This window comes from Podarcis muralis, chromosome 5 (assembly GCF_964188315.1).
Source record: "Podarcis muralis chromosome 5, rPodMur119.hap1.1, whole genome shotgun sequence".
NCBI lineage: Eukaryota > Metazoa > Chordata > Lepidosauria > Squamata > Lacertidae > Podarcis > Podarcis muralis.
Genome location: NC_135659.1, coordinates 82,607,693 through 82,679,781, shown reverse-complemented (window position 1 = coordinate 82,679,781; position 72,089 = coordinate 82,607,693). Strand labels below are relative to the sequence as shown.

At 45.2% G+C, this 72,089-nt stretch overlaps 1 long non-coding RNA gene across 1 annotated transcript; it reads right to left on the bottom strand.

The window, feature by feature from the left end:
- Positions 1-21,495: 21,495 nt before the first annotated feature.
- LOC114599629 (uncharacterized) lies at positions 21,496-50,723 on the bottom strand. Its single transcript, XR_003707343.2, has 4 exons — positions 50,642-50,723; positions 43,763-43,930; positions 36,023-36,193; positions 21,496-23,600 (listed from the first exon to the last, which is right to left on the bottom strand). It is a non-coding gene; the product is annotated as an uncharacterized LOC114599629 (long non-coding RNA).
- Positions 50,724-72,089: the final 21,366 nt, after the last annotated feature.

Below are 72,089 nucleotides of genomic sequence, written 5' to 3'. Positions count from 1 at the left end.
CCAGGAACAGCAGCAGTTCCTAAACTGCCTGTGCAAAGCACATTAGCTCTGTGTGGCAGGGATATAGGGAATAAGGTGAACTTTCTGAAATCCTGCTCCCATGTTGTTTAGGGCTTTGTACACCAACAACTTGGCCCAGTAGCATACTGACAGCCAGTGCAGTTCCCTCAGCACCAGTGCTATATGCTGCTGATGAAAGGTAGATCACAAGCTGTACTACTGATTCTGCACTAACTGCAGCTTCTGCACCAAATGCAAGATCGCATTGCAATAATCCAGCCTCAGGATTTCCTGTGCATAGACCACTGTAGACAAGCTATCCCTGTCTGTAGCTGGCATACAAGCCAACACTCCTAACTAGCAAGGGCACTTAGGTCTTCAGTGGCAAAGAGACCAAGGAGTAATCACAGACCTGTTCTTTCAGAGGGGCTGCAAGGTAAAGGTAAAAGGTAAAGGACGCCTGGATGGTTAAGTCCAATCAAAGGCAACTATGGCGTTGCGGCGCTCATCTCGCTTTTAGGCTGAGGGAGCCAGTGTTTGTCCACAGACAGCTTTCCGAGTCTTGTGGCCAGCATAAGTAAACCGCTTCTGATGCAACAGAACACTGTGACAGAAACCAGAGTGCATGGAAACGCCGGTTACCTTCCCGCTGTAGCGGTCCCTATTTATCTACTTGCACTGGTGTGCTTTCAAACTGCTAGGCTGGCAGGAGCTGGGACACAGCAACAGGAGCTCACTCCATCACGGGGATACAAACCGCCAACCTTCCGATCGGCAAGCTCAAGAGCCTCAGTTGTTTAGACCACAGCGCCACCTGCGTTCCCAAAAGGGAGTGCAGCTCCATCCAGAACAGGTAACTGGCCTACGTCCCAGACATTGGAACCATTCACCCAAAGGGCCTCCATCTTGTGAGGATTCAGTTTCAGTGTATACATACCTTCCAACATTTCTTCGATGAAAATAGAGGCATCCTATTAAATTAAATTATTATTATTATTATTATTAATTATTATACCTAGCCACGCCGGGCTGCTTCCATCATACATCAAAAAATAATGAAACATTAAACATTAAAAAAACCTTCCCTATATAGGGCTGCCTTCAGACATCTTCTGAAGGTTGTATAGTTACTTATCTCCTTGGCTCGGGGGTTGCATAACTCCATACCCTCCAACATTTCTCCAATGAAAATAGGGACGTCCTAAGGAAAAGTGGGACATTCTGGGATCAGATCAGAAACTGGGGTGGCTTCTGTAAATCTGGGACTGTCCCTGGAAAATAGGAACACTTGGAGGGTCAGTGTCTACATCCTCATCAGGCCCACCACTGTATCCAGACACCAGGTCCCGGCTTACATCACCTCACCTGACTCTGGTGCCACAGAGATATTCGACTTGATGGGCTCAGCCAGCTCTTAATGAATCTTGGGCTGTTTTGTTCATCCCTGAGAACTCAACAGACACCCTAGGATTTTGCTGCCTTTCCCTTAAGTAGCAACAGAAATGAAGAGGGGTTCAGGTGGCCTTCATCTCACATGGCTCTGCGAGGACAGAGACAGCTGTCAAAATGTACAGGCAAGATGGCCGGTCTGGATTCTTTCTTAGCAAACATGTCTTAGTTCCCACACACATTTTGACTACAAAATGTGCACAGTTTTAAGTGTCTATCTCACAGGGCACTTGCTAAGGGAAGCAGTGTTTTTTTTCTTTTAAAAAAATGTTTTGGGGTACTCTCATTTTGACTCAAGAAAATCACCATTTTATAGTTCAAATCGGGGAAAATAAATTCAGTAAATGGACAAAAGTACAAAGATTCACAAAATGTTTAGGGGTATGCATACCCCTGCGTCTCCCCCCAGAAAAAAGCACTGAAGATAAGAGAGGCAGAAGGTTTGTCATTTCATGGAAGCAGGGCATCGCATCAGTTCAGCTGTTTCTCCCTTTGAAATGCTTCCATTCCTTCTGAAAAGTGCCTGATATTTTTTTCTGTCTTCCTTTTGCATCCTTTTTGCTTTTGTGCCATGCCTTTTAGACTGTAATCATGGGAACTCTCTTATTAATGATCTTGCTGCTGAACTACAATTCCCATCCTCACACCTGACCATTAGCCATGATATCTGGGCTGGTGGGAGTCCAATAGCATCTGCAAGGCTGCAAGTTAAATACAAAAATAAATGCCATATTCAGAGGAAATGAATTGCAGCAGATGACCAGGAATAAGCAAGCTGTATCTTGGGGACCCTTGGCCATTTATACCAATTTTCTGATTGAGAAGCCCCTGGTGATAAGGTTCAAAGGAACCCCAGTGATCAAGCACCTTCAAACCTAGACTCTCCATTTCAATCCCTCTGTCCCCAGCTGCACTAACGCAAATAAATCTTGGTCACTTTTCCAGATTAATTGCTTTCAGAATTTCCTGTAAACTTGTGTTCCAGAGATATCTCGAAAGGTACTTCCCTTCACATAGTTGTGGGGAAACTGTTGTGTTTCAGAGCTTCCTAGCATGTGAAGCGACGCGCCGTGTTGCCTGGCCCTGAAAACTGTTATGTCTGTAAAAACTCGAGGGTGAAAATAAAAGAATCTGCTGAATCAGAGGGTGTCCTACAGACACTTTCTTCCAGAAGAAGCCTGTTAAGAAGCAAAGCCAAACAATATTTATCTACAGTTACCTTTTGCTCATAACAATGGGCCAAACCAGATAATTTTTTTTAAAAACTGGATTTATTTTTTTTGTAGGTCTGTATGTGACCTGAAAGTGGGTGAAAGGTTTCTAATCCAGAGATTAGAAATCCTTTTTGAGTCCATGGCTCCCTTGACATTCTTTCTGCGGCACCCCTGTGGGGCTCAGGAGCCCAGTTAAGCCACCCCTTTCCTGCAGAACTGACAGCCTCTCTCCCCTTTTCGAACACCCTCCCTTCTGGAGTCTTTCCTCCTCTCCTCTCTCCTCTCCTGGGGAGTCCTCTGGGCAGCTGCCTCCCCAGTCTCTGAGCTGCCACCCAGCGCTCCAAAAAGAGGTGCCTCCTCACGCTGCCCCACAGGGGCCTGGGAAGCACCCCCTGGCCAGCCCCAGAGGCACCATTCACCTGGGGAGCTTGTAGCCAGGGCTGCTGCAACAAACAGCTGTGCAAGCCTTTGGGAGAGAGACGCAAGAGGGTATCAGAGGAGGGAGGGAAGGAAAGAGGGACAGAGGCCAGTTTTGCCCGTGGCACCTCTGACCATCATTCAAGGCACCCCAGGGTGCCACGGCACAGTGGTCAAAAACCACTTTCTTTGGCCAAATATGAGGCCGATGAGGTTTCAGCCTCATTCAGGTGAGTGGCAAAAAGGGAAATGGGGCAGAGGGGAGCAGCAAGGAGAGAGAAAGGGGTGGCGTACAAAGGGAGAGAGAGAGACAGAGAGGTGGCAAAATGCCACTTTTGTTTCTGGTGTACCCAAGTTTGACTCAAGGTCTGTGGTTCTTGGTAGGTTACATCTAAAGAAGAGTTTGGATTTGATATCCCACTTTATCACTACCCGAGACAGGGACGCGGGTGGCGCTGTGGGTAAAAGCCTCAGCGCCTAGGGCTTGCCGATCGAAAGGTCGGCGGTTCGAATCCCCGCAGCGGGGTGCGCTCCCGTTGTTCGGTCCCAGCGCCTGCCAACCTAGCAGTTCGAAAGCACCCCCAGGTGCAAGTACATAAATAGGGACCGCTTACCAGCGGGAAGGTAAACGGCGTTTCCGTGTGCGGCTCTGGCTCGCCAGATGCAGCTTGTCACGCTGGCCACAGTGACCCGGAAGTGTCTCCGGACAGCGCTGGCCCCCGGCCTCTTGAGTGAGATGGGCGCACAACCCTAGAGTCTGTCAAGACTGGCCCATACGGGCAGGGGTACCTTTACCTTTACTTATCACTACCCGAAGGAGTCTCAAAGCAGCTAACATTCTCCTTTCCCTTCCTCCCCCACAACAAACACTCTGTGAGGTGAGTGGGGCTGAGAGACTTCAGAGAAGTGTGACTAGCCCAAGGTCACCCAGCAGCTGCATGTGGAGGAGCGGAGACACAAACCCGGTTCCCCAGATTACGAGACTACCTCTCTTAACCACTACACCACACTGGAATGGACTCTCGACAGAGAAAAGGTTCCCCAGCACTGCTGGCTTAGGCTGATGGGAATTGTAGTCCAGAAAAGCTGGAGGGTGCCAGGTTGGCATAAGCTGTCTTGAAGCACCTTTGAGGGTGCCTGCTGTTAAAAAGAACAAAAACCGCAGCGAGTGAGCAGCAGCCTTGACCAGCTACGGTAAACGCGAAGTGTTTTGAAAAGTGTTTGTTGGCTCATTCATATCAAAGGGGAAAGGCGGCTGAGTCGGAGGAAAGTGGCTCCATTTATATCAACATTTGACTTTATTTTACAAAGGAAGTCGAGAAGCTATTCACATCCTGGCCCACCAAGAAGCCTGGGCAATGCCCTGCTCACTTCATCCTCACCGTGAGTGCTTCCTGCATGAATTATCTCTGCTTTCCTGTTGGCAGGAACTGAATTCCAACCGGTACAAAGGCTCGGGGACAGGATATAAACAGGAAACGTCATCCAGATGACGCCATGGGCCTCCGAGCTCTGTGTGAGCAGGTTCCTGTGCTTTGCAGAGGTGGGCTTTTTATGCGGGGTGAACTCAGCTCACAAACTGAATGCCTGGAAGCAACAGGTTTTTAATGACTAAGGCCAACGAGGCTGGCAAAATGATTCTCTCCCCCCCCCCAAAATCATAGGAATACAATATTCTACGATCTTCCACATTTGCCATTGTAGTGGGGTAGCTGTCTTATACTGAGTCAGCTCACTGGCCCAAATCCCAGTACTGTCTACACTGGCTGGCAGCAGCTGTTCATGGATTTAGGCAGGGGATAGTTTCATTGCTACCTGGAGATGCCGGGGATTGAACCTTTTACATGCAAAGCAGTTGCTCTGCCACTGAATTATGACTCTTCCCCCAATAGGTAGAATTTCAAGTGCTCATGGGTTACCAGGGTATACTGAATTGGTACATAACTGCTGGTTGTTCCTTTCTGATTGGCGTATTTGCTAATAGAAGAAGAAGAAGAGTTTGGATTTGATATCCCGCTTTATCACCACCCAAAGGAGTCTCAAAGCAGATAATCATTCTCCTTTCCCTTCCTCCCCCACAACAAACACTCTGTGAGGTGAGTGGGGCTGAGAGACTTCAGAGAAGTGTGACTGGCCCAAGGTCACCCAGCAGCTGCATGTGGAGGAGCGGAGACGTGAACCCGGTTCACCAGATTACGAGTCCACCGCTCTTAACTACTACACCACACGGGACATTATTCAGTGCAGATCTTAGGCCCTATGGGAGTCACTTGATTATCTGAGACACTCATTACCACCCTAGAGAAGGGTTCCTTGCCAAATTGTAAATGTTGTTTCATTTCATCCCATCCCATCGCATTCCATTCCATGTTGTTGTTGGTGTTGCTCCCTTTCCCGAAACACCCTGGGGGGGGTGGAGTCCACTTTGCCCACCTCTGTGCTGCCGAAGCTGATTAATTATATCCCCCATGTATTGTGGAAAGTGCTGATGCATCAGTAGCCATGACCAACGCGATTGCTGAACAAACGTAAAATACTTCTGAGAAAAACAGGTGATTGGGTCATGGGTCTGGACAGCGGGAGATTCAGGTTTCTCTACTCAGCTATTTGGGCCGCCTTGGGCAAGCCACTTTGCGTTCAGCCCAATCTCCCCGCTGGGAAGATAAAACAAAGCACCAATTACAAAGCAGAATGAAAAGTGCGACAGGAGTCACGACTCACAACAGCTCTTAACCCTTGAGAAAGTTCAAGTTTCACAATATGAACACATGCCAGTTTTAGCTGAGGCAGCATATCTACCAACAAGAGGAAGGATGGTATCTGAGTCACATACGCTCAGCCCTGTGGTTTTCTAAAAAATCTTTCCACTGGGACTTTTGGTCAGTGCTGCTGATGAGGTAAGAAAGGCAAGGAACCACAGGCTCACGGGTCAACCGGGGCTCCCTCAACTTTTCACTCTGGTTCCTAAGAACATCGGAGACTTCCTTGCACCGAATGAGCCAGACCACTAGTCTATCCTGCTTTGTACTGTCTGCACTGCACAGGGGGGCAACTTATTTATTTATTAAATTGATACCTTGCTCTTCCTCCCAAAGGAGCCCAGGGCAGAAAACATGGGCATAGCCAGGTTTTTTTGGGGGGGGGAGGAAGAGGCAGGCCTTTTGTGGGAGGGGCAGAACCTCAGTTAGCTATGTATCGTTATTGATTTTTATTGATTTAAGGGGGTGGCTGCCTCTCCCTACACACCCACCCCCTGGATACACCCATGAATGAAACGATAAAAACTCCTTAGAAATAATTCCAATATGGATGCAGACTGGGAAAGCATAAAAGGCTTGTTAGAAGAGGAAAGTCTTCAGCAGCCCCTGAAAAGACAGCAAATCATTAAGACAGCTAATAATTAACGGGAGGGTATTGCGGAGGTTTGGTGACACAATACTAAAGGCCCAATTCCTATCAGAGGTGCTGCCTTGGGCTGAAGACTGGAGGGCATTGGAGTGTCGCATTGCGCATGTGATGTCACACATGCATCACTTGTGTGATGTCACACCTGCGTTGCGTGTGTGACGTTGCGTGTGTGTCATGTGCGTGTTGTTGGAAGGAGGTGTGTCATTTGGAGGGGGTCTTGCCCAGCATGGTGTAGCATGAAAGACAGGCTTCTCCTGAGCGCAAAGAGGAATCGCGGCCATTGAAGCTTTGTGGTTCTAGGCAACACCTCCTCCCAATGATACATGCACAAGGATATGGGCGTGAAGCTCAGACAGGGTCCTACAGTCCTCCCTTCTGCTACCCAAAGCCTAGTTAGTGCTTTCCTAGATTTGGGAAGGAGGTGGAAGGGCTCTAGGACCCTGCCAGAGCCCTCATGCCTCCTTCCCAAAGCTGGGCACCTCCTTACCTGCCTTTTGGAAGGCAGCATGAGGGCTGGTGTGTGTGTATGTGTGTGTGTGTTTAGGTGTACTCTCATTTTCCTACACATATTGAAATACTGCCCCTCAATGAGGCCCAACTTAGATTCACAAAATGTTTAGGGGTATACGTACCCCTGTGTCCCCCCAGAAGAAAATCACTGCTCAAGTCTACCACTGCTGCAAGGAAATACCAGAGACTGAACTTAACATCTTTTGCAGGAGCCCTAATACGGAGCTATAGCCTTTTCCAAGGGTATTATTGCAATTCCTTCCCTTCAGTGCTCATTGCCTATCAATCTGGGGGTCCACAAACCCCAAATTTGGGTGCTGCAAAACACCACAGTTTGGGTCCTGGCAAAACAACTGAAAAACTTTGGCACATGTTTGGAGAGGATCCCAAATTTGGGGGTTCGTAGTTAACTTTCCTCCAATTTGGTCCTGATCAAGTTGTTGTCTTCCTCTGTCAATCTCTGCAGCAAACCTTTTGAGTGAGTTGGCCTGAAATTCAGGCACACAGACATCCCTGAAACACTACAGGGTATGGACTGTGCTTATGTTACAACACTGCACCAGAGAATTACAGCCCTGAACACCGTTTTCAAGAGCAGAAAAGCAAAGGGTGAATGTAACTACAGTCGAACCACTTGTGTGTTTTGAGCAGCTTTCTGACCCTTGCTAATATATTTGCCTCTTATCTAACCTGGAGATCTCTGTAGGCTGTAACACATCCATGCGTGCCTCTAATAAAGCAATTAAGCTGCTCTTTGCTGACATAATTGCTTCAGGGAATGGGGGAAAACTAAGCCTCTCTATGGTATTAGAGGGATGCAATTAATGATCTTGTAATTAACCTTAATGTACCGCTCAGGAGAGGCAGCATGAAAGCTCACACACCACATGCCACAAGGGCAGCCCAGACAGCTTTATTTATTAGTGAAAATGCCTATGCAGGACCTAGGATTGTAAACAAGTCTGAACAGCACTAGGGGAGCTGGGATAGCCTAAAGGTACAGCTGTTGAAAACTTGGAAGACAGTAGCATTTTAAAGGCTTACTAATCACAGGGTATATGAATTGTGGGCTGAAAACCGGTCAGTTGAATTCAGTTTCCATGCAGCTATTGATAATTTAATTGATTGATTTGCAAGGTTATATACAGTTTCTTGGAAGGGCTCCTGACTCAGGTCTGCAGCAAGGTTTCTTCCAGTCCTAAAGGAAGGAGTGCAGGTGTTTCGATCATGCTTGGCTTCTGCAGGCTGGCATCATATAACAACTGCACAGATGCCGGCCGTGGAGTTCCCCATGCCAGCCCACTCCATCTGCAAGCTGCTGTTTTAATTTCCCACAATCCTCTGGAGTGACCCCGTGTGTACAAAAATATGCATCTTAGAAAGTGTGCATAAAAATCATATAATAGTGAAAATAATATACAACAGTGCTATTTTTCTAGAAAAAGAGGTGCTGGAACTCACTATGAATGCCTCGCTTGTTCTTTTAGAATGGCAATGGCGCCCACCTGAGAGGTGCCAGAACTGAGTTCCATCTGGGGAAAAAGCCCCAACATACAAAAGCACATTTTACTGGAGAATTTGATACAAAAATGCGCATTTTAAGAGAAAGCATGAATTTTCAGGAGGATATCTCCCATAATAATAATAATAATAATAATAATAATAATAATAATAATAATTTGGAAACTGATACGGTAATGTGGCAAACTTAAGATTGGAAAAATGATAAACTGAAGGGGGCAGATTCAACCCGAAAAGGGACTGACTGCTCAGATTGGACATTGGATTGCACTCTGAATTGTGTGGGAAATATTTTTACCTCTGCAGTTTTCTTTCTAGTTTTTTCCCCCAGTGAGTCAAATCCTTCCTACTGGTTTAACCTAGAACATCTCACTCAGGGCTGCTCGTTCTCTCTCTCTCTCTCTCTCTCTCTCTCTCTCTCTCTCTCTCTCTCCAATTGGCATGCTGCTAATTTGAAAATGGTTGTTTTATTGGCAAAATTTACTGGACAATGGGGGCAGTTCAGGAAGGAAGAGCAATTCCTCTCAGAGAGAGAGAGAGAGAGAGAGAGAGAGAGAGAAATCCCCACAGTATGTCTCTCCTACAGACTGATTTACTAGGAGGTGCTTGCAGGTGTTCACCATTACCTAAAAAACAATTTGCCATTCTTAATTGTGGTTCGTTTGCAGATGTGTCCGTGAGCTGGACATCCCCTCAGGGTATTACAAAGAAGGGTTGATGAGCTGTACTTATGAATCACGAAGTGTGCAGTTGGAGAGGGAGGGAGATTAAGAGGGTTTTTGGAGGAACTTATAATAGAAAAACATTGTGGAAAGTGTTCAGAAATGTTCGTACACAGAACACACTTAATCCCATCTGAAGGAAGATGTAGCAAGCTGGCCAATATTTTAATTTTTTTTAAAAAAAACACGCACATGCTAGTAAGACTAGTAAACACCAACCTCATTATAAATAATCGCTATTATTATTTATATAGGATCATCGGATTGTTCATTGTGCTTTATGGAGCAACAGAAGCAGAAAAGGGCAAGTCTATATTGTATACTCCCTGCCTATAGGAGAATACAGTCATACCTTGGAAGTTGAACGCCTTGCCAATCAAACGTTTTGGGTCCCGAACGCCGCAAACCCAAAGTTTGCAAACGTTCTTTGGAACCCAAATGGCCGATGTGCCTTCTGCGGCTTCTGATTGGCTACAGGAGCTTCCTGCAGCCAATCAAAAGCCACACCTTGGTTTCCAAATGTTTTGGAAGTCAAACAGACTTCTGGAACGGATTCCGTTCGACTTCTGAGGTACCACTGTACAGATTTAAGGCTGCCTTCTATGTATGATTACTTGACAGTAAGTCCTGTTGAACAGACTTACTTCCACATAAACTGGCCTGTGAATTTAGGCCAGTGGGTGGGAACAACTAAGAGAAACGATGGGAGAGATGGATGTGAACAAAAGCTGTTAGGCTATGTACACATTAGCAGCTTGAATTGCAGCAAGGTCCTTTGCTCCTAATGCATTCCAAGTCGCATTTACACCCCAGAGAGGGGACACGCATGTCTTCATCTGGTGTGCATTGCCTGATCCATTTTCCCACACCTGGACCACCCCCCTGAACTCGATGAAACTGTTGTCTGTTCATGGGGCTGTTTATCTATGCATGCGCAACGGCTGTCTTAACTCAGCTTGACTGCGGCTTGCGTTTTCAAATTGGGCAGAAGCTGATTTGAAGGAAAACACAGCAAACAGGAATATTTATCAAGAAGCTGGAGGATACATGTGGATTGCGGCTAGCGTCATGTGTACTCAGCTTCAAACACCAGTGGTGGGAGCGCGCTGGAGCCAGAGTAAACATAGCCTTAGGCTTCAGGAACATTGGAAGCTGCCTTATACCCAGCCAGACCATTACTCCACCTATTTCAGAATTATCTACTGTGATTGGCAGTGGCTCTCATAAGTTTCAAGTAGGAGTATTCCCCACCCATATCCAAAGATGACAGGGGTCCAAAGGTATGGGCTGCAGGCACATGAGGTCATCACCTTGCTGAAGCTAAGCAGGTCTGAGTCTTGTCAGTGTCTGCAAGGGAGACGCCTAACAGATCAGGGTTTCCTAGAGCTGTTTTTTGGACTACAACTCCCATCATCCCTAGCTAACAGGACCAGTAGTTGGGGATGATGGGAACTGTAGTCCAAAACCAGGTGGAGACCCAAGTTTGGGAATCCCTGAACTAGATGTACACCACCTCGAATTCCATGATGGAAGGAAAGTGGAATAGAAAGGCAAAGGCTTGTCCACACATCCTCTTATCCTGCTGCTTCCACCAAGGGGAAGCAACTCTTTAGCGCTGTTATGGAAATTAATGGATCCTTTAGAGGTTCACAGTGCTCAGTCGGAACAAACAGCAATTTGGATTGATGTTTGCTCCAGTGAGCGCTAAAGAGTGGGAGTGGAGTGGGGCAAGGGGACTTGTGCCTAGAAAGTTCAGGCCAAGTGGGAAATCACACTCAGACCCGATCTTTCTAGGCATGGGACAGGAGCAGACAAGCCCTAAGGAAAGGAAGGGGCTGATTCAGGGATATATAAGGATGTGCTCTGCCACTGAGCTATTCCCCTTCTTCAGTTTCATTTCCTGAGGCTGGGCAGAGGCTGCAAACGTGCACACAAAAGGTTCAATATTCAGTCCCCAGCATCTCCTGGAACCATTAAATGCACCACATGGGTAGAAGGGTGAGGGAATGCATCTTCCTTGAGCCACAGCGAGAACAGATAGTAGTGGACCAGGCCGAGTTAATGGTCTGATGAGGAAGCCACCAACACCATAGATTCAAAGCACAGTGAGCACGCATTTAAAGCACACTCCTCCTCCTAAAGGATCTTGAGAACCTTAGTTTCTCCATCACAGATCTACCGTTCCCTGTACCATTCACAAACTACAGTTCCCACGATTTGGGGAAGGCATTTGTGTGCTTTAACTGTGCATTAGGTATGCTTCCAATGCATGGTGTGAATCTGCCGTCAGCATGAGACGGCACTGGCATGTTCATAAGAAGACTTAATAACACTTGGCTTTGATAGAATGCTTTCACATTTCCTGGGTGCTTTTGCTTACACTGAGTGGAGTTCAAGGCAGCGCAAGGAGTTATGCTTCTCCCATGGAATGCCACTGCTAAATCTGTGGTGGTAATAATAATTTATTATTTGTATCCCACCCATCTGGCTGGGTTTCCCCAGCCACTCTGTGCGGCTTCCAACAAAGATTTTTTGATGTTGTTTAGTCGTTTAGTCGTGTCCGACTCTTCGTGACCCCATGGACCAGAGCACGCCAGGCACTCCTGTCTTCCACTGCCTCCCGCAGTTTGGTCAGACTCATACTGGTAGCTTCAAGAACACTGTCCAACCATCTCGTCCTCTGTCGTCCCCTTCTCCTTGTGCCCTCCATCTTTCCCAACATCAGGGTCTTTTCCAGGGAGTCTTGTCTTCTCGTGAGGTGGCCAAAGTAATGGACCCTCAGCTTCAGAATCTGTCCTTCCAGTGAGCACTCAGGGCTGATTTCCTTAAGAATGGAGAAGTTTGATCTTCTTGCAGTCCATGGGACTCTCAAGGTTAAAGATTAAAAATACATTAAAATGTCACACATTAAAAACAGCAAATAGTGGAGGGTGATGTGGATCAAGACCCTTAACATGGTGGTAGTGCAGACAATACTGAGCTAAATGGACTTGTGGACATAGCACCAAGTGTAAAAGTGCAAAAGATTTCTCCTTGTGCAATGGAACATTCTCCCCATCTCTTCCCCCCTGTGACCCACACTAGATCTGTTCCAGGGGTTCCCCCAACCCTCTGGAGCAGATTGGGGGAGGGCACAGGGTGTGCACACAGGGAGGAGAGGAAAGAAAGTCCCATTGCACAAGCAAACCTCCTTGCTCTGATGGCACATGGTTGTTAACTACCGCCCTATATCACTAACAAAATCTGGAAGGCTGCAAGTTCCCTGTCCCTGAGCTATCCTTGCCCTTCACGCTGCCTGCCATTCTCATGAAGTAGCCCTCTTTCTTATTCGAAGAAAAATGACGAGATACAAGGTTCAGCTTCCTGATAGCCGGAAAGCCCAGCCTGCATCTCTCTGGCTTCTCTGCCGCTTCCTCTCTGGACACAGCAGGGACCCTGGGGCTGCAGTTTGTTCCAGGCAGGAAACAGGTGGAATAAATAATGTTTTAAAGTGAAGTTTCCCCTTGAAGAATGGCCTGTGCGTTTCCCTCACACTTGTGATTAACTTCTTAGGTAATGGCTAAAACCCCAGCAGGTGCTTTGAGAGAGGATATTTAATTTGCATCCTCTGGAGAATGAACCTGCTTCTTTTTTCCTTTAGGCGCTCTGAAAATAGCTGCAAATAAGGAAGAGCAGCAATGTGGCAGGGGTGGTGGTAGTCTTCAAGGGAACCCCTAGAAGCACAGAGCATAAAAATAAACAAATTTGGATATTTATCTTCTGAGGATGCTTCTAGAACCAAGGGCTTCAGCTTTATGTGGGTTGCGAACACCTTGTGTTTCCCTTAATTCCCCCTCGTCCATGCAACATTCTCACCCCCACCAAATATGATGGCCCCACATTTTCTCCTCTCTAAGTCCAGATGCCCCCTGTGCAATTGACGCAGCTCTTCTATTTGGATTTCCAAAGCATAGGGAATCTCTGGATTTAGGGGGAAGAAAGTGTGGGACCGCTATAGTTGAAGCAAGGTGCTGCATGGACAAAGGGGAATTAAAGATGGAGAAAGGGGTTCACAATCCACATTTAGCAGTTTATGGACAGGCTCTGGATCCTATGATGGGTGGTTGAAATACCTGGCTAGGTTTAGCTTTAAAAAAGAGAAGCTTAAGGGCATACATGATAAGCGTATATGGGACTGCAGCCTTAGGACACATTGACACCATACACTGAAAGCACTGTGGTGCCACTATAAACCATCATGGCTTCCCCCAAAGGATTCTGGGAGCTGTGGTTTGTTAATAGTGCTGAGAGTTGTTAGGAGACTCCTATTCCCCTCACAGAGGTACAGTGTTACCAATGTATAAGATAAGTAACAAATGTTGGAAATGTAAAGAAAAGGAAGGCACTTTCTTTCATATGTGGTGGGAGTGTAAGAAGGTAAAATGCTTCTGGGAAATGGTTTATAATGAATTGAAGAAAATGTTGAAATATACATTTACTAAGAAACCAGAAGCGTTTTTACTAGGTATTACAGGGAATGAGATAAACAAGAAAGAGAAGAAGTTATTTTTATACGCAGTGAGTGCAGCAAGAATATTGATGGCCCAGAAATTGAAACAAGAGGAGCTGCCTACGATAGAAGATTGGAGAGCCAAAATGATGGACTATGCGGAATTGGACAGAATGACAGGAAGGATTCGGAATCGACGAGATCAAAGATTTACAGAAGATTGGGAGAAGTTTATTCAATATTTGCAAAAACTAAGTGACAACCAGATTACGTTTGTAAGTTTTAAGGAAGCTCTGTGATGTGAAAATCTAATAATAAGTATAAACAATGAAATTGAAGCTACCAGAATAAATAACAATAAGTAGGATTGTGTTAAAAGTTATAAAATGAAGGAAGTTCAGACAAATTGAGGGAAGTCAAAAAAAATGGAATTAAGAGGTAATTAAGAAGTTTGAATGTACAACTTTGTTTTCTTTTTTTTGTATTTGTAAACCAATAAAAATATAATTCAAAAAAAACAACAACAACAGAGGTACAGTGGTACCTCAGGTTAAGTACTTAATTCATTCCGGAGGTCTGTACTTAACCTGAAACTGTTCTTAACCTGAAGCACCACTGTAGCTAATGGGGCCTCCTGCTGCCGCTGCACAATTTCTGTTCTCATCCTGAAGCAAAGTTCTTAACCTGAGGAACTATTTCTGGGTTAGCAGTGTCTGTAACATGAAGTGTATGTAACCTGAAGCGTATGTAACCTGAGGTACCACTTTATAATTCTCAGAGTGGTTCAACAATCAACCCCTTTTTCCAGGGACTTCTGTGAATTATAGCTTTGGAAGAGGAATATAGGTCTCCTAGCAACTCTCAACAGCCTTAACAAACTACAGCTCCCAGGATTCTTTGGGGGGAAACCGTGGCAGTTTAAAGTGGTATCATAGTGCTTTAAATGTGTGGTGTGGACGTGGTCTTAGTCACAGCACAACTGTACCAGCTCCCCCAAAAGCTCCTGGTGTGTTCGCTCCCGAAAGGTGTGTACAAGTGTGCAACATTAGACACCACGAAAATATGCAAGATCCTCCTTTCTGCTAAAGACAGAGGAACAGGCAAAAAGAAAAGGAATGCGAAAAGCCAGCAACATATCTCTCAGCACCGCTCCATATTGGCTCTCAGGGTGAAGTAAGCAATCAATTTCTTAAGCTGGTGAAGAAAAATAGCCAAATTCTCCTCCACGTTTACCTTGGTGGAAAAGAGGTCTTTAAAGAAAGGAACAAGGGTGGTGGGGTGGTGGAGAGAATGTCAGTGGGTGTATTTTGGATTGAAGCCAGCATGAGTGAATGAGAGCTGAATGTTTTCCTTCATTTCCTTTATTTTGCTGCATTGAAACGTGTGTATAATGTAATGTCTCGGGCAATTTACTGCAAGGACAGTATATGCACACATCTTGCTTCGGATGTGAATAGAGGGTCAGAAGTGCACACGAAAACAAGAATGCATTGTTAACAGACAAATGTTTGTTTCTCTCCATTGACAAAAAACCCATGTTACTCTGGGCTGCATTGAACGGCATTGCACAGCATAATGTCCGCTCCTATATAGGAGGGGCCTGGTAAGCAGCACACTTTGTGTGAGGAAGCAGGTGCTGTGAATTCCGGGACAGATGTTACCTATTTCCTGCCTCGGCACATTTCCATACGAATGTTAACACTGGTACTTCTGTGTGTTTGGGGTAGGGGGGCAAGGCAGCTGCCTGGGACAGGGGGTACGACACTGCTACCAAGGTGATGCAGAGAAAAGAGCATTAGGAAGTTCCAGGTCCTTGCAGAAAGGGGTTATGAAACAACAGCAGCAGAGCCAGTGTACAATGCGCCCTGAGATAGAGGCATCCATCACTTTCTGGTGTGTGTCAATTTCACGTGTGTTTATTCATAAGTCCGTTCCACCCTATTTCTGCTTTAATCTGCATTGATCTGTTTGCTTTTAATCACATGACAATTCATTTTTATTTCTTTTATAAATTAAATTTTTATTGATTTTCAGTACACATACATACATTCATAAATTACACATATATAGGTTACATATTTAACTTAGGCTCTATCATGCCTCTGACTTCCCTCCATTTCTTTGGTAAGTATCAAATAAAGTTCTAATATCACGTACTCTATATATCTTATTATCAACTACACGCTGTAAGAGTTATTCCAACCCTACCAGTGTCTTCAAAGATTTACAATTGTCGTCCTGATCTCTTAATTTTCCTGATAGTCTGGCCAGTTCTGCGTAGTCCATCATTTTAACCTGTCAGTCCATTATATTCGGTATTATGTCTGTTTTCCAATTCTGAGCTAACATATTTCTGGCTGCTGTCATGGCATATAAAAAGAGGTTTTTATCTTCTTTTTTTTCAATTTCCTTTCCAATCGATCCCAGTAGAAAAGCTTCAGGTCTTTTTGGGAAAGTATATTTAAAGATTTTTTTAAGTTCGTTATAGGTTAGTTTCCAAAAACCCTTGGGAATCACATGACAATTCATACTTGAAATGGTGTTTAAATACATATTTTATCCAAAACACATACAGTGGTACCTCGGGTTACATACGCTTCAGGTTACATACGCTTCAGGTTACAGACTCCGCTAGCCCAGAAATAGTACATTGGGTTAAGAACTTTGCTTCAGAACAGAAATTGTGCGGTGGCAGCGGGAGGCCCCATTAGCTAAAGTGGTGCTTCAGGTTAAGAACAGTTTCAGCTTAAGAACGAATTAAGTACGTAACCAGAGGTACCACTGTATTTAAATGCATATTTCATGTCATGGTAATTTTTCTCCAAATTGTTATTTTGGTACATTTTTTGGAGCCGAGAACCATATCGGAAAATGTAGAGGAGTGTGAAACGCGAACAATATTAATGTTCCAGCTGTGTACATATTACTGGCTTAAAATGCAGCATGGCCATTCTTTTTCTCAGTCCAGACTGAAGTTGGTTTTGAGGCAGAGAAATGCACCCAAACACTGAATTTCATAACAAATGACGGAATAGATATGGATGGTGGTCAATGTTGTGTGTACACCGCTTTGCAAACCAGCAGTGGAAGTTCACTGGACAAAGTGTAGTTGGGAGTGTGTGCGCAGCCTTAGTCTGGGAGGTGCAGTTCAGGTCAATTCCCACTGGAATCATTAGAAACTTCTTCATGCGCCTTCCTGTGCTTGCACACGTGATAAAAATTATCCATTAAATACATTATAATCTAATAGCTCCACAGATCATTGCACTAATGTCGAAAGAGCATGTGGACTGCAGAACATTATCCATTGGAAACTGAAATGAGGAAGGCAACCCACGGATTAATTTGTTGGAAGCACACGGGAAACACATATGAGGACTTTTGCACAGAAGCCCTTCTAATGATATCTGGCTAATAATGATGGTGCTCCCTGGCACAAAAATGGAAACAAGAAGAATTACTGACAAAAGAAGAGTGGCAAATGAAATTAATGGACTATGCAGAATTAGACAAATTGACAGGAAGGATTCGAAACCTGCGGGACCAAAGATGCTTAGAGGACTGGAGTAAATATCTGAACTATCTGAAAAGCAATTGTAATAAACAGATTACGCTAGTAGGACTGCAAGAAGTTTTGTAAGGAGGATTATGCGAAATATTGCAAGGAAGATTATGAATATTAGTTAAGGATAATTAAAAGTAATAAATTAAGAAATGCAGATTAAGTGATAAAGAATGGAAAATCTTCAGAGGTAGTTGATGGAAGTCTAAAAAAATTGTATAAGATAAAAATGTATGTTAAATGACTGTTGGAAATGCTATGTTAAAAAAATTAATAAAAGTGTGTGTGTGTGTGTGTGTGTGTGTGTGTGTGTGTGTGTGTGTGTGTAATGATAGTGCTCCCTTTCAACTCCTTATCCAAGATGACCACAGGTTTTGCTCAGAAATAATGCCGGTCCTACCATTAGGCAGAATGAGGCAACTGCCCTTGACTCTTCCCTCTTCCTCCTGAGCCATCTCTCTCATTCACATTGCCTGCACTGGCCCCCCCTAATCCAGCCTGCTGCTTCAGGTGCTGTGGAAGCCACCAGTGCATTTCCCGTGCTGTAGTATGTATACACAACCTCTGTATGTGGACTGGGAGGGGCACCATCTTGTCGTTCTTCCCAGGCAGCAAAAGCGTCACCATGTGCTGGCCTTGCCCAGAAACAACAGAAAAGCAATGGCAACAGGAACACATGGATTCCCTGCCTCTGAAGAAGTTTAAGGTGCAAGCATGTGCTTCGTAGGTGATGGAATCAATCTCCACGCTCCTCACTGACTGCCTGGATAAGGGCCAGAACATCAACAGCAAATACTAGGCAGTCCTAGTAGGACACAATGTTCACAGTGCTGAAGCCAAGAAGCAAGCAAAGTCATTGGTATGGGAAGTCACAAATATTCACAGCATCCCAACGCTGAGAACGTGTCCAGCTTTGAACAGCAAGCCTTGGATGATTGTGGCTTCAAAATCCATCCATTTTTGATTTGGAAATGGTGTCTTTTCGTCACTTGATGTACTCTAACCTCTATGTAAGCTTTATGCAAGCAAGCCAGCCTGAATGTTCAAAAAATAGTTCATCTTGGAGCATTGGAGTTAGGTTTGCACAATCAAAGTGGGTCAAAGCACTCTGCTGTTGCGCAACAAATCCAGTTTTTAAAGAGTTTTTTTTTTTAAAAGCCAGATTTTTTGTGGTTAGGACACTGATGGAGAAATGCAATGAAAAGTGTGAAATGAACAAATGAGCAGGAAAACAGACAACCCTCCTGCCCTGTGAGTGAATCAGGGTGACGACTCATTAACATGTAACTGCCCTGTGAATGGATGCTCAATAAAGAGCAGAAATAGACTAACCTCCACTTCTTAAGCTCTGTGCAAACAAATAAAGACGAATGCTCAATAAACAGATCATTTGGAGGAACCCTGACATGTTTCTATGCAAATCTCAACTGTATTAAAGATAAGCAATATAGAGACTGTTCATACCATATTGGTGACAACATAAAAAAAGGTAAAGGTACCCCTGCCCGTACGGGCCAGTCTTGACAGACTCTAGGGTTGTGCGCCCATCTCACTCAAGAGGCTGGGGGCCAGCGCTGTCCGGAGACACTTCCGGGTCACGTGGCCAGCGTGACATCGCTGCTCTGGCGAGCCAGAGCCGCACACGGAAACGCCGTTTACCTTCCCACTAGTAAGCGGTCCCTATTTATCTACTTGCACCCGGGAGTGCTTTCGAACTGCTAGGTTGGCAGGCGCTGGGACCGAACAACGGGAGCGCACCCCGCTGCGGGGATTCGAACCGCCGACCTTTTGATTGGCAAGCCCTAGGCGCTGAGGCTTTTACCCACAGCGCCACCCGCGTCCTGGTGACAACATACTCACCACCAATTAAATACCTACGGTGGGGACGATGACATAGCAGGCTGGCTCCGAGCTTGCATTTCGACATGCTAAATTCACTGTCTTACACCCCGGAATTAGAATGTGGGTCCAGGAATTAGAGGGGGAGTCCAGGCACCCCACAAACTTAAAACATTATGTATATCCTGGCCCCGTCTCAATTGAATATCAAACAAATGTAATAACATATTCATTACAATATTGCAATATTTCATGCTCCCCACTCATCTCAGTATCAAGAAGCTCAATGACCTGTTCAACTGGCTTGAGTTTCATACATCAGCTATTAAACCAGAGTCTTCTCACCGTTGAGCTGAGAAATATTGGCATATTTCTGTAGTAAGGAGGTTATACTGGTTGACTTCATGTTGTTTTAATGCTTTTTATTGGAATTGTTTTATTGTTAGTCTGATTTTATATTTGATGTACTCTGCCCTGAGATCGCTTGTTTGACGAAGGGGGTGGTTAAATGTAAAATAAAGGAAAATAAATAGACTCTCCCTGATAATTCTGCATATGTTCTATGGTTAAGACTGTTTTTATTTAAGCCAGTCACCCTAATTTTTCAGTTTATAGCTGTGCTATGCAGATGTTTCAGGCATGGACCTTTTGTGGATGGGGTCTGACTTAAGCTCTTCTGCAACCTATCCGTGCTCTGTCAGGGGGTAATAATCGTGACCAAGAGGTTCCCCCCTCCCCACTTGGGCAAATAAGACCTATATAATCCATCTCCTTTTTCCCTGCCCCAATTTTCCACCTCTGCACACCCCTCCCCCCTTGACACCAAGCTTTGTGGAGGAAACAGACCTCAGAAAATAAACTCCTTCCCCTTTGATCTTTTAACGAGCCTGCGCGGTTTATAGTTCCGTGTGTATGACTTGACACCTTCCCACCTGTGAACCTGGAAACTGCTTCTTATCACAGGCACTTTGGATATTAGCAAGCTGGTGGGGAGGGCAATTCTGAGCTGCGCTGGACTCCCTGTCTGCTGCATGCTCTCTCAGCATAGTGCAAACTCTCTCACTGGATCCTGGGAGGAGGAGGTGGAGAGGAAGAGATGATTGACGCCCCCTCTCCCAGCATGGGCCATTGGCCTATGCTCCCTGGAAAATTTACTTGGGACCCAGCTCCATCACAAGAGAAGCACACAAACGTATTCCATATATCTGTCTTTAAAAACAAGCAAGCAAATGGCAGTGGGAAGGGAGTCGCATCAAGACAGTGGTGCAGAGATGGGTGTTAGTTGTTGCCCCCACTTAAAGGCACACACTCCTGTTTGTTCCGCATCCAGTGCACTCCCCCTGGGAAGTGGTGTACACATCACGCTAGTCACCAATCGATGTCTACCCTGTTGCTCCTTATGAAATACCAAGTTTTCCAACCCGCCAAACCAGCTTCAAATTGAGAAAAGCAACGACCGACCTAGTCGCGTTTTAAGCTGGTAACGTGTAATTGGAAACCACCACCCAGCAGATGAAGCTGTTTGCTCCAGGAAGGAAGCTGCTAATATAATGGGGGTGTCGCAGGATCAGGCCAGTGGCCCATCTAGTACAGCGTCCTGTTCTCTCAGCGGCCAGCCACATACCCATGGGAAGCCTGCCCGCAGAATCTGAACACAAGAGCACTCTCCACCCTCCTATGGTTTCCAGCAAGTGGTACCCAGAAGCATACTGCCTTCGATAGTGGAGGTAGAACATAGTATTCAGAGTTAGTAGCCATTGGTAGCCATGGGTGGATCTACACACAGGGGGGGGGGGACGCTATAAATAAGCCAGAAATTGTTATAGCAAAAAAAATAAATTAAAAAAACAACAACACCTATGGAAAATCGTATAGAATTTTTTATGCTCTCCAGCGCCCTCTGGTGTTGCATGTTTATAATGCATTCAAAACACAGTTTTTTGACTAATGTAGCTGAGTCCCATGTCTCATTTGTCTAATCCTCCTTTAAAGCCATCCAGGTTGGTGGCCATCACTGACTCCCGTGGGAGCAAATTCTGTGCCGAGTGGAGAACTTTATTTTGTCTGCAATCATTCATTCTGTTTATGATTATCAAGCTCCGAGTGTCATAATGTAACCAAAATTGTCATTCGTAACCAAAAGGCCACAACCAACCAGCACAAGCTTGGGAACTCCTGAGGTTTGCAAAGCAAAAGAGAGCGGGGAGACATTTAGAGGGAGACACAACAAGAGGAGGAAACCTCCCTAAACAGAAAGCTCAGTCGCCATGGACGTCTGACTGGCTATTGCAGTTTTGGGAGAAGAGGGATAGGAAATAAGGGATGTGAAGGGAATTAAGTGGCTGGAATCTGGAACAAGCAGCATTTCATGCTGCAACAATTTATTGTAGGTCTCGCATATTAAATATACCATGTGGGCCTTGGGCCTTAGACACACCCTCTGTCTGAAATAGCAACTGCTCTCCTCAATATCTCCATGATAGGAAAAGCTACAGCTGATAGGCTTCTGCATGTAATAATGTAATAATAAAATAAGGAATTTTTTTTGCAGGTTCCACTAGTTCTAGAATAGCCTGGAGATGAGGACTTGCAAAAACCTATGGATATAAGTTTAAATATACATTTAAGATGTCAAAACTCGTATCAGAACTCTGCCTACACGACAAACCCCCTAATGAGCTTTCTATTCCAGGAAGTTTGGGGCAGAGAAGTTGGGTGGGAAGTCATGTCAGAATTAAATTTAGAGCTGCAGTCCTTCTTCACAGCAAAGCCAATGTTTGAAAAGGGCTTAGCTAGCTTGTTGCAATGAAAAGGTTTGGGAAATTTTTATTTGTCCTCTGATGTGGGATGCACATCTGTGGCGCTGAGGGACTAGGAACAGGTGGAGCTGAGGAAGTTTCTCACCAGTGCAGTCCAGATTTCTTTTCTGTTGAGAGTATTCCCAGATCCTGGGAGTGGGGGTGGAGAGGGAGACCACAGCATCCCTTCCAAAACAGAAATTGCATTCCAATTAATTTTGATTCTACGAAACAAAAACAAAAAAGCCAAACAAATAGTTGACTTGTTTCTCTTCCTACCCAAACCCGTGGCTGGGGGCCTCTTGCATCCCACTCCTACTCACATTTACTCTGAAGTAAATCCCACAGAATTCAATGGGGCTTCATTCTATGGAAGTACGCTTAGGAGTACAGTGGTACTTCGGGTTACATACGCTTCAGGTTACATATGCTTCAGGTTACAGACTCTGCTAACCCAAAAATAGTGCTTCAGGTTAAGAACTTTGCTTCAGGATGAGAACAGAAATTGTGCTCCGGCGGCGCGGCAGCAGCAGGAGGCCCCATTAGCTAAAGTGGTGCTTCAGGTTAAGAACAGTTTCAGGTTAAGAACGGACCTCCGGAATGAATTAAGTATTAACCCGAGGTACCACTGTATACTAGCAGCACTTTCCTATGCAGTCCTACTATCTTGCACACACTCCCCAATTAATAAACACCTCTTGTTCACTCCCCATTCCCAGGGGGCTAAACTGATATGACTCCCTTCTACCTTTCAAATCCCTTTTCTCAGGAATTAGAGCCACACACCTTTACCTCACTGGCTGTAACAGCAGCTGGGAGGAACTAGCTAGCTGTATAAATAAATAAATCAGCTAATGAGGAGATTCAGCTCCATGAGCTACAAGGAGCCCCAACTGATTCCCCAATGGACAAAGTATCAAGGTGTGTTTGATTTGCTGAATTGCTAAACTGGCACCAGTGGGAACTCTTTTCCTAAGCCAAACCGCTTGGAAAAGGGGGATTTTCATTGAGATCCAGGCAGGTGAGGGAAGGTTTAAACTTCCCCTCCCTGTCCATCGCAGTTCCAACAAAAACCAGCTCCCTCCTCCCCTTTGCTTGCAATGAAATAAAATTAAAATGTTGACATGATTGCAACTGGCCCAATTAGCTTCACATAGGCGCTCAGGCAGCTGTCAAACACACAGGGGCGGTGTCAGTTAAATAGGAAAGCCTAATTGTAAATATTTCTCTAGTTTGGTTATTAAAAACCAATGCATAAGAAGGTACATGCTCTTTTGGAGGTTGTGTGAAATGGAGCAGTGAACTCTCGGTGCAGCAAGCAATACAGGAAGTGCGGCAACTGCTCTTATTTACATGGAGAAAACCTTTGGGTTTTCTGGGCTCGGTGGCTACAGCACTATTTGTGGAAGCATGTTGGATTCTGCATCCCAGGTGGCTGCTTGCGGGGACCAAGAAAATGCTGGGATGTCCGATGCCGTCATGGGAGCTGCTTGTTCTGGGGGCTCCTGAATCGCCCGCCCTTATCTGCTGACTTCAATGAAGGCCGCAGACGGTTGTCACACATATTTCTCTGCGCTCGCCTCTGGCTGGGGCGAGAGGAGACGTAACTCGTTCTTGACATGAGGCGGCAGGCCCGCTCGGATTTGCATATAGTAGAAGCAGGTGCAAGAGCTGGTGGAACAAACGGCATGTGTCACTGAGTTTTGTTTTCTCTCTCTCCTTCTTTCCCTGGAGCAAAGTTGAGCAATTGGCAAAACCTGCGGAGGTGCTCATAAAACACCTGCTATCTACTTCGTCCCGAGTCAGACTTGGTGTTTATTTACTACGCTGTTTACAGACTGAGATTTGGGCTGCAATCCTAGATGCACACCTACCAGGAATCTGGCTCCTTGAACTCTGATTTAGTTCTAGGTAACAGTGCTTAGGATCACACTTTCAAGCTCATCTTCTCCATATATCCTCCAATGTTTCACAGAAGAGAGGGGTGCATTTGTAATAATAATAACAACAAGCCTGTTTTCTTATGAATGATTTTTGGCTATCTCTCCTAACCCTTCCATTAAACATGCTAAAAACTGCTTGCTTGCTATACTGATTTACTCTTCAACAGCCTGGCCCAGCCCATTTTAAAAACTCAGGTGTTTTTCTAACATAACTTAAACCAAAGAACAATCTAAGAATTCTGACAGCAGCAGCAACACTGCAACAAAAGTTATTGATGACACAGATGATTTAGGAAATACTTATTAAGATGTGTAAAAGCAGAATTGCAGAAGGCAATCTAAGAATAGTCAGGTAAGCAGTTTAATGGTTTGACTGCAAGATCAGAAAGGAAGCACGTCTGTTTATAATAATTGTAAAATCGTTATACTTTATAATGATATGGGTTGGCTTTCCAGAATGTGTTTTTCATGAGAAAATGCAAGGCAAAAGACTAAAACACAGGCGTACAGACTGATCTTATGTTTACCTGGAAGTAAATCCCACTGAGCATAGTACAAAGGGTTGCCAACTGATCAGGAGGAAAAATGGACCCATCTGGCTACCATGCCTTTTATAGCTTCCCGATGTGCTGAAATTGGTACATGCAGCTTTTAAAGGCATGCCCAGAGAGGCATAAAAAAGCAGAGGTTGGCGTCCTAGGTATATACAAAGATTGGAGCCTGACCTAAGAAGAAACTGCAGCACAGGAACACCAGGCGGACTCTCTACCTAGAATGGAAGTCAGTTATGCTCCTGCCTGAAAAAGTAGGTGGGAAATCTTCCTGGGGTGTGTCTCTGTGCCCCACAACCTGCTGCAAAGGAAAGCCTCAGCCTTGACCCAAAACCAATTAAGTGCAATTAAAGACAATGCTACTAAGCAACTTGCAGGTGCAATGCTTTTGACAGCTGCAGCCCAACCCACATAGCTTAAAAAAAAACCTGCTTAAAGCACACGACTGGCATGTTGCCTGCTGTAAAAAGAAAGTCACATTCTTGCTTTCGGTGTGGGCTGAGTGTAGCCTGCAGGCACCATCTTCACAATGCACTCTGGCTCCTTCTCATGCCCACCAGCAGCACACCCTTTCACGATCGTGCCCCCAAGCTGCCAATTCCAGGCATTGTGCAGGCCTGGGCTTGAGTACAATTAAGTGTCATCCGCAACCCACTTCAGGGAAATATTTCGCTGTCTCCAGCAGGCAGGTGAGCATTCCAAGTATTCCTGCCTCTTCCTGGTTCCGCTGCTGTGCTTTTTCAGTTTGATAATGCTTTGCCAGATACAAGCAACAATAACAGCCATGGCAATATGGTCTGTCGTGGCCATTTGTTCCTTGCATCTGGTAAAAGCTAGCATAGAATAACTTTGGAATAGCCATCTATGACGCTACGATCTCTTTCTGTGTTAAAAAGGACCAGGATCAGGGATGCATTGGGATGACTGAAATTGGGATAGCGAAACACGGACTACAAGTCCCGTCATCCGTGATCTTTGGCTATATGCTGGCTGGGGATGGTGGTAATTTGTAGTCCACAATATCTGGAGCGCAATCTCCTGATAACTCCAGGTCTAATGCAAGATGCGAGCTGAGCCATTTTGGGGTCCATCTGCACAGAGACCAGATCCAAAATGGTTCAGGTGATACCTTGTATAAGACCCAAGGTACCTATCTCTGCTCTCATACCCCTGCCTGTCTGTTGCCTGGCTCAGGTAGAGGGTCATATTCTAATTGCTCCAAACAAGCACACCGTACTTTTCCATGTATAAGACGAGTTTTGCCCCCCTTTCAAATCATCTTAAAAATCCAGACTCATCTTATGCACTGGTAGTGCTTTGTGGGGACGCATGATTGGTTGTTGCCGTGTGCTGGAGATTGTCAACAGCTATTTGGCTTCTTATAGGTGGCTGCAGCCAGGGCTGCTGTTGATTTGCTATTGTGGGCGGGCAGACACTATATGTGTTTTGTGACACGTGCAAGCGGTAGCGTAGGTCAGGTGGGTGAGTGAATTCCGTTCATCCCCCCTAAAAATAGTCCAACAACTCCAGGCAATCTCTCCCAAAGAAAGCTCAACAACTCTGGGCAATCTCAGCCCATTTTCTTAATTTGGAGTCCCCCCTCTTATACACAGGGGCGTGTTACACACAAAATGGGAGTTAGGATTGTACTTTTTTATTCTTCTCCTGCCATCTTAAGGGCCGCCTCTCCCTATATGAACCTACCTGGACCCGGAGATCATCATCTGATATCCTCCTTCGTGTGCCTCCTCCACAAGAGCTCCGGAGGGTGGCAACATGAGAACAGACCTTTTCTGTGATGGCTCCCCATTTGTGAAATGCTCAGCTGAGGTCCTCATTATACACCTTCAGGTGCCAGGTGGAAGCCTTTGGCTGATTGACATGCCCTTTTAAATGTGTTGTGGGAGGGTGGAATTATTGGTTTGTTGTTGTTCTTAGTTTTATTATGTATTTTGTGGTTTTTATATTGTAATGTTATGTTGTGAACCACCCTGAGATCTACGGATGAAAGGCAGTATACAAATTTAATAACTAATTATTATTATTAATAGTAATCTTTCACAAATGATTATTATTCCTCCATCTTTGCTGTCCTTCCAGTGGGATGTTGTAGCCATATTGTAAGCTCCTCAGGGCGGGGACCTGTCCTTTTACAGTTTGCAAAAAGAACATGCATGTTCATTATGACATACAGTCGTACCTTGGTTCCTAAAGGCCTTGCAAGTCGAACATTTTGGGTCCCGTACGCTGCAAACCCGAAAGTGAGTGTTCCGGTTTGCTAACATTCTTTGGAATCCGAATGTCCGACGGGGCTTCAGATTGGCTGCAGGAGCTTCCTGCAGCCAATCGGAAGCCGCGCCTTGGTTTCTGAACGTTTTGGAAGTCAAACAGAATCGGTTCTGGAGGTACCGCTGTATAAACATGCACACACAGGGTAGAGAAGCAAGCTTTTGAGGAAGAGTTGAAGAATTTGAAGAAGAATTCTGTGAAATACAAGAGCTTGCTACCCAATGAACTTGATTTGTCCTCTAAAGGTTTATATCTGAGATTCCTTCTCTCTTAGGGTTGCAGTCAACTAAGTTTACTCAGAGTAATTAATGGACCAAAGTTAGACATGACCATTAATTTCAGTGGGTCTACTCTGATTAAAACCTAGCACCCAGGTTGGCTTCGTCTGCCAACCTTCTGCATGCCAGACTGCTGTTATAAGCACAGGACATGAGTGGGTAAGATTTTCTTTAAAAAAGAATGTGACCCTATGTTGCAATCCAAAACCATCCTTTTGCCTCTGTGCCAGGAAAAGTTTCACCTGCTAAATTTCTTCAAGTAGAGTTTTAGAGGCACAAGAGTGGGGCTAATGAACAGTTGGAACCACTAACTCTTGCGTAAGTGCCTAGTGCACACAATCCGTCCTTCAGGTGGTCCTAAGTGAACACAGTGTCCCACCTTGCCATCAATTTGGCCACTGAATAGAAGTTACAGAATCTCACCTTCTGACCTGGAGCTTGTGCACATTGGGAGCTCTGTTTGCGGCATCAATACCGTTCTGTAGGGCAACAGACGTCTTCTCTCTCCGCCGCTGAACACACCTTTTCATAGGCACTTGCAACGCTTGAGATTTTAAGAGCAAAATCCAAAGCGAATGGGAGAGAGGGGTTCCCCCTCCTTTTTCGCTTGCTTTTCAAAATAGCCTTGTGTTGCTTAGGAAACATCATTTCTATGCTGGGAAACGGGTGGCTCTGTCATGGAATAATTCCCATACTCCTGCAAGCATGATTCATTTGGATTAGTAACTGAGGAAAACATAGGAAGCTTGCCTGGTGGGAGTCAGACCACTGAGCTCCTCATTGTCTACAGGGGCTGGCAGTAGCTCTCTAGGGTGCGAGGCAGGGATATTTCCCAGTCCGACCTGGAAATGCAGGAGATTCATCCTGGGGAGCTTTGATATGCAATGCTTGTCCATATCTCTGCACTATGGTCATTCCTTGGCATTTCTGTCTCCTAGCATGTTCACCAGCTCCTTGGAGGACAGTAAAGTTATTCACACACCCACACCCACACCAGTGCTCTAGTTATCTCCCGCTTGGACTACTGCAATGCACTCTACATGGGGCTACCTTTGAAGGTGACCCGGAAACTGCAATTAATCCAGAATGCGGCAGCTAGACTGGTGACTGGGAGCGGCTGCCGGAACCACATAACACCAGTCCTGAGAGATCTGCATTGGCTCCCAGTACGTTTCCGAGCACAATTCAAAGTGTTGGTGCTGACCTTTAAAGCCCTAAACGGCCTCGGTTCTGTATACCTGAAGGAGCATCTCCACCCCCATCATTCAGCCTGGACACTGAGATCCAGCTCTGAGGGCCTTCTGGCGGTTCCCTCATTGAGAGAAGTGAGGTTACAGGGAACCAGACAGAGAGCCTTCTCGGTAGTGGTGCCCACCCTGTGGAACGCCCTCCCTTCAGGTGTCAAGGAAATAAGCAGCTCTCTTCTTTTTAAAAGACATCTGAAGGCAGCCCTGTTTAGGGAAGTCTGTAATATTTAATGCTGTATTGTTTTTAACACTTGATTGGGAGCCGCCCAGAGTGGCTGGGGAAACTCAGCCAGATTGGGGGGGGGGTAATAATAATAATAATAATAATTTCCTCACTCCTCCAGCTGTTTGCATCAGCACAGCTTCATTATTATCTGATTTGTTTTAGATAATAATGCCATTGACAGGAGGCACTGACAGATTTGGAGATGTCTTTATCCCAGGCAAAAGTGTCCACACCTTGACTAGACACCAGAATGGCTTAAGGACTCCAATCTTTAATCTCCTTTAATACACAATTCTTCCCACAAGAGAATTCTGGGCACTGTAGTTCACCCATCACAGAGTTAAAATTCCCAGCATCCCTTCACAAATTACAGCACCCAGAATTTTTTGAGAGGAAAGAAGGTGCTTTAAAGGTATAGTGCAGGGGTAGGCAACCTAAGGCCCGGGGACCAGATGTGGCCCAATCGCCTGCTCAATCCGGCCCACAGACAGTCCAGGAATCAGCATGCTTTTACATGAGTAGAATGTGTCCTTTTATTTAAAATGCATCTCTGGGTTATTTGTGGGGCCTGGCTGGTGTTTTTACATGAGTAGAAAGTGTGCTTTTATTTAAAATGCATCTCTGGGTTATTTGTGGGGCATAAGAATTAATTCTTTTTTTTTTTTTCAAAATATAGTCCAGCCCACCACATGGTCTGAGGGACAGTGGACTGGCCCACAGCTGAAAAATGTTGCTGACCACAGGTATAGTGTGTGTATATACACAGGTGGTGAGGGTGATATCTGAATCTCTCAACCTTCACTTTTTGAAGGCAGCCATGAGGGGCTCCAAATTTTTGTTGGAGGCGTGGCACTAAGGAAAGGAGATGGCTTGACTCTTCCCCACCCCATCTGTGCTGTTTTAGGGAACTAAATTTCACCTTCCCAAAACTGCTATGAGGTCTCTAACAGAAGAAAGAAAGTGCAGGCACAATACAGATAGGCACTTTCAATTTCTGAGGGGCTCGTAGCAACTGGGGAACAATTTAGATCTAAAAAATAGAAGCGGGTAAAAAGGGTTACACATGCACCACATTCTCCCAGTACTACTACTATTCTGATATAAATTAGCATTCCCAAATCCTGTTTTTAACTAAGAATGAAAATATTTGGAGATCAGACCATGGGTCTACCACTTCACAACTGTTTCAACTCTGAGTACAATCCTAATGCTATTGCTGATGGCAAACTGTTCCTATTTGTATTTTTCCTAAAGCATAGTTTTTTAAAAAACTTGGAGAGCCAGTGTGGTGTAGTGGTTAGAGCGCTGGACTACAAACTGGGAGGTAAAGGGACCCCTGACCATTAGGTCCAGTCGTGGCCGACTCTGGGGTTGCGGCGCTCATCTCACTTTATTGGCCAAGGGAGCCAGTGTACAGCTTCTGGGTCATGTGGCCAGCATGACTAAGCCACTTCTGGTGAACCAGAGCAGCGCACGGAAACGCCGCTTACCTTCCCGCCGGAGCGGTACCTATTTATCTACTTGCACTTTGACGTGCTTTTGAACTGCTAGGTTGGCAGGAGCAGGGACCGAGCAACGGGAACTTACCCCGTTGTGAGGATTTGAACCGCTGACCTTCTGATCAGCAAGTCTTAGGCTCTGTGGTTTAACCCACAGCGCCACCCGTGTCCCTATACAAACTGGGAGACCAGGGTTTAAATCCCCACTCAGCTATGAAGCTTGCTTATTGACCTTGGGCCAGTCACAATGTCTCAGCCAACCCTACCTCACAGGATTGTGGTGAGGATAAAATGGAGAGGGAGGAGAATCATGTATGCCAATTTGAGCTGCTTGGAGGAAAGATGAGCTATAAATGTGATAATAATATTAATTTGGTGAATGAGGTTACATATGACACAGAAGGGCACTACGGCATCCCACATTGTATGTGCTCAACCTTGCAGTCCAATTGCTCCTAGCACTGCAGCTTAAACCTCTCAGTAGAAGAAGAAGAAGAAGAGTTTGGATTTGATATCCCGCCTTTCACTCCCCTTCAGGAGTCTCAAAGCGGCTAACATTCTCCTTTCCCTTCCTCCCCCACAACAAACACTCTGTGAGGTGAGTGGGGCTGAGAGACTTCAAAGAAGTGTGACTAGCCCAAGGTCACCCAGCAGCTGCATGTGGAGGAGCGGAGACGCGAACCCGGTTCCCCAGATTACGAGACTACCGCTCTTAACCACTACACCACACTGGCTCTCTTGAAGAAGTCTTGAAGGAGCGGTTTTGTGACAATGAAAAATAATTTCCTTCCCTCCCTTTGCTTTCCCTTCCTTCTCCCCACAAATCCTTGTGCGTTATCTACTGTTAAAACATATTACAAATCCTCTGCTCCAATATGCTCACAAAACCATGCTAAAATCAATAGATCACCATCAAACCACCACATGACAATAAAATACATGTTTAAAGGATCTGTTTGTTTTAGGCTACAGGTGAAAACCGTTTTGTTTAAGTCAAGCTTTTGACAGCTACAGCGTGGGTAGAAACGCTGCTGTTTTTACAATGTGCTTCATTATTATACACACAGAAAGCTTGATTTTAATATTTTTTAATCCTGTACACCTCCTTGTGTATACAAAGTAGAAAGGTGGTGGATATATTTTAATAATAGTAAGCCAATATTTCCAAAAATTATTCAGCATTGTGTGCTGCTAGAGGTCACAGTTTGCTTATCTTGTTACGAACCCCTTTCTTCACTTACTTTGAAGCAACTTTCCCTGTTTTCCTCTGTCAAATTCTGGAGGACCTGCTGTCCCTGATTGAAATCTATCAAGGGCCTTGGAGGAAGTGGACAGCAAAGCCTGATGGTGATGTTATGACACAGAGGGCAAGATTTCCTTAATTCTAACCTTTGACCCTGCTGGACTCAAAGGCACAGGCCTGCAGGGTGAGGCCTGTACCTGAACACCTGTCTGGCATGAGCTTTAGGAGACAGGAGGCATGCAAGGATTACTTAATCACCAGGCAGGTAGATGCAAGCAATGTCTTGCAGAAGTGTCTCTTCTGGACATATTTTGGGACTTAGTGATAGCTCACAACTGCTTTGCTAATAACATATCTTGGTTGTTTTGCCATACTTGTTCTCTGTCTTACAAAGGTCCTGCAAGACTCATATGGCACTAAAGATGATACTACTGTATATATATTCACTGGATCCACCCCCATTTTGTTCCAGAGGTTTATGTAACCTAGTTCCACCAGCGAGACCAGACTATTTGTCATCTAACTTGGATGGGTTCCTACCACAACTCAGGAGTGGGGAACCTTTGATCCTCCAGATGTTATTGGACTACAGTTTCCACTAGCCTTGACTATTGGCCATGCTAGCTGGGGGGTGATGGCAGTTGTAGTTCAGCCAAAGTTTCCCTCTTCCTGGTCTGCTTGTTTTCTGCTATGCTTTAGGGTGGCCAGTCACAAAAGGGGACAAGGATCCTTTACTAGTGGTGGTGCAGAAGAAAGAATTTCATCAGCTGTAGCTTACCTACCAACCTACATCTGACACAATTCACTCTTCTCTTTCAAGATATGGCTTCAGCTAGCATGTCACCTAAAGTTTAAGGCTGGACTTCAGTGATGTACTGAAATACATACATTCCATATTTCATCCTGCCAGACAGAACAATCTTCCCAGCTGCACACTGTTATGGGGGGTTCTCCCAACCCCCTAGGCCTTTTGGGGGGGGACTGGGAAGCCCCACTGCACAAGCTGAAGTCCAAGCATAAGTCTACTGCTGTTGGTGTTCATTAGGTGAATGCCACTCTAAACCTTTTATGACACTTGAACAATAAACACTCGCAGCCTGTGGACCTGATCCTCTACAACCCCATTCATTTGAGTGAACAAACCATTCACCTCCAGTCATTCCATCCTATCCAGACTGAGTCTTGGTTTGCTCGCTGTCATCCTGCCTATTACTATCTCAAAGCATTGATTCTGGGCACCTACAACCTCACCTGCTTCTGACAAAAAAGAGAAAGAAAGCTGGGTGCCAGCCATGTACTGACCAAATCTGTGGATGACTTCTCTCAAAGGCTCTGTAAATAGATCATGCGTAAATGTGGAGTTGCCCGTATGTGAAATAAGCTTTGCCATGGTGAACTGAAATGCGTTTAGTGTGCTCAACGGGACATATTTGAGCCTGATATATCCACAACCATAATCCTTAAGCAAAGACTGTGTTATCAAAGTCACTTACTTATCTGCCTAAAATGGGCATGTGTGGACAAGATCCATGATACAAGAGAAACAGCATGTATTCTGGGTTTATTTCCAGTCATGGGCTAGCTGTGGCCAACAAGGTGTAGAAGTTACGGACTGAACCACTGGTTCAGAATGACCTCTTGACTCTGATGATAATGATCAGGTGTCCACAAAGGGGTATTTAATAGAGTTAGGCAAACAGCTCCCTGACAACATGTTTGGACATGATTTAATTTCTAGAGAAAATAAACTTCTGTCCTGCAGCCATCATGAAAAAGACAGGCTTGCCTTTATTGCAATATCTGAAGTAAGCTTTGTCATGATAAAGCTGAAATGTGTTCAATGTGCTCAGAGGAAAGAACTTTTTCGAGGGATTCAACCTGGAAAAATGTTTCCTTTTTTAATGGCAACCAATCCGTCTAGATTCAAGATAAAGTGACAATGCCTTGGGAAGTGGCTTTTGATGTGCCCAGCCTGCATGTTAAATCAGGTCCATTCCTCACCACAACCCTCTATCCCACTTCCTTTTAAAATAAAATTTTAAAATCCTGCATTCAGCTCCTTCATAAAGGTTGTCTCTGGTTAGATGGAGCAGCAAAAGTTTAAGATATCACATCATAATAAAAGGTAAAGGTAAAGGTACCCCTGCCCGTACGGGCCAGTCTTGCCAGACTCTAGGGTTGTGCGCTCATCTCACTCTATAGGCCAGGAGCCAGCGCTGTCCGCAGACACCTCCTGCTGCCGCCATGCAATTTCTGTTCTCATCCTGAAGCAAAGTTCTTAACCCAAGGTACTATTTCTGGGTTAGCGGAGTCTGTAACCTGAAGGGTCTGTAACCCGAGGTACCACTGAAGAATCTGTCAGGGATTCTTCAGCTGTGATTCCTGCATTGCAGGAGGACAGAACAGCAGATGACCCTTAGGATTCTATGTAAGAGGCATTATCAGAGCTGGAGGACAAGGCAAAGATATTCGCAGTGTGAAACAGTAAGTGGTGTGGCCTGGAGGAAGAGTATTGAGGCATATACAATATTGAGGTATACAGTGGTACCTCAGGTTACATACACTTCAGGTTACATACGCTTCAGGTTACAGACTCCACCAACCCAGAAATAGTACCTCAGGTTAAGAACTTTGCTTCAGGATGAGAACAGAAATTGCATGGCGGCAGCAGGAGGCCCCATTAGCTGAAGTGGTGCTTCAGGTTAAGAACAGTTTCAGGTTAAGAACGGACCTCCGGAATGAATTAAGTACGTAACCAGAGGTACCACTGTATCAAGTGTCCTGGAGGGCCACATCTGGCCCAGGGCATGAGGTTCCTAACCCCTGTTTTAAACCGACTGTGGCAGGAACCTGCCTTCTAGTTAAAGCATTGGTGGGGAGCCTGTTGCCCATAATATGTTATTGAACTACAGCTCCTGTCATCCCTGACCACTGGCCAAGTTGACTGGGGCAGATGGGATCTGGAGTCCAACATTAACTGCAAGCCCCCTCCCCGCCCCCGCTGCTGCACACCAACTGGTGGCTGGTATCCACTCCTCTGCAATGCAATCCAGGGATATATGGGGGGGGGGGGGGGAGGTTCCTGGGATACATTTCCATACTATGAAAAGAAAAAACGGCAGATCTCTGGAAAAAAAAGAACAGTTTAAAAACTGTTAATTAGGCGTGTCGTGTTGTCTCTTCTCAAATATTTCTGGCACATGGTTCCTCTGTCTGCCACTCGTGGCAATTGCCATGCCCTACTTGTGAGCTTCCCAGAGGCACTTGGCAGGGAGACAGAGAACGCTAGACTGGATGAAACATTGGTCTGATCCAGCAAGGTAATTATGTACGTTGGAGGGCAGCCTGTTTTAAAGCAGTTTCTTTCAACTAGAAAAAGGAAAAAGAAAGAAAACCACTATCCAGCTATACTTGATTTAATTTTATTTTTTTAATGGAGGTTTTGCACAATCAAAACACACCGCAAACACAGAATTTCCCTTCTGGCCCTGAGCATCACTCCTTCCACTACTTCATTTCAGAACTGTGGGGCCAAGCCTGATAGCAGCTTTAAAACAGGGGCGGCAAACCTTTTTTAAAAAAAATCCTGAGGGCCACATTTGAAAGTGTGAAACATTCTGGGGCCATGTGTCAGAAGTGGGCGGGATCAGAGGGAAAAAAGGAGGCGGAGCAATATATGTGACTGGGCCTGGCCCACCCATGAGGCAAGATGAAGCGACTGCCTCAGGCAGCAGGATCCATAGGGGCTGCAGATCCAGCCTCCAAGGAATGCTCTACAGAAGGTGCTGCTGGTCTCCTCCCACCCCTAGAGGGGAAATGGTGGACCCTCTAGGGCAGCGGTTCTCAACCTGTGGGTCCCCAGATGTTGTTGGACTACAACTCCCATCATTCCTAGCCAGTATGACCAGTGGTCAGGGATGAAGGGAGTTGTAGTCCAACAACATCTGGGGACCCACAGGTTGAGAACCACTGCTCAAGGGTCTCCTGGGCTCGATACCTGCCTAGTGTGATTCACCCGCTCTTGTGATAGCCTTTGATTCCCACTTGAACCATTGGGTAAGGCTGATTTGGTTCCCTCTCTTGTTTCCAATGTAGATATTTATTTCCCCTTTGTTCCTGATGTAGATCTACATCACCCCTTCTTTTTTGTGGTTTGCCTCAGGTGCCTAAATGTCTTGTGCCAGCCCTGGATGTGACTCTTATCTTTGTACAGTAGGCCACATGCCAACTGTTTGAACTTTCTACACACCCCCATCCATCAACAATTATCGCAGTTCAAGGACACATTCCAGCCAGCCGAGGAGGACGGCATGGATTAGGACTGGTTGGGGTGTGACCCCTGGGTAGATATATTCCTGGGGGCCAAATGGGTAGATTCCTGGGGGCCTTGGAGAGTTGCATTCAGTCCCTGCATCTCAAGTTCCCCACCACTGCCTTAAATAAAATCCCACAGAAAGGAACAGAGCAGTCAGGAGGATGCTGTCTCTCTTTCAGCCTTGCAGACTTTATCAGGGTGTTATGAAGGCAAAAGAAGATAAGGCACCCGGAGTGTTTTGGATGAAAGATCAGAGCGGCCATTTATGCAACACTAAAGAAAGAGAGGACAGACTTGCACACTGTTTGCATATGTGAAGTCCTATGTATAGATGCAAATTTATCATTTCTATCTAGTATTAGTCCTACTCAGAGTAGGCCCACTGAAATTAGTAGGTATGATTAACTTAGGTCCACTCATAGCAGTAGGTCTACCATGAATAAACCTTAGTTGAAAAAAAGCCCAATGGCTAGAATTACAATGGAAATGCAAGGCATCTCACCATAGAAGGAAAGACTGATCAGGAGACAGCTTGGTCTGCTACCCAGGTGTGAACTGTTGATGGGCAACTTGAAGGCTCCTGCTGCTCTCCCTCCTTGGGGTCCTATGTCTGTGGACCAGGCAGCTCTTCAAACAGCACACCTTCCTGTGTGAAGTAGGGCACTTGGCCACCCTAGGAAAGACAGAATGCAAAAGTGATAATAAACTTGGGGGGAGCAGAAGAATGAATATTTCACAGCAGTGATTTAAGTTCCTTCTTTATACTTTTCTCAGGTCGCTGCAATTTTCCAAAACGCGCTATCACTTTATGGCAGGTGGAGATAAATTTCTCACCCCTATTTCTTCTGCTACATGTCCCTTATTTAGTATATTTATATCCTTTCTCCTCCTGTCGTGGAACTCAGGGCACCATAAATAAGTTTCCCCAGGTAGGCTTCTCATGCAGTTCTGAACCCACTTAGCTTCATCAAGGTGCTTGCACCAGACATCCTCAAACCATAAAAGACATTCCCTTTTCTTTTGTGCCCAAGTCCTTCCTAGAGCACTGATTAATTGTGATGCTATGCACATTTTCATGGGAGTAAGACTCTTTAGTCAGATGGGACTAGCTACTAAGTAACCTGAACAAGCTTATAGCAGTAGATACATTTGTAGCTTTCCAGTGCTGCAGAACTAACCTTTTGCTCACTAATATTGCCCACACAGAAATGGCTTAAGAAATTAAAATAGGTATAGCGTCTTCTTGTCCTAAATATATTCAATGGGGTGCTTCATTCAGTCATACGTACACATTGTCTAGCAGCAGCACAGGCCCAGAATATATTGGGAAATATTTCCCCTGTGCCTTTAAGCTTGATTCTATTCATGTGTACATAGAAAAAGTCTTGCTGTTTTTAATAATGCTTTCCCCCAGATAGGTAGACATAACATTGCAGCCTTACAGCACAATCCCAGTGGAGTCTATTCAGATGTAAGTCCCAGGGAGGTTTACTCCCGGCTAAAAGTGCATGTTTGCCGACAAAGGTCCGTATAGTTAAAGCTATGGTTTTCCCAGTAGTGATGTATGGAAGTGAGAGCTGGACCATAAAGAAGGCTGATCGCCGAAGAATTGATGCTTTTGAATTATGGTGCTGGAGGAGACTCTTGAGAGTCCCATGGACTGCAAGAAGATCAAACCTATCCATTCTAAAGGAAATAAGCCCTGAGTGCTCACTGGAAGGACAGATCGTGAAGCTGAGGCTCCAATACTTCGGCCACTCATGAGAAGAGAAGACTCCCTGGAAAAGACCCTGATGTTGGGAAAGATGGAGGGCACAAGGAGAAGGGGACGACAGAGGACGAGATGGTTGGACAGTGTTCTTGAAGCTACCAGCATGAGTTTGACCAAATTGCGGGAGGCAGTGGAAGACAGGAGTGCCTGGCGTGCTCTGGTCCATGGGGTCACAAAGAGTCGGACACGACTAAACAACAACAACAACAAAAGTGCATGTAGCAACTTTCCCCAACATGGCAACCATGCTGTCCAGATGTTTTGGACTTCAACTTCCAGCAGCCCCAGCCATCACTGAGTGATGGGAATTGTAGTCCAGAGCATTTGAAGAACATGAGGCTGGGGAAGCCAGCTATACAACAGGGGTAGAGAAACTATGACCCTCCAGATGCCATTGGAGTCCAACTTCCATCTGCTCTAGCCACCATGGCCAGTGGTTGCAAGGATGATGGAAGATGGAGTCCAACAGTATCAGGAGGGTCACGTGTTCCTCCACCTTGTTTTATGTAGCATTGCAGCCTTAATGTCTTCAGGTGAAGCCTCACTCAGCAGGTGCAAAGTGTAACCAAGGCTGTGCCTTCCAGTTTGTAGAACAGCCTTCCTGATGATACCCACTGAGTAGGGATGGGAGATAAAGCCAATTCAGTTGGCATTTAAGGTTGAATCTAAGTATTCTGCACTTTCCTAAACCATCTGAGAACTGAAATGCAGCCATCCTTCAAAATTTACACTGAATTTTGCCCTACGGTTTTCCAGTCAAGTAATGTGTACAAAACTGTACAAACTGGGGTAAAATGTGCATTAAAATACTTTTTTTAAAAAAATCCAACTCTTTACAAAAATGTGTAAAGAGGCTGCAGTCCTGTTTCCATTTACTTGAGAATGAGCCCCATTGAACTCAGTGGGACTTGCTTCTGAGTAGACTAGACGTGCGTAGGTTTGCATTGTAATAAATTCTGGAAAAGATAAATAAATAGGGCCTGAGAAAATGAGACAATTTTGAAAAATAAATTTTGCTTTACTGCTTCATTCTATTGATAGATATGGCATTCCCAGACATGGTAGGTAAGATAGCCAACAAGTCCTGTCTCTAATGAGGAGACTATATGTCTTCCTCCCTTTCTTTTTAAGTGACTTCTCTCTTCTTCTTCTTTTTTAAATGCTTTAATGGTTTATTCTTGTGAAGCAAACTGTAGGGCTGTCAACCAGTTGCAGAATTTTTAACTGATCCATGCTCATTTTAACTAGTTAACTGATTCAACATTTGATTCTCTTCCCATTAATTTACACTGCCAAAGCCCCAACACCAATTCCTGTTTTGACAGATTGAAAGATGCGTGTGATTGGTTGCTTCCGACTTGCTAAACAAAAAGTTATTGCTTATTCTTTGAAGGGAAAGCTAACTTAATACTTTTATTCCAGTAACACACTGGCACCAAAATAGCATCAATAAAACAAAGAACAAACAACCCCAAGTGTGCTCTTAAATTGCTCTGCCAGATTCATCAGTTAAGCTTTGGTTGATTCATCTATTGATTAAATGTGGTAGCCCTACAAACAAGCTGTTGTGAATTCATCATTTCCCCTACCAAATGGCCAGCAGCCTGGAAACTCCGTTCCTCATTGTTGTCTCTGTGGGTGTGAAAGAGCCGGGAGGAAATTTTGGCCATCTCACCTGCCCTGTCTGGGAATGCCGTTGGCACATGGCAATGTTCTGCAGTTTTCTGTGCATCAGATAACTTGTTTCGAATTGACACATTCCCTGTCACTCAAAGGGTTTCTGAAAAGGACCACTGAGAGGGAAGCCTGAGAAGGACGGGTGACCCCCCCCCCCAGGGAGAGAAGCTTGAACCGCAGTTATCAATCAAACCAGGACCACATAGCACCTTTGGGAGGTGGGAATCTGCTTCTTTTTCAACACCTACTTAATGCTCTTTAGGCTGCCTCTTTCTCAGCAGACATTAGCTCATGCTGACTCTTGCAGCAGCTTATATTGCTATGTTCCAACTCTTACACCCATTCAGCGATGTATGCCTTCAGATTTCCCATCAGTACAAGGGAATTTTCCCACACACTTACCAAGCTAACTTACATTTGCACCAGGCCAACTGCCTTCATGACTTCTTCCTTGCAGCAGGAACAATGGCCTTGCTGAAGAGTTTAACTTGTGCTTTTCTCTTTCTTTCTTTCCCTTCCTTCCTTCCTTCCTTCCTTCCTTCCTTCCTTCCTTCCTTCCTTCTTTCTTTCTTTCTTTCTTTCTTTCTTTCTTTCTTTCTTTCTTTCTTTCTTTCTTTCTGTAAAGGAACCCCTGACCATTAGGTCCAGTTGTGGCCGACTCTGGGGTTGCGGCACTCATCTCACTTTATTGGCCAAGGGAGCCGGCATACAAGCATGTGGCCAGCATGACCAAGCCGCTTCTAGCGAACCAGAGCAGCGAAAGGAAACACCATATACCTTCCCTCCAGAGCGGTACCTATTTATCTACTTGCACTTGAAATGCTTTCGAACTGCTAGGTTGGCAGGAGCAAGGACCGAGCAACGGGAGCTCACCCCGTCACGGGGATTCTAACCGCCAACCTTCTGATCGGCAAGTCCTAGGCTCTGTGGTTTAACCCACAGCGCCACCCGCATCCCTTCTTTCTTATTAGACACTGCATATTTTAGTTCTGGAGAAGGTGAGAACACACTCCCGAAACACCAACAATTAAGTTTCCATTTGGTCAAGGATTCCCAAAATTGTGGGGCATTGCTGCGGAAGGAGGGCAGCAGCCTTCCTACTGTTTGCTCAGGTGAATGCTCTTCTGATAGAGTGACAACGGCTGCCCACACATACATTTGAAGCAGAATTAAAGCACATGACTTCCCCTCCCCAAAGAATCCTGGGAACCTGGGTACTAGGGTGCTGGCCAATTGTAGCTCTGTGTGTGTGTGGGGGGGGGTAAACTACAGTTCCCAGGATTATTTGTTGGAAGCCAACTTGGCAAAGGCTGATGTAGTAGTGGCTCTCCGGAGTTTCAGCTGTGAGTCTTTCTCCGTTCCAGTTGGAGACGCCAGAGGTAGAACTTGGAACCTTTTGCATATAAAGCCTGTTTTCTACCCCCGAGCTGCAGGCTGTTCCTATGAACGATATAAGAGCGTATGGCTCAGTTGGTAGAGCATGAGACTCTTAATCTCAAGGTTGTGGGTTTGAGCCCCAAGTTGGGCAAAATATTCCTGTTTTGCAAGGGGTTGGGCTGGATGACCAACTCTACAATTCTATGATTCTATGCCATGATAGGACGTGGGTGGCGCTGTGGGTAAAACCTCAGCGCCTAGGACTTGCCGATCGCATGGTCGGCGGTTCGAATCCCCACGGCGGGGTGTGCTCCCGTTGCTCGGTCCCAGCGCCTGCCAACCTAGCAGTTCGAAAGCACCCCCAGGTGCAAGTAGATAAATAGGGACCGCTTACTAGCGGGAAGGTAAACGGCATTTCCGTGTGCTGCTCTGGTGCCGGTTCGCCGGAGCAACTTCGTCACACTGGCCACGTGACCCGGAAGTGTCTGCGGACAGCGCTGGCTCCCGGCCTCTAGAGTGAGATGAGCGCACAACCCTAGAGTCTGTCAAGACTGGCCCGTACAGGCAGGGGTACCTTTACCTTTACCTTTATGCCATGATAATGTTGATTCCATCTCTCTCTCTCTCTCTCTCTCTCTCTCTCTCTCTCTCTCTCTGTGTGTGTGTGTGTGTGTGTGTTTGTTTGTTTGTTTGTGTGTTTGTGTGTCCTTCCTTTTGTGGTGGGGGAAAGAGACCAGTATTTTTGCTGGTCATGAAATAAAAAGAGAACACTGTAATGTCAGTCCTTTTCCTGATTCCACCTCCTTGTTCTATTGCCTTGTGCTCTACTCTAAACTGGCACACTGACCAGCCAGCTGCCTACCAGTGCTTTAAAGATGTGTGGCAATAAACTGTAGATTTCCACCACCACCTGAACGCTTGCAGTGAAACAAAGCACAGAAGAACAGGACTCTTACCTAGACATCATATTTTAACTTGCTTACTAATGAAATTAGGAAAAATATGAAGTCTGCCTTAACAAAAGCCACATATGTAAGCACAGTCTCCAATGAATTTCTCCATCCAGAGTGACATGCAAAATATTAAACCTTGAAAACAAGGGATCTTTTGTCAAAATACAGAGGCTCAGCCACACCATCTGTTATCTGGCTCCTGTCAGCTGATGAATTCCAGCACAGCTCACCAGGAGAGCTTGCTCCATGTGGCACTATTCCTGTACTGATAGCCGGTCGCTCAGTTCCTTTATGGATATGATTCACAAAAGATTCAAGGAATGACCTCAGTTAACTAGTCTTCTTGTGGCTCACCAGTGGGAAAGAGGCCAGTGTTCTTCAGATGTGAGTTTCCAGGTGGTATAGGACTTCTTCTTTGGCGATCACTCGTAGCTGAGCAAGATTGTCTTTGTGGAGGCCAATTCTGGATCCACACGTCCTTCCACAGTGGGGACATAGGTTTCTGGGCAGGAGTTGATCACAGTGAGGGTTTGCCAAATGTACCTTTTCTCCCTTTTGTCCTGAGTTTGAGCATCTTCAAAGTCCATGACACCTTCGATAAAGGCTTTTCTCCAATTGGAGCACTTGCAGCCCAGTGTTTCCCAACCGTCAGTGTTTATACTACATTTTTAAGATTTGCCTTGAGAAAGCCTTTAAACCTCTTTTATTGACCACCAGCATTACGCTGTCCATTTTTAAGTTTGGAATAGAGCAGTTGCTTTGGAAGATGATCATCAGGCATCCAAACAACATGACCAGTCCAATTACGTTGTTGTTGAAGAATCATTCCTTCAACACTGGTGATCTTTGCTTCTTCCAGTACACTGACATTAGTTTGTCTGTCTTCCCAAGCAATGTGTAAAAATTTTCAGAGACACCACTGACGGAATCTTTCAAGATGTTTTTATGTAGTCTGTGTTTCACAGGCATACAGTAAGTTTGGTAGTACAATAGCTCTGTAAACAAGCATTGTGGTTTCCCTGTGAATGTCCCAGTCTTCTAACACTCTGTACTTCATTTGGGGGAAAGCTGCACTCGCAGAGTTCAGGCAGTGCTGGATCTCTGCATCAATGTTGGCCCTTGTGGAAAGATAACTGCCAAGGCAGGAGAAGTCATCAACACTTTCCAATGTTACATCATTAAGCTGGATTTGTTGTATAGGACTACAGCTCCCATCAACCCCAGCCAGCTTAGCCAATGGTCAGGGTAGATGGGAGTTTTAGTTCAACAACATCCAGGGATGCTAGACTGGAAAACGCTAGAATAGACAACAGTGGGTGAGAAGCATCAATAGTTTTACTATGTAATGCAGCTTTATATGTGAATTTGGTCAGTAATATTTCAAATAAACCCACGTACGACAGTTACTGAACAAGTCACCATAAAAGGGGTCAAGAGAGGACACAGATTTGTATAGCAGTTGCATGTATTTATATCTAAAAACCAAAATTAAGAAATACACATATAATGTAGGGTTGCGCCATAAGTCCAGCAAACTTGTTTAAAAATAACTCAATAACTTTCTATTTTTTTGAGATTTTGCAAAAACTAAAAAAGCAACAATACCATAAAACCTCAACAACTTTCCAAAAAACAACTCAACAACTTTTGTGTCTGGATTTTCACTTTTTGCAATAGGGCAACGCTAATATAATGCAGATAGCACAATTCATCTCACCGTACTTGGCAAGACTGTGGCAAAGTGATCTGCATGCATGTTCAGTCTGCCACCCAGGTGCTAACTCCTGAAGGGCATTTCCAAGGCCTCTCCTGATTTCCCTTCTTAGAATTAACCATCTTACCAACAGTAAACAATCTTTTCTATTATAGTGAGATGTATTGTCTGTCTACTTAAATTATAGCAATTATTTCCAAATTTGCATCTGTACATAAATTAGCATCTGTAAATTTCATGCATATCTGTGCCCTCTTCTGTTCCTCTTCTTTTGGGCCATGGCTGAGGGACCACCCTATGCTGCCGCCATATGCAGAAGGGCATATTATTTTTCCCTTTTACAGAGGGAGGAAGCTCTGTCCCCAGTGTCTGATGTCTGTCCCTATGTAACTTTTACCAAAGTCTAGCAGTTTTCCCTTCCATCTTCCCTTCCAGGCTTCATGTTTTTCTACCCACCATTCCCATTGGGAGCATGCTAGTTGGTCTGGACTCACAAAGTGCTTTGAAGACATCAGCAAATGAAAACACCCTTGGCGTTAAATGGGGGAGGAAGAGGAGACACTCAGCTGAGCCAAACCTATTTTCTTAGAGTTCTCATGTTTGGCTATGTTCTTGTGACTTTTAAACGTGCTAGGTGCATGACTGCTACCCACCCACTCACTCACTCACTGCCAATCCTCTTCAAATAGCCATCTATGCTAGTGGCCGTCCCAGCATCCTGTGGCAATACATTCCTTCAGTTAATTATACCTGTGTGAAGCAGTTCCTTTCCTTTCTGCGAAGCCTCTTGCCAGTTGGTTTCATCAGTTGAATTTTGGTTGAAGCATTTGGTGGGAAACAGAATATAATCAAGGCCCTCTGCATATTTCAGAATTGTATGAAACTTATCATGTCTCCTTAAGCCTTCATTTTTCTAAACTGAAAGCAAAAAATTTTATGAATACAGTGGTACCTCGGGTTAAGTACTTAATTCGTTCCGGAGGTCTGTTCTTAATCTGAAATTGTTCTTAACCTGAAGCACCACTTTAGCTAATGGGGCCTCTCGCTGCCACACAATTTCTCTTCTCATCCTGAAGCAAAGTTCTTAACCCGAGGTGCTATTTCTGAGTTAGCGGAGTCTGTAACCTGAAGCGTATGTAAGCTGAAGTGTTTGTAACCCGAGGTACCACTGTACTTATATGGGAGGAAGTTTCCCTGAACACAGCGAGACTTACTTCTGAGTAAGTGTGTATAGGATTCTGCACCTAAAATGTTACATGGTTTAGGCTATAATCCTATAAATACCTATCTGGGAGTAAGCCCCATTGGGATTTACTTTTCAGTACAGTATAATATTGCACAGCTAATGGTGGATTTGCAAGGATTTTTCCTTTGGGAAGTACAAACAGTTCCATCAAAACTGGCATGTTTACCAAAAATATAAAAATGAAGTTAATGTATCTGGTTAGGCTGACAGCTTATCAGATTTCTAAAACTAAATGTACAACATTCAAAGAAGTTTGAAGCCCGGTTGTATCATAGATAACAAATGGGTTTTCTGTATGCGATGCTATTTTTGAGTGGTTGAATTGGATCACATGGAGTCATTCTTATGAACTTTGCTTTTTATTTTGCACTTAGAAGTGTTACCTATAAGGAAGTTTCCTGCTGTCAGATGTGAGCAAGATCCAAATAGTCCCATGTGCAAAGTGAAAACACATGCTGATTCCCATCCCCATGCCCAGTTTCAACCCCCTCCCACCCAGAAGCGTCTCCTAATATTCTGTAGCGGTTCTCAGGGAGCATAGAAGCTGCCTTAGTATACTGAGTAAGGCTATTGGTCCATCTAGCTCAGCACTGCTCACACTGACTGGCAACAGTTTTCCAGGATTTTGGACAGGGTTTCCCCATATACCTATTTGGAGATGCTGGGAATTGAAGCTGTGGCCTCTTGCATTCAAAACAGATGTTCTACCACTGAACTATGACCACTGTCAGAGGGGCGCAAGAGGTCAGCAAGGAAAGACCCCCGTACACAAAAAGAAGCCATGTAGTTCTCTAGATTTCACCCTCTGGGATTAGTACAGACCCAGTACAATTTACCAACTTACATTCCCAGCATATCTCAGTGACATCTACGCTGGCTTGGTCATGTTGACAGAATGGAAGATGGCAGGATCCCCAAGGACGTGCTCTACAGGGAGCTGTCTTCAGGCACCAGGCCCACCGGCAGGCCAACTCCGTACAGTGGTACCTCTGGATGCGAACGGGATCCGTTCCAGAGCTCTGTTCGGATCCTGAAGCGAATGCAACCCATGTCAGTGCGTCTGTGCGGGTCGCAATTCGCTACTTCCGCGCATTATGTGCATGCGCGAGCGGCAAAACCCGGAAGTAACGCATTCCGTTACTTCTGGGTCGCCGTGGAACACAACTCAAAAATGCTCAACCTGAAGCTACTTCAACCCGAGGTATGACTGTATTACAAATGTTTCCTCCAACCTATTGGATTATTCCCATGATGGGTAAACCCAAATTTATAGGGGGAAAGCATGGAGGCTGATGTTGTTTGAAAGTAATATCATGTGGACTATGCAAATGCATAAATGGTAGTGAAACAGCTGCAAACACATGGTCAGCTCCAGTGTGGACAAACACTGCCTCCCCCACAATATAGCCATCATGACTACTAGTAACAATTGATAGCCTTGTCCTCCATGAATTTGTTTAACCCCCTTTTAAAGTTGCCCAGGTTGGCGGTCATCCCTACCAGGACATCTTGTGGCAGTGAATTCCATAGTCTAACTATGCATGGAGGTCTTCTGCTTCTAACACGTGCTTCCTAGTCACCAATTCTTTGCCCTGTGGGAAAAGCTGATGATGCATGGGTTAGTCATAGTTTATGACATTAAGGAGATGCAGAACGATAGGTTGAAGTGATTATTATTATTGCTAATGTGACTGTTACCACAGCGTTAATTTTTTTCAGCCGCTACCAGTGCACCTCACAGATATCCCCTGAGTTATGACAGGAAAAGCAAAAGAGTTTACTTCTTTTTCTCCAAAACCTCACTTGTGTGCCCCAGGTAAAAGCTCTGGAAGGGCTGGCAAATCCCCCAGCGCTTTTGAAACAACACTCAGGTCACCAGTTTCTCTCTGGTTTGCGAGAAGCTACGCGTTTTGGCCAAACCGCCCGAAAGCAGGGGTGGTTGGGTGGGGGAAGGTTTTGGACATTTGGTTTCATCAGAAGTTATGGAGCCAGATGAGGTCACCGCAAAGAGGTCACAGAGGATATGACACAGGAGTGGGATTTGGAGAGAAAAGAGGGGGATGGACGTGGGAACAAGGAGCCATTGTAACAAGACCTTCCAAGTGCAGGCCATAATCAGCTGTGAAAACTGGCAACCGTTCTCTCTGGTGGCCTGCAGACAATGCCGAGTTTCACATGTTCTTAACGTGGGCCTCAGTAAACAGAACGGCAAAAGAGCCGGCAAAGGAGAGTGCGATTAGACGTCTGAGGTCCAGGCAGGTCCCGTCTGCCGGGATCAGGCTGTCTGCCTCCTGGCGCAGGCCTGTATTAACTGATAGCAGGAAACAGGGGTTAAGGGAATGGAGGGGATTCGGGAAAGGGAGACGGCTGTCCTACCAGACTTGGTGGTGCAAATCCATTTTGTCTGATTATATAGTGGTATATCTGTGAAGCTACACAGATAATTGGAGTTTTGAGGTATTGGGACGGGGGAAGGACAGCACTCGTTTGTCACCTCTTGGTTGTGAGGGATATAGAGAGCCCCTCAGGGCTGGCCCTAAACATTTTCCTGCCTGAGGCAAAGGGCAAGATGGCGCCTCTTCTCACTGCATATACAGAAACCAAGACCGTCCCTGTTATTAGGAAGAGTGAGGCAGCCACCTCAGGCAGCTAGTTTAGAGTGTCATGAAGAGGCTGGCAACCATCACTTATTTAGTTTATCACAGTGGTTTTACTCCCAAAGAAGCAGGGGAAAGCCTGATGGTATGCATACCCTTCAATATGTCCTGGCCAAAAACCAGGACGCCCTCCCCTCCCAGACGAGACACATGACTTGTGTGAGATCATGGTGGGGTGGAATTATGGAATTATGGTACTCTCACATGAAAAAATGGGATGTCCCAGTTCTCCAAGGGCAGTTGAGGCATATGGGAATGTTCAACTTCAAGTACCAAAGTTACCTGATTGGCTTTGGGTGCTGTGTGCTTTGCTTTTGTGTGTGTATATGTGTGTGTGTTTGTGGGAGGGTGCAATTTGCTGTTCCACCACAGGCAGCAGAATGTTTTGGGTCAGCCCTGGGCAGAAGCTGGTTGGACTGGCAGTTGAATCTCAGTTCACAATGGTGACAGGGCAACCCACCTGAGGGGAGCAGGCTCCTTTAGGGGACATGGAGCAGGTTCTGTGGTATACACAGCTCTATCCTCAGACACCTTGTGGCTGGTCCCCAGCCCACAGTACCTGCTGTCTGAGACGGCCGCCTCACTCTGCCTAATGATAGAGCCGGCCCTATCATTCCTTGCATGTCTGCTGCAGAGCAATCTCTTGTTTGTTTGTTTGTTTGCTTGTGTATGTGTGTGCGCACGCGCTTGATTTTAAGGAAACTTATAAGTGGTTTACAAAAATATAAAATATTTTAATAATAAATAAATATTTTAATATTAAATAATTAAAATAAAACATTAACATTCTCAATAAAAACAGTTAAATCAGTGTTGAAAAACATTCAAAAGTGCTGGTGAACAGCACTACACCCCTGCGAGGCAGTTGCCTCAGGCGGCAAATCCGGCCTCCCCACAAGCACCTCCTCTGTGCCCACCTGCCACTGCACCTGCCTCCGCCATGCCTGGCTGCCGCCACCGGCTCCTCTTCAGGCTCCTTTTACTACTATGCCACTTTCAGCGTTGAGGAAGAGGAGAAGGAGAAGGGCATTTTCTGTTTTGCCTGAAGCGATAAAATGCCTGGAGCCAGCCCTCATAAGAACTGTAGCTTTAAAAACCAGCACGTGTAAATCAGGAGCGCTTCCACTGAGGCCCCTCTCCTCACAAGCAATCCTCCACTCACCAAATGAAAACAGAACTTTTACTTCAGGGCCTCAGATTTATCCCCGAATGCATTGCCAGCTTCCCTGCCCTCCACCCGCCACTAATTGTCCCCAATGCTGGTCTGTCATTTCCCTCTTCCCTCCCAGCTTTCACCCACCAATTAAAGATCAAACACATTTCAGATTTCTATTGATTTTTTTTAAAAAACAACAACCCATAACAGTATTAAAAATGAATAGCGTAAGCTTGAAGACTCCAGGATACCAATTCCCAAAAGCCAAATTAAAATTTTAAGCAGATTGTCTCCAGATAGTCAGCTGTGCTGACAAAGCATTCTGTTTTGCACTTGCAAGAACAAAGTGGGGAGATGATCACAATTCTTATGCTATACATTGTGTTATATATGGAAAAGATAACTGTGGAAAGTGTATGATTCTGGGTTTTTTCCTAAAGTGCATGCAAAACGTTTATCGCAGACAATTTCTTACTTACCAGGAGCAAACAGAAATCCTAACCAATAGAAGAAACCCAGAGTACAATTTGGGAAGATGTTCTCCTACGCAATTAGAGGATGGGTGGTCATCTATCAAGGATGCTGTTGTTTCAAGACTCTTCCTTTGAGAGCCGGCTTGGCCTAGATGACCTCCAGCCCTAAAATTCAATGCTCCTATGAAACTCCATTGAAAGGAACAGAACCTACTCAAAAGCACTTACGTGCTGTTACACAGTTCTCATTTACATCCATGAAACTTGCACAGCAGAACTTCTCAGGAGATTGTGTCTCCAGTGCTAAAAGGATGGTGGGTCTATTTTCTTGTTTGGCCAGCTGGTTTCTTGGCCTGTAGGTTATAGGAATTACTAGAGCTCTGCATGTGAGTTGGCTCCAAATGAAAATTTGCTGGAAAAGTGACCAGCCTCCGTATTTTTCCACGACACACACACACACACCTGAACATTGGTTTATAGAATCTGAATTGTATTTCACTTACTGCTATCTTTTAGCTGTTTGGTACCGCATCATGTGGTATGTTTGACACATAATTATAACTTTTGATTTTCCTTTTTGTACAATGCATATCCGAACTGTTAAAAGAACAAACCTTATATATTATCTTTACAGTGGTACCTCGGGTTACATACGCTTCAGGTTACATACGCTTCAGGTTACAGACTCCGCTAACCCAGAAATAGTACCTCGGGTTAAGAACTTTGCTTCAGGATGAGAACAGAAATTGTGCAGTGGCAGCGGGAGGCCCCATTAGCTAAAGTGGTGCTTCAGGTTAAGAACAGTTTCAGGTTAAGAACGGACCTCCGGAATGAATTAAGTTCTTAACCTGAGGTACCACTGTACTGTGGGGTCCTGCCCTTCTGAAGAGAAATGCTTCTGAATACCAGTTGATGGAAACTGCAGGGCAGGGCCAGTGTTCTTGTGCCCGCCTCCTGCTTTGTGGGCTTCCTAATCAGCATCTAGTTGGCCACCGTGAGTGCTGGATGAGTCACTGGACTGATCCAGCTGGCTCTTCTGCTCTTCCTCTTGGTTTAAAAACATAATAGTCCTGCTGGGTCAGATCAAAGATCCATCTAATGTCTAGCATGCTGTCCTCACAGTGGCCAACGTGATGGTGAAGGCCAGAAGAAGACATGAGGATAACAAGACTTTTCCTGTCATGATCTCCAGCAACTGGCATTCAAAAGTACTGAATACTGTAGCCATAGATATCTGTCTTTTCATTTACCATCCTCTTTTAAAGTCTTCCAGGTTGACAGCCATCACAACAATTAAGTATTTGCAATACCAGCAGCTTATGACTCAGAATAAGGACCAGTCAACAACAACAACAACAAAATCCAGAATTTTCACAGAATCATAGAACTGTAGAGTTGGAAAGGACCCCGAGGTTCATTGGACCGACCCCTGCAATGTAGGAATTACAGCTATAGCATCCATGACAGATGCCCCTCTAACCTCCTTTTAGGAACCTCCAATGAGTCTGAAGACTCCAAAGGAAACCCGTACTCCACATTTAGAGGGAATTACGCTGCAGATACTCTTAGAGAGCCAGTGTGGTGTAGTGGTTAAGAGCAATAGACTCGTAATCTGGGGAACCGGGTTCGCGTCTCCGCTCCTCCACATGCAGCTGCTGGGTGACCTTGGGCTAGTCACACTTCTCTGAAGTCTCTCAGCCCCACTTACCTCACAGAGTGTTTGTTGTGGGGGAGGAAGGGAAAGGAGAATGTTAGCCGCTTTGAGGCTCCTTCGGGTAGTGATAAAGCGGGGTATCAAATCCAAACTCTTAGAACCAACTGAGCCTCACTGCAGCCCCATCATTTCACCTGCTCTTCCCTCTTCTGTGCCTCCCCGTCCCAGGACCTCTGAAGCAAAATCGGCTCACAATTTCATCCACTTCCCTTGACCTTTGCAAGGCCTTCTTCGTATTTCAGCATCTCAATGTGAAGGCAGAGCAAAGGGGAAGTCGGCCCTTACAGCTTTAACAGCCGAAAGCAGCGGTTTTGGGAGATGTGGCAGGGAAAGAGGAGGGCGGGGGGAGCCAGAACTGAACTGCCTGCATTTGATACTTTTACCTTCTGTTTGTCTGCCAGTCTCCGCTCTCTTAGAGCCCTTTCCCTTTCATCCTCGCTGCCTTCTGCTCTGCCTCAATACTCCCCCCCCCTTCTTGCCTCATCTTCCTTGCCACATCCCCATCTTGCTTATCCCTCCCCCCCCTTTCCTCCTCCTCCTCCTCCTCCCTTCGGCTCACTCCTTGCTTTGTTGTGGAATTCCTTGCCTGCCTGGTCGGTGGCACACAGCAGCGCTCAGGACAGAGAAGCATGCCAAATGCTGGGGGGGCTGCAGACTTTCTGTCTGCAAGGGGACTTCCTGTCCCTACTTGGGACTTACTTCAAGAAATCCAAGGCAGCGCTGTTTCCCCTCCTCCTGCCTCCTTTGCTGACAGAGCTGCCGCTGCCGCTGCCTGGAGCCCTAATATGCTGAGCGCATAGAGGGATGTAAATCCCAGAGCTAGTTTAGTGGGGAAGACTGAAGAGAGAGGGAAAACAAAAAAAGGAGGGATTGGTATTTTGGGAGGAGTCAAGGAGAGGGTGGCGCTGTGGGTTAAACCACGATCCCTAGGGCTTGCCGATCAGAAGGCCGGCAGTTTGAATCCCCGCCACAGGATGAGCTCCCGTTGCTCGGTCCCTGCTCCTGCCAACCTAGCAGTTCTAAAGTACGTCAAAGTGCAAGTAGATAAATAGGTACCGCTCTGGCAGGAAGATAAACGGTGTTTCCGTGCGCTGCTCTGGTTCGCCAGAAAGCGGCTTAGTCATACTGGCCACATGACCTGGTAGCTCCCTTGGCCAGTAAAGCGAGATGAGCACTGTAACCCCAGAGTTGTCCACAACTGGACCTAATGGTCAGGGGTCCCTTTACCTTTACCTTTACAGAGGTACCTCGGGTTACATACGCTTCAGGTTACAGACTCCGTTAACCCAGAAATATTGCTTCAGGTTAAGAACTTTGCTTCAGGATGAGAACAGAAATTGTGCTCCGGCGGCGCAGCAGCAGCAGCAGGAGGCACCATTAGCTAAAGTGGTTGCTTCAGGTTAAGAACAGTTTCAGGCTAAGAACGGCCCCCCGGAACGAATTAAGTACTTAACCCGAGGTACCACTGTACAAGTGTTGACAGGAGGTCTAGTTGCACAGGGTCCTTTTTATTATTTGGGGCCAGGGTTGCAAGGATGGAAGTGGGAGCAGGCAGTATACAGGCATTATGAATATGTTTGCCCCACAGAGAGGAGATATGTGCTTGTGGTCCGCATACATATATCCTTCTAGGGTGGCTATGCTGGGGCAGTCCTTTGCAGAGGGGAGTCTTCTATTCAAAAGACCCTTTTGACGTTGACAGGTTTTGTTGTTGCTTAATTTTGTATACTGCCCTGTAACCGCAGGTCTCAGGGTGGTTATGACATAAATAAAATCACAATATCAAAACACAAAATACATAATAGAAACAAAAACAACCCAGGTCAGCAGGCTGAGCCACAGGCACACAGGTAACCTAGTCACAGTCTTCCCCACTATGTTGAGTTGGGGTGTATTTCTATTTAACTTCCATTATTTCTATACCTTTGCATTTATGCATATAAATTAGAATGTGTAAATGCTGTGCAAATCTGTATCCTGCTTTGTCCTCTTTTCTGGGGGATGTGTTTCCTCTTTGGTGGCAAATAATGAGGGCAGCCACTATCTCCTCCTTTGAATCATGAACTGTTGGCTAAAAATGGGTAACATTTCCTGATAATGCACTTCAATGCAAAAATGATCCTTCTGCACTGCATTGCTTTGAATGGGGTGCACATCCAGATTATTATTAAAAGGTGTGCATTAAAAGCCTTTCTATGCAGAAAAAATATGCATTGTGCAATAAGATAAAATAATTTATTTATTTTTAAATAGCAATCCCAATGCAAAAATGCATCACAGCTGAACGACAACAGCAAAGCTATGTACACATTACCAACTTAAAACGCAGCAAGGTTGTTTCCCCCATCTAAATTTGGATTGAAGCTGTTTTGGGGGAAGCACATCAGAATGCAGCATTTCATAGGAAATGATAAGACAGATACAAGATGGAAATGGATTGTGTCCACTGTCATGCATCCCAAAGCAGTGGTGGGCACAGCCTAATACAAAAGCATCTTCATTGATATTCTGTTGGGACAAATCATGCAAAAACTGTGTGATTCTAGTGGGATTGGAGCAACATGTCATATGCTATAAAGAAAAGGCAAAGTCCAGAAAGGCATAAAGACCACTTGCACAAGTGATATCTTTTGCATTTTCTGCATTAGTAATGGAACACCTACATTTGCTAGAAGTTGATTTAAAATGGATCGCCTTCTAACCCCTGTTATTGGCATTCCCTCTTGTTATGCATTCAGAATGGCTGCAGTTCTCACTCTGGGACACCAGTATGCAAATGAAGGATGGAGAGTTGCTTTCACCAATTGGGTAGTTAGTTGGAATTTGTTACTGTTACAAGTTATTGAGCATTATATAAGGCAGCCAGCTTCACTGTTGTTCAGAGAGGCTTAGAGCAGTGCTAACTGCTGTAATAAAGAGCTGTGTCTGTCACCCATCTTCCCCACTATACAACACCTCTCTCCCTGCAAAAGGAGGGGTGCATCAAATTAACTTTGGTGACTAAGTGGTATATTAAAAAAACAAATGAACTAACGACCGAATGAATGAATAAATGAATATTTGGCTCTCCATGCATATCTAACCTCTAGGTTAGATTATTGCAATGCGTTATACGTAGGGCTCTTCCTGAAGACAGTTTGGAAACTTCAGCTGGTACAGAATTCAGTGGCTAGGTTGCTTACCAGGCATATAACACCAATCCTGGTCCAACTGCCCTGGCTGCCAATTAACGTAGTTTCCGAGCCCAATTCAAAGTGCTGTATTTGACCTATAAAGCCTTAAACTGCATCACATACAGTCTCGGCAATTCACTCATAAATAATTTTTACATGGTTTTCATTGGTTCATTTGACTATGTCTGTTTTCCTCTGTATGGAACACCTGTATCATAAGTTGTATTATGAGCATGAGAAATGGAATATTCCCACCTGCTTCTCCACCGCAGGGAAAATTAACCCAGGTAAGCATTTGAACTGCATCAGTCAAAAACCTATGCAGAGGCCAAGAGAGAGAGAGAGAGAGAGAGAGAGAGAGAGAGGAAAATAGGAGCATTGGCTCCCTACCACCTCCCAAATGAAAGCAGTGATTCATAAACGTTTCAGTATAGAAGCAAGTCAAATATGTCAAAAGCGCGCACACACATTCAGAGTGAAATATTTCTTGAGTTCAGTCAAGGAATTCAAAATTCTGAAAATCGCGTTTTCTGAAAATATTCTGGTCAACATTTGAACAACAACAACAACAACTTCTTTACCCCCCAATTATTTACCCCCCCCCAAAAAAATAAAAATAAGTTCAAACTTGAACTTGACAGTTTTTTATACTGAATTTTATAATTCAGATTTACTTGACTCTATCTGCATTTAACTCTGAAATACACACTGCAATAAAACCCAAAGTGAATTAAAGTATGTTCCTTTGTCCTGACACAGACAGACCCTCCATCTGTCCCTATGTTCCAGGGACGTCGCTGTTTTAGAGAAGCCATCCCAGTTTCTGATTTGATCCTGGAATGTCCCACTTTCCCTTTAGAAGTCCCTATTTTCATTGCAGAAATGTTGGAGGGTATGGTAGGATGTCCCTATTTTCATTGGAGGGTATGGAGTTATCCGACCCCTGAGCTGTCTGAAGGCAATCCTTTATAGGGAAGTTGTTTAATGTTTAATGTTTTATTATGTCTTTATATATGTTGGAAGCTGCCCAGTGAGGCTGGGGCAACCCAGTAAGATGTGTGGGGTATAAATAGTAAAATAATCATTATGGAATGGGATCTTTCTATTTTCATCGGAGAAATGTTGAAGGGAATGCACAAAGAGGTGCTGAATTTCAGAAGCAGACATTATTGCCACAATACCTGACTTCTCTGGACAGCTAAAAAGGTGTGCAGATGATATTGCATTAGCAGTTTATTGGCAAGGCGCATGGGATGTTGTTGTTCCCTGTAAGGTGGCCGCCCCATTTATGACTTCTCAGCACAATGCATTGATTCAGGAACTTCACCAAAGAGGCATGAGTCATGCTGTAAGTTTCCCACCCAGTCCGGAGAAGAAGTCAGAGCCATAAAATATGCACTTGCGTGTGCCAATCCACTTGCAAAATTGTGCCTTGTATGCCGGGGATAAATCCTCACCCTTTCTGCTCTCATTCCTGAGGTAAAGTCTGGTGGCCACAAGATAAGTAGGATCGCTGGTCCAAAGTCTGCCCACAAAGATGTCCATCCAGTGCATTGTGCATTGTGAATGTAACTGTGTTTGTTCAGTGACCAGTAAGCGGAGCTTTCTAAGCTAGATTTGAAGGCAGCTCGCAGCTCACATGTTATCCAAAACAGGACTGCTACGTAGGGCAAGAATTCGGATGGCTGTAATGCTGTTTGTGAAAGCGCTTTGGAAAAACAGTATTGTGCAACCAGCTGCTTTATTCCAAGCTAGACCATAGGTTTGTCTATCTAGTTATATATAAGTGCTACAAAATGTTGATCATTATAATGATGGACCAGTAAGGGAAAATGCTCATAAACAACACACATATACAAAAACATGCATGCACATGCAAAAATCCTCTCTTCTCCTTCCCATTCGCTCCAGCATCCAGAAATCTCTCGGAAGTCTGCAAACAGGACATGAGTGCATTGCTTCCGTTTGCTTTGCTCTTTTTAACCCTCTCATCCCCAAAGGGGATGCGGGTGGCGCAGTGGTCTAAACCACTGAGACTTGGGCTTGCTGATCAAAAGGTTGGTGGTTCGAATCCCCGTGACGGAGCGAGCTCCCGTTGCTCGGTCCCTGCTCCTGCCAACCTAGCAGTTCAAAAGCACATCAAAGTGCAAGTAGATAAATAGGTACCACTCCAGTGGGAAGGTAAAAGGCATTTCCGTGCGCTGCTCTGGTTCTCCAGAAGCTGCTTAGTCATGCTGGCTACATGACCTGGAAGCTGTACGCCGGCTCCCTCAGCCAATAAAGCGAGATGAGCACCGCAACCCCAGAGTCGGCCATGACTAGACCTAATGGTCAGGGGTCCCTTTACCCCAAAGGCTCAGGGGCAAGCCTCATCCAATTCACCCTGCAAGTGATTGAAATAAATGAATAAAATAAGAAAAACTTTGATCTCTTTAGCAGTGACTTGCCTTACCAGCAACAGGTATCTTCCTTCAGATGATAGCTGTAATGAATGCTTACGTGGGAACAGAAGGAGCTGGCTAATTTGTTTGCAGTGTGTTTTCTTAACCTGAGTATATGTCATGCATTTAAAGCACCTAATTCCCCACCCCCGAAAAAAAGAATCATGGGAAATGTAGTTTGTTAAAGGTGCTGAGAGTTGTAGCTCTGTGAAGGGTAAACGGCAACTCTCAAGGATTATTGGGGGGATGTTGTGTGCTTGACGTTTATTCTTTATGTATTACATTTAAATGTCACCCTTTTCTTCCAAGGAATTCAAGGTGGTGTACCCGGTTCTCCTCCCCATTTCATCCTCACAACAACTATGTGAGGTAGGTCACCTTAAGAGATTGTGACTTGTCCAAAGTCACCCAGTGAGCTTCATGGCTGAGTGGGGATTCGAACTCTGGTCTCCCAGTTCCTAGTCCAATGCTCTAACCCCTATGCCACACTGGTTCTCATGAGGCCCTTATTTGTGTGCCCCCTCCACGAAAGGTCCAGAAGTTGGCAACATGAGAACAGGCTTTTTCTGCAGTGGCTCCCCATTTGTGCAATGCTCTCCCCAGGAAGGCTCGCCTGGTACCATCATTACATATCTTTAGGTGCCAGGCAAAAACTTTCTTCTATCACCAGGCCTTTTGCCTTTAACTATGTATGGTCTTTTAGAAGTAGTTGGGGTGTTTTTAATCTATTTCTCTTTCCTCTTGGATTTCATGTCTCTATGTTGGGTTTAATGTATGTTTCGTTGGTTGATTGTAAGTTGCTTTGGGTCGCCCTGGGCAAGTGAAAGTGACATTATTATTATTATTATTATTATTATTATTATTATTATTATTATTAATCCAGGAATAATAAAATTAGTTGGCTCTGACGGTCAGTGGCTCTGCATTTACCTACTTCAGTCGTACCTCAGAAGTCGAAAGGAATCTGTCCGTTCGACTTCCAAAACGTTCGGAAACCAAGGTGTGGCTTCTGATTGGCTGCAGGAAGCACCTGCAGCCAATCGGAAGCTGCGGAAGACATTCAGGTTCCAAAGAATGTTCACAAACCGGAACACTCAGATCCGGGTTTGCGGTATTCAGGAGCCAAAATGTTTGACTCACAAGGTCTTCGGGATCCAAGATATGACTGTATTGGTCTCACTGCCTTCCACTCTAGCCAATCTAGGCTGCTTGGCAGGTGACTCGCCCACAGCTTGTAAGGTTCAAGGCAGGGCTTGAATAAAGTTTGTCCGGATCCAAGTCTACCAGTTCCCAATCCATTATTACTGACTTGCTACTCCTGACCTCCCTTCTACTGATCTTGAGGTTCTTTGATGCGATAAGCCTTGTGGGCAGCTGCTTATGTGGGCTTACCCAAAAGCCTGTCCTGGGAAGGATTCATTCCTGGAAGAAAGAGCTGCGAGAAATCCGTAGTGCAAAAAGGGCTTTCTGTCTCTGCCGTATCCTGCTGAGTAACCCTGGCTTCACATCCATACATGGGGAAGAAGGGGATGAGAGACTGCTTCCCTCTCTGTCATGCCTCTTCCTCACTTTGTAAATAACATTCTAGCTAATGCTGGTATGTAGGAAAATCTCTCAGCTGATTAATGCCTTGCTCACTCTTCTGTCAGCACATCCTGCAAACAGAGGCGCAGTTCAGAGGTCTAAAGTCTACTACACAAGCTGCATTGCAAGTTGCCATTTTGAGGCAAAAATGGTCAAAAGATCCTTGGGGCATCTTAAAGACCAACCAAAGCTATTATGGCACCAGCTTTTGCAGACTCAGGCCTTCTTCGGATTCATGACGTGAAATCTTATCAGGCAGGTTTACTTTATTCATTCCATTCCATTTATGACTTGCTTCCTACAAACATCTCAGAGCGAGGTTTTGATAAAAAGATCAATAAAATAAAGACACAATTAAAACAGTTGCATTTATAAAAACAATTTTGAATCCAATATCAATACTGACCAGGCTAAAAAAACCCTCCACTCTGATTAGACAATGGAGAAAATAGGAGGTGGGAGTTGAATGGCAATGAGATGCAAAAATTACAGTCCGTAATTATTAAAGCTTTAAATAGATGTTAGATGGACACATCTTTTGCAGTTACAAATTGGTTAAAGGTCTGCCTATTTAATATCTATTTAAGCTAATTATCACTGACAGTAATTTTTGCATCTCATTGCCGCTCAACTCCCACCTTACAATTTTCTGCTTCATACGCCTGCCAAAGATGGGTGCTTCCAGATTGTGACTTGATATTGTGACTGCACAATATTGATACGCCGCCAAACAGGTGACACACAGTGCCAGCACCATTGCTGATTTATATAGATATAGGTGCACATTTAGTAATAGTTACTATAACTGAAATAGAAATGCAATCCCTCTTATCATAGTGGAAGCAGACCCTGACTAGATGACCTTGTGCCTCTGCTCACTCTACTTAGGCTGCTGAGCAAGGCACCAACTCCCTCTTCTTATGATTCTTTAGCCTTGAATGAGACTTCAACTGGACAGTCCTTCAAACAGAGGACTCCAGGGAGCAGGGAGAGTACTCTGCACCACCCTCGCGATAGCAGAACGCATGCTTTCCATGTGGAAGGTCCCATGTTCAAGCGTGGGCATGTCCCACAAAAGGGCTTTGTGTTAGCATGCTGGGGAAATACCTCTGACAACCCGAGACCTTCTAGAGCCAGTGGCAGCCAAAATAGGGAGCATTGTCACAAGTGAGTCAGTGGCCTGACTCAAAAGGCAACTTCAAGTACTCATTGTTGAGAAGATAAAAATGGGAGGGCCTCTTTTGAGGAGGGTTGGCTACAAATGCTCAGAACAGCCTTTGGTTATTGGACTGTAACTCCCAGAAACCCAAGCCAGCCCCTTCCAGATGTTTTGGACCATAACCACCATGGCTGGTGGAATTCGTGGTCTGAAACATCTGGTGGGCACCAGGTTGGCAAGGAATGTTATGAGAAAACTGACAGAACGTAGGAATGGGAAATTCCTCTCCAGCAACTCTCCAGAGTCTTTCCCCATCACCTGTTATCTATTTTAGCTAGAGATGCCAGAAATTGAAACTGTGGCCTTTTGCGCATAGAGCACATGCTCTACCACTGAGCTATGGCCACTTCCCCAAATCCTGTCCATGGCTAGTTTAAGCCTCAAGTATTCCTTCTTCCTCCCAGGTGCCTCTCTGGCAAGGAACAAAGAAACAACAGCAGCAAAAATATTTCAGTGGAATCCCCAGAGCAGAGCAGTGGAACCCCATAACACCTCCCAGAACAGAACGGTGTAAAAGTCTGGCCTGAAGGCTGCCTTTACTCACTGTTACTCACTTCCTGAATGACTCACTCATGAAAATGACTCTTTTCCTTTTTCTGCCAAGTCCTGAGTTCAGACTCATTCACAAATCCATCTTCCCCCTTTTCAGCAATGTAAATAATGGTTGAGCAAACATTTTTCTGAGGAGATTAGAGATAGATAGATAGATAGATAGATAGATAGATAGATAGATAGATACATGATAGATAGATGATATAGATAGATGATAGATAGATAGATAGATATAGATAGATGCTAGATAGATAAGCTGGCTTGGAAAAAGAGAGTCTGTTATGTACTCAGTTTATTTCCAATTCCCTGTGAATTTCTTTGCCAAGTTATGGGCATGGAGCACAGAAAAATGTTTCAGACCCTTGTAAGAGGGGCAAAGCCAGCTGGTTTCCTGGAATGACAGAAATGACTCTTTCATTGGTGGTTATTGAGAGAAACCTTTGAGTGCGCAGGGCTTAGGGTGCTTCTAGGCAGGGGTGAAATATTATAAACAGGTTGTTGAGATATCACACAGGAGTCCTGTGCAACACGTTTTCTTTAAACTTACCAGATATTCCTCAGAAAGTGTAAATCCAGATCACAGAATTAACACTCATCCGAAAGGACTCACAGTCTGCCAAAGCCCCCAATTCACAGGATTCCAAGAAAGAAAGAAAGATATGTTTCATCTTTTCTGCAGCAAACTTCAGAAAATTCAGCATTCACATTCGGCCAAAGTTCTGCATACATAGCACTTCATTTCTGAACCTGAACTATGCACTTGCCCTTAGTTTTCCATATTGGAAAAGCCTAGAGTCTAGGGTGGCAAAATTTTAATTGCTGACGTGTATACATTATATCTGTCTATCGGTGTCCTTCAACTCTGGGATGTTGTTGGAGTACAGCTACTTTCATCCCCGGCCAGCTTAAACACAGGACAAGTGGAAGTGTGGACAAGGCCGAAATCATAGAATCGTAGAGTTGGAAAAGACCCTGAGGGTCATTTAGTCCAACCCCCGACCTTCAAGGAAACTCAAGGCAGCATTCACGACTCCCTCTCTCGCCCATCCAGTTTCATCCTCTCAACAACCCTGTGAGGTAGATTTGGCTGAGAGATTTGCCACAGTCCAGATATGCAAGCTTTGTGGCTGAGTCAGAATTTAAACTTGGGTCTTCCCAGTCCTAATTCTGCACTCAATTGATATGAAAACCTCCCTGAGACTGGCATATCTGAGGTAGCTCTAGCCTAGTCCATTCTTTGACGGACTATCAATGGCCACTTATGCATCGCCAAAAAAGATGTCGTGAGAGGTTGCAGGCTTGCATAAAAACTGCCTATGATAAAAGATGCTCTTTTATAAATAATTGCTATCATTTAAATAGGAAAAAACAATGCATCTCTCCATGGTGGGGAAGACTGTGACCAAGCGACCTGTGTGCTTGGATTGATTGCACTCCTTTGGCAGCTTCAAGATCCCTGCTTTTCCTTCCTATGGACCATCTTTTCAAACTGAAGACACCTTGAAACAGAGAACTGCAAAGTAGGAGACATGGTCGCCTTTGTTGTTGTTTAGTTGTGTCTGACTCTTCGTGACCCCAAGGACCAGAGCATGCCAGGCACTGCCTCCCACAGTTTGATCAAACTCATGCTGGTAGCTTCGAGAACACTATCCACCCATCTCATCCTCTGTCGTCCCCTTCTCCTTGTGCCCTCCATCTTTCCCAACCTCAGGGTCTTTTCCAGGGAGTCTTCTCTTCTCATGAGGTGGCCAAAGTACTGTAGCCTTGGCTTCAGGATCTGTCCTTCCAGTGAGCACTCAGGGCTGATTTCCTTCGGAATGGATAGGTTTGATCTTCTTGCAGTCCATGGGACTCTCAAGAGTCTCCTCCAGCACCATAATTCAAAAGCATCAATTCTTCCGCGATCAGGGGGATAAGTTTCTGCTTGCTGTGTGTGTGTTTTTAATGATTCCACATCTGCAGTCTGAGCCTGCACTGCCCATCCTGTCACCTCAAGACACTTTCACCTCATTCCCACCCCATTCTGCAGCATGTAAATACTGACCCTTAAAGATTGCACTGGAACAAATAAAAAGTAATGTGTAGCTCTAGGGAGTCTTTATATATGCAGAAATCATTAGGGGTCTGGGAAGGTCAGCAGCATGGAGACAAAATAACCTTCGATTCCTTCTTCCATACGCTGAAAGCCTCCAGACTTTTTGGCGTTGTATAAATCTAGCATATATAAAAAATTCAGGCTCATTTACAAGCGAATTTTATGAAACTTGCTGCCAAATCAAGAAAGCTTGCCTTCTCTTAGTAGAAAAGGTACTTGTAGAATATCTCCATCTCGCAGCTAATACAAGCTAGTTTTATGTAGCATTGTAGCCAACTAACTTTTACTCAGAGTAGATCCATTGAAATGAATGCCCATGATTAACTTAAGTCCATTAATTTCTGCTTTGGGTAAATGTTAGCTGAATGCAGCCCATGGAAAACTACTGAACAGGTGAAGACATAAGACTCAACTTTTGGTTTACAACAGAATCCAATAGGCAAGTACTCTTGATGCTGTGCATTTATTTTTGCTATTTGAAGATAGGAACCTGATTCTTTCTGTGCAACAGGAGGATCCCCTTATCGGACAAGGAAGGGGCTTTTCTTTTGGAGGGGTGGACTGGAGAAAAAGAGGCAGGTGATAAAATGTTGATTTCCCCTTCTGAAGGACAAATGTTGTGCTTTCATCTCCACTATTAATTGCTACAAGACTAGGTGTAACTGGCTTCCCTATCATCACCTCCTGAAGTTGCTTCTTGACATATAAGAACCATCTTGCTGGGCTAGTCGGAACTGGAGATAAACAAGCTGAAGCCTCTTTTTCAAAGACCTGGAGTGAAATGGCATGTTAGTGAGGAGAGAAAAGGTGATAATTGATTCAGTGCAGTTTGACACCCATGAGATACAGAAGAGACTCAGGTAGGGGTGCCTTCCTCGCCCTCCCCCCCTTTGACCTGGCTTTTGAGTCTTCTGCAAGTGCAGGCAGAATTTCAACAGGTGAAGTATTCCCTTTAAGCATGGGGAAATGTTGTAACTACTTTCTTTTCACCTACTCCGACTGATTCCGTGTGCAATTATTTGCGGATGCAAAAATTATAAAACAGGAGATTGGACTGTGCAGCAAAGGAGCATTACCTGAAATGAATGAATTAATTATTTCAGTCACAGACCAGTATCAGTTCACATACAAAATCAGGGAAGTCATGAAACACAATAGGGATACATTTAAATTTGCAGTTTGGTATAACAGGGGCAGTACAGATATAGCAGCAATTTAAATATATAAATTAAATCTTACTCATTAAAATATAACCTGAAATTGTTATTTAAAACCTTAATCATGATGATATCACAGCTTTTTCCCTAAGTTTTGTGGCAATCGCACAGAATTTGGCCACCTTTAATGTGATCTTTGGATCTTTGTCCTCTACCAGAGATTTTAAACATTGGAGTTCGGATCCATTTGAAGACTTTTGCATAGCAGGGGTGATAAATGTCCCTGTAGAAACAACATCGACATTGTAACAAGGCATGAGAGACAGTTTCTACCTCCATCAAGCAAGGACAGACTGGTTCCGCATATGGTTTACCCTCGAATCTGCCCTGCAATAAGGCAGATGGGAGTACGTTGGCATTACCTGAAATGTGGAGGTCTTCCAAACTGCTTGAAATTATGAGCAGAAAAGCAGAAGCCCTTAATGAAATCCCCAGGCCTCAACTGTGGATCCAGTCCCCCAATATTAGCCAAACCATGCCCCCAATAGCCTTCAAAATAGTAGCTAAGAGGCCCATCACAAGAAAGCGCTCCCTCTGCCTTTGAGCACTGGTGTAAAATCACTGCCACTCTAGGTCTTGATTCCTCTTTTCTTACTTACTCACTTTGGGCATTTTATGTCCTACCCCTTGATCATGAAGATTCATCTTAAAAAAAGTAAAAAACATACACAAAGACCAAAACAGCAATGAAACGAACAAAAATCAGCATGAAGTAGCAATTAAGAACAAATGTAAGCAGCATCAACGTACCATCAGCCTGGATAGCTCAGATGGTTAGAGCGTAGTGCTGATAATGCCAAGGTTGCAGGTTCGATCCCTGTATGGGACAGCTGTGTATTCCTGTGTTACAGGGGGTTGGACTAGGTCAGGCTTCCTCAAACTCGGCCCTCCAGATGTTTTGAGACTACAATTCCCATCATCCCTGACCACTGGTCCTGCTAGCTAGGGATCATGGGAGTTGTAGGCCAAAAAACATCTGGAGGGCCGAGTTTGAGGAAGGCTGAACTAGGTGATCCTCAGGGTCCCTTCCAATCTGTGTTTCTATCTTAAGTGTTCCTTAAAAGCCTGAGCAAAGAAAACTATGCTAGCCTGGCAGCACTGAAAAAGCACAAGAGTAGTTTCCAGGCAAGACCTCTCTGGGAAGGAAGGGAGGTCCATGAACAGGATTCCACAGGGCCTGTCCCTGCTGGTCACCCACCTGGCCTCTAAAGCAGGAATAGGAACATCTGGCACTGCACTTTGTCTCGGACTCTCAAGTCCATCAGCTCCAGCTGACATAGCCCATGGGCAGGGATGATAGGAGTTGTAGTACAGCTGCAGTTTGAGGGCCACCAGTCCCCAATCTCTGCTCTAAACATAAAAGAGCCCAGAGGTAGACCTAGAGAGATGATTTTGAGCAACGGGCAACTTCACTTGGGAGCAAGTGGTCCTATCCCCAAACCATCAAGAGCTTTATAGGTTTAACACCAGCGCTTTGAACTGTGCCCGGAAACACACAGGATGGCAGTCGGATAGCTTTAACACTGGGTAGGATAAATCTCATGTGGCTAGGTCCCAGTTAACATCCTAACTGCGTTGTTTAACTGATTGAAGTTTCAGAGCCAGTCCCCATGTGAACGGCACTGAAGTAGCAGGGTTTGTTTTGCTGTGTTTTATGATATTTGTATGCCCACCAACAGCACGAGTTCTGTAGATGGTGTCGAACAAAAACTAAAATGAGATCACGTAGCCCTAAAAACTAATGCAGCAGAAAACCAAATGCAGCAGGAAACCAGCAGCTAAAAATAAAAACTGGTCTGAATCAGATAAGTGCTAGAGATGTAATGAAGTTGAGGGTACGTTTTATCATATGTGGTGAACTTGTAAAAGTGTAAAAGGGTATTGGGAAATGATATATAATGAATTAGAAAAAATGTTTAAAAGTATCTTTCAACCCCCCCCCCCCAAAAAAAAACCCGAGAATCCTTTTTGTTGGGTATAATTCAGAGGGAAATTCCCAAAAAGATTATTTATGTATGCCACTACTGCGGCCCATGTTTTGCTAGCCCAAAAATTGGAAAATGAGCGAGGTTCCAACCAAAGAAGAATGGGAACTTAAACAGATGGAATACAGGCAGCTTTCAGATTTAGCATATAGAATAAGAGAACAAGAAGAAGACGGGAAAATATTTATTTAAAATATAGGTGAAAATTGTGTACATTTAAAAATGCCGGTTGCATTAAGATAAATTCAACAGTGTAAATAAGTTTTGATCAATATAATAATGGAATACTGAATGGTTTAGTTCATGTAAAATATGCAGGGATGTATAGTATGCAAAATAAACCACAGAAAGAGAAGAAGGGAAGTCATTGATTTAAGGTTGTTTAAATGAATATTTTGAAATGTGAATTAGAAAAATATATATTCAAAAGTAGTACTCCAAAGCTCTCAGCAGCACCTCAATGGCACATATCTTAAAAGCTCTAATGAAATACTCAGGAGACTTTCATATATATATAATCACTAAATGTAGGGGAAATATAAAGTTCTTCACCCAGCACTGAAAGGCAGCAAAGACCAAGCAAGCCCCTCTGGAAAGCACATTCCATAACCACAGTGCCACCACTGAAAGGGCCCTGCCTCTCTTATAACCACAAGCCACACCTCATTTAGCAGGGGCAGCCAGAGAAGAACCCCAGAAGATCATCCCAAGGTCTGGGCTGCCACATGGGGAAGGAGGGGATCCTTCAGGTCACCTGGTTGCAAGCAGGATTTAAAATGTGTTTAGGCTTTGGAGGTGGATAGCAGCACTTCAAAGTAGTTATCAATGTTGCCAGAGCGTTGACAACTGTGGTCGAGTTGTCTCTGAGCTTGTCCTGTGCTTTCGAGGCTTGGGTCTGAGCCATTTTGTGTTTGCGCTGCAGCTTTCCCCTGGAAAACATGCTCTTTGCCTTGGAATTGGAACCAACGGCCATCTGTGGAAACATGATTGCCATTTGGTCCAGTTCAGTGGTAAAACACAGGTTTTCCCAGGGGAAGGTGGTGGGGCTAACGGAGGCATGGACAAGAGGAGGGGGTTTCAGCTGGTGCGCGAACAATGAAAAGCACTGTTTGGACCATCTAAAGTCAGGGTTGGATCTCTGGAACTTGGTGTTCCTTACAACGCTTTCTCTATAGACCATCACTTAGCTCCTGTCACCCACCACCTACACAACAACCTCGGCTTCTATCCTCCTTGTATCCTTCACATGTAGCATCAGTAAAGAATATTTTATTGTCATTGAGGACCTCTGGCTTCAGAGAGCACGTTTGCTTTGGTATCCCTGAGAGGAACAGACCTTGCCCTAGGTCCCAATTCAAGTGGTTCTTGACTTTGTCAGAGATTAAGCGGATTAAGGGATTATTTCTTCCTCGATTATAAAAGCATTGTTTCCATTATCTATAGGGGGTGGGGAGTTGTTCACACTCCAGGGTCAACAGGCGCACCAGGCTCCCCTACTGACTGAATAGCCTTTTTAATACAGATTTCAACAGAAATCCCCCCCCCCTCCAATAGCACCTTAGAGACCAACTAAGTTTGTTATTGGTATGAGCTTTCGTGTGCATGTACTACCTACCTGTAACTAGATTTCGACAGGCAATCCTACCTTCTGCAGCAACTCATAAGAAGAGGCCTGGTGGATCAAGCCCATCCAGTTCTGCATTTTTCCATGCTCCACAGTACTGATATTCAGAGGCATGCCGTCTCTGCTTCTGGATTATCAGGTTCTTTGATCAAGAGGATCAGCTCCAGGAAGTTGTATACATTCATCAGGGCTGGTAGCTATTGACTGCCGTATTCTTCATGAATCTGTTTATAAGAATATAACCTCAAATGCTGGGTGGTGCATGGGATTACATAGGAAGATAGGAAGGTGCCTCATACGGAGGAAGACCATTGGTCTGTCTCACTCAGTGTTGTCTACACTGACTGAGAATCAGGCAGGGGATGTTCCCAGCCCTACCTAGAGATGCCAAGGATTGACGCTGGGACCTTTTGAATGCAAAGCAAATGCTCTACCCCTAAAAGGTAAAGGTAAAGGGACCCCTGACCGTTCAGTCCAGTCGCGGATGACTCTGGGGTTGCGGCGCTCATCTTGCTTTACTGGCCATGGGAGCCAGCGTTTGTCTGCAGACAGCTTCTGGGTCATGTGGCCAGCATGACTAAGCCGCTTCTGGCAAACCAGAGCAGCACACGGAAACGGCGTTTACCTTCCCGCCAAAGTGGTACCTATTTATCTACTTGCACTTTGATGTGCTTTCGAACTGCTGGTTGGCAGGAGCTGGGACCGAGCAACAGGAGCTCACCCCGTCGCGGGGATTCGAACCGCCAACCTGATAAGCAAGCCCTAGGCTCTGTGCTTTAGACCACAGCGCCGCCCACTCTACCCCTAAGCTACAGCAATTCCCAAAAGCACAGAAACTCCCTCCCAACCCTAAATGGCAGGGAGCATAATGCCACCCACTCCGTTATCAAATATTGGTGACTGTAATGCACCAGGCAGGCCACTCCATCCAGGGGCGGAGGAAGGGGGTGTGGTGGGGGCGGTCCACCCCAGGTGTCACCACTGAGGGGGGTGACAAAATGCCAAGCGGCACTCATCACAGGCCCTGCAGCGCACCTGAGCCAGACGTCTCTCCTGGGAGTGATGCAGTAGCTTGGGCGCCTGCAGGCTCCACGCTGCCCCAAACTGTTTGCCCGCTTCCTCCCCACCAGCTGTAGGGCGGCTGAGTGGCAGGAGGCAGGCAGACACCTTGGAGGCCCAGCAGAACGTCCTACCCCAGCTCACCCTGCCCATGCGCCGCCCCAGGCTCCCGTTCGGCTTGCTCCACTGCTGACTCCATCAGCTGCCGTTCTTGCCTCAGGCTGAAGAATTACTTACGGAGGAGCCTTCTTCCTCCTTCCACCAGGCACCATAAATGCTAAAGCCTTCTGAGAAATCTTTAGCCTTCTAAAAGGGAGAAAACAGAAGTTTCTAGGTGGGCTCTATCTGCGTCATGGAGCAGGTGCAATATGGGCATTTTGAAAGCAGAGGCCTCTTTGCTGCAAAGCACTGCGCATGGCTGTGCATCGAACATGATGCAATGCAAGAGAACAGCGACAGCCTATCTGGCCACAGCTTTTAATCAAAGGGTAGAGATTTGATGTGTTTGTTTGAATGTTGCCACCAGATCTTTAGAGGCCAAGATAAGAGAGAGTCCCTATCTAATAAAGAAAAGCAGAGCCGATGTTGGTAAAGAGCAATAAAGCTCCCAGATTACTTTGCATTGGTCTTAGATGAGTCTTCGGGCAACAAAGGGACTTGGGAGAAGCAAGGTCAGGCATTGTTGCACCTCTGGATCTGGGAAGAGTTCCAAGGGTGACGTCAGCTGATGAGACCTGCTGTAAAGCCAGGCGAGGGGCTGCAAGGTGACACACGGCAATCTGTTATCGCTGGGAAGTTCACTGTTGCTTAATGCACTGGAGAGTAGTGCAGAGCTCCTCTTCTGAAACCTATGGCCCACTAAACTCCTCCTACAGCAAGTGTGCGTGCAGGAATCTTCTCACAATCCGAATACTTTAATCCACCCATTCTGCAAGGAACTGGTTAATTCCCACTCTACATTTCTCCAATGAACTGGTTAATTCTCACCCGCTCTACAGTTCACTGGATTCGTGCATCACTTCCAGCTAAAAATGATGACAAGGTTGGCACCAGGTGGGCCACCCCGGGGAAAGCATTCCATAAATGAGCTACTACTGCTCCTTATTACTCCAGGTAGATACCTACATCAACGACTGTTCTTTCTTTTCTCAGGAAGCAGGGCTTAGGGCCAAATGGGAGCTTGAAGTGTGCGACACCAACATGTAATAAGCAGTATTTGATTGGCGGTGCAGCATGGGCAGGGGTGCGTGCTTAACTCATTCCTCTCTGGTTCTTTTATCTGCTCCAAATGGCTCCCCACCAGAGACAAGTAAACTATAGACACTGTACGCATGCCTGTCCTCCCCCTGTCCCCTGTGGAGAAGCAGTTGGAGAAGGGGAATTTTGAGTGGAGAAAGAGCTGGAGCCAAAACAGGAGGGGTTACGCAGCCTCTTCCCCCTCCCCTGCCATTATTTTAATCAAATTGGCAGCTTTCTGCAAACTGCTTTTCACTAAATAATAACAATAAGAGTACAAGATTAGAGTACAATGTCAGAGTACAAGGAAGCGCAATATCACATGAATTGAGATCCAAACAGATCTGTGTGCAATGGACACGTGTCATATGATAATCTGTGACAGCCTTTCCTAACTTGGTTCTCTCTAGATCAGCGGTTTTCAACCAGTGTGTCATGGCACCCTGGGGTTCCTTGAATGATAGTCAGGGATGTTGCGGGCAACACTGGCCTCTGTCCCTCTTTCCTTCCCTCCCTCCCTCCCTCTCTCGTGTTTTTGCCTCCCAAAGGCTTGCACAGCTGTTTGTCTCAGCAGCCCTGGCTACAAGCTCCCCAGGTGAAGGGTGCCTCTGAGGCTGGCTAGGGGGTGCTTCCCAGGCCCCTGTGGGGCAGTGTGAGAAGGCACCTCTCTTTGGGGCTCAGAGACTGGAGCGGCAGCTGCAGCTGCCCAGAGGACTCCCAAGGAGAGGGGAGAAGAGAGGAAGCTGAGGGAACACTCCACCAGAGAGCGTGTTCAAAAAGGGGTGAGAGGCTGCCAGCTCTGCAGGAAAGGGGTGACATAACTGGGCTCCTGAGCCCCACAGGAGTGCCGCTGAAAGAATGTAGTTGGCCAAGGGATCCATGGACCCAAAAGGTTGGAAACCTTTGCTATAGATGGTTCAGATTACAACTTTCCTCAGCCCCAACCATTAGGGCCATCTGGAAGGAAATAGGTTGGTGGGGGGTGCCAACTTTTTTTCAGAGCCTGCTCCAGTGCGTTTATTAACTGCCTAATTCATAGGCATTTGGCAGACGAAACTATTGCTTATCTTCATGTCAGGAAAAGCTTCATCTGCTAAATTTTAGTGGGTCGGTCTGCTGTTCAAGGCACAAGGACCAGTAAAAAAAGTGAAATAAAAATAAAATGTGGTAGCCCTGTGATGTACATGTTGGGAGGTGTTGTTCATGCAGGAAGCATATGATGTTTGAAGCAGCCCTGATTGCTCTGGAAGGTCTTCAAACCCAGCTGTAGGTTCTGGAGAAATTCCAAGTGCTCATACAAACAGATATTTGTCTCCCTTATCTGCCTTGCTATGTGGGAGTCTCTGGACCATAGATGTTCAAAGTGCGTGCGGTGGAGAGAGGGGGTGACACAAGCTGAATTATTCCGATTCAAGTCAATTACCAGCTCAGCTTGCTTGAAATCCAGCAAGTTAATTTACTTAAAAATTGTCATGTTAAGTCCATCCTGCAAAGCAATCTGTTTCCAATAGCTTTGGGCCAAGCCCATATCTCTTAGAAGCTTGCAAGTAAGGCAAGAAGGTGATAATCATTCCATGTTTTGTTTTGTTTTGATGTCTCCAGCTTCCAGAAATCTGAGGCATACTTCCTTGGAACACAAAAGTTCCTTCCTACCTCTTTTGGAGAAGAGCCATTAATTAAAAGGCTACAAAATGCAGATGGCTTTTGAAGGTGCAAAGCCAGCCCTTTCCTCTTATTTCTCCGTTTCTTCCTTGCTATCCTCCCTTTGCTATCTCTCCTCTGTTTCTCTTTCCCATCTGTATTTTCTGGGACAACATTACCTGGCCAAAGCAGTAAAGGAGCGGGTTGCTGGAAAATTCCCATTATGTTGCAAGCTTCCTTTAAAGAAAATTCAGCTTCAGGGCTGATGAGTTCAGAACAGGCCTTGGGCACAGGAAGGCTCCTGATAGCGTTACTAGTCATCTTGTCTGGATAATCGGACTGGATAATACAAAAGCAAAGCATTGCATAATTTCTAAACTGAGGGGGTGTCAAAGGAAGCATTTCAAATACACCGGCTGGGCAGGCTACAGAACCCTGCGCACGACACTCCCTTGCCTAACTTAGCCCATTTCCAAGACCTACACCATAAAGTCTTTGTTCACACAGTGCAAAGCGACAGCGCCTGTTGTTTCCCCCTTGATTTAGTGCTGGAGTCTATGAAGAAAGAGAAGGAGAAGGAGAAATCTGGTGAGCAGTCTAGCTTGAGGTTATGTTTGTGACACTGACACAGGCTGGAGAACCTGAGAGACATCACAGCGATTTGTAAGAATTCCTTCCACCAAAACAGAACCGCCACCTAGGTGGTAATAAGGGCATTTGCTGGTTCACAAGTGTCAGCCGTTTATTCTTCCTACAGAGAGTCCTGGAGGTGGGAGCATCCCAGGAATGGAAACTGAATGTTGATTCGATCACAGAATGAAGCTGAACTGAGTGGCTTGAACCCAGACTTGTGGTGCAATCCTAACTCCCAGATGCACCAAGTGGGAGAGGTTAGGATGTGGTATCTCCCCCCCCCCCCATCCAAGCTGAGCCAATGACTTGTCATATTATTATTATTCTTTGGCAATTACTCGTAGCTGAGTAAGATTGCCTTCCATGAACAGTCTTAACAGTGCATCTGTAAGTGTCTGTGGGGGCCAGTTCTGGGTCCTTCCACAGTAGGGACATAGGTTTCCAGGCAGGAATTGATCACGGTGAGGGTTTGCCAGGTGTGCCTTCCTCTTAGCACATTTCTCCCTTTCGTCCTGAGTTCGAGCATCTTCCAAGTCCATGGCACCTTTGGTAAAGGCTGTTCTCCAATTGGAGTGCCTGCAAGCCAGTGTTTTTCAGTTGATGGTGCTTATAACTACATTCTTTTAAAAGATTTGCCTTGAGAGAGTATTTAAACCTCTTTTGTTGACCCACCAGCACTACGCTTTCCATTTTTAAGTTCAAAATAGATAATGGAGGGAGAGTCCTACTGGCATACTTAAAGCCAGCAGAAGTTACACCAGGGCAAAGAAATGAATGAGTTGAGTAAGTGAATTCTAAGCCTCTCAGTCCACTGATCCCACTAAGTCACACACTGAAAATGCAAGTAGAAATTAATTTACCCCATAGGACTCTATGGAAGAATGGAAAGTGAAGGTTTACACTGCCCACTCACCCCCCCCCCAACCCTGGTCAGAAGCAGTTAGGATGTGGCTTGATTTACACAGGACAGATTCTGGAGTAGGCGCCCTCCTCTCCTCTCTGCCCTGTTAGAATTGCGCTGCCCGCCAAAATCAATGGACTCAAAATAGGGCATATCCAAACTTCCCTTTTGCCCTGCTCCTTTCAGACACAGGTCCATGCTTAAAAGCTCTGTGTCCGAGCACTGTTTCTTGCTCTGGAGTTTTCCCTGCGAAAACCTGCTCTTTAAAGCTCAATTTGAGCAAACAGCAAACTGCATAAAACTGCAAATTGACGTTTGCTCTGACCGAACGCTAAAGAGTGGGTTTTTGCAGGGAAATCTCTGGGGCAGAAGTATAAACACTCAGACACAGAGCTTGAAGCTCAGACCTCTGCCTGGAAAGAGTGGGGGTGGGGGGGAGTAAGTGTGGATAAGCCCTACAATAAGTCACAT